Source organism: Emys orbicularis, chromosome 1 (assembly GCF_028017835.1).
Source record: "Emys orbicularis isolate rEmyOrb1 chromosome 1, rEmyOrb1.hap1, whole genome shotgun sequence".
Taxonomy (NCBI): Eukaryota; Metazoa; Chordata; order Testudines; family Emydidae; genus Emys; species Emys orbicularis.
In genome coordinates this window covers 304385910-304457998 of record NC_088683.1, presented here as the reverse complement: position 1 = coordinate 304457998, position 72089 = coordinate 304385910, and the positions used below count along the sequence as shown (strand labels likewise).

At 43.3% G+C, this 72089-nt stretch overlaps 1 protein-coding gene across 2 annotated transcripts; it reads left to right on the top strand.

Annotated features, from left to right (window-relative positions):
* Positions 1-22681: 22681 nt before the first annotated feature.
* On the top strand, positions 22682-55990 carry OLFM4 (olfactomedin 4). 2 transcript variants are annotated; one of them, XM_065423549.1, is made up of 6 exons: positions 22682-22849; positions 25867-25944; positions 29032-29184; positions 42481-42693; positions 43533-43686; positions 55188-55990. In XM_065423549.1, the coding sequence occupies exons 1-6, from the start codon at positions 22763-22765 to the stop codon at positions 55988-55990; spliced, it is 1488 nt and encodes a 495-aa protein (XP_065279621.1). In that variant the 5' UTR covers positions 22682-22762. The 2 variants fall into 2 exon arrangements, with proteins under 2 accessions (XP_065279621.1, XP_065279620.1); XM_065423548.1 differs by lacking the exon at positions 25867-25944 and having other exon boundaries at positions 22763-22849.
* The last annotated feature ends 16099 nt before the right edge of the window (positions 55991-72089 follow it).

Here is a 72089-nt window from a genome sequence, read left to right as displayed (position 1 = left end):
AAGGCCGTGGACCATGTTCCATAGAGACAGAAGCGCTGGAGGAAGCCGGACACGAGTGGCTGATGGCCGATGGAGATTTCATGAGGGAGCATAGAGACCACCTCCCCCCTCTTGCCCCTGTTGCTCCAGGTGGTAGAAACAAATAAAAGGAGGCAGCCCAGCTCAGTCAGAGCTGGCAGAGCAGGAGGAAGGATGTGTGCTGCAGGCTCCTGCAGAGGAACTGTAGACTCTCCAGGCTGTAGGGACAGTGGACCTGGACTACACTGTGGATGACCAGCTGGGATGCCAAGCTGCTGTCAGCTGAGGAGATGCCAGAGATGGGCTTTTTGGTAGGAAGTGACCCAGGGGATATGTTAGGAGTCGATGTCTGAATCTTTAATTGGGAATTTACTGGCTTCATAGGGTCCTGGGTCAGAACTCAGTGGTGTATGATGGGCCTGGGTTCCCCTAATCCCCCACCCCCTCCACACTTGCCACTAGGCATTGCTACCGGGAGCTCCAGCTATAGACTGTAATAAATTCATTTGCTCTGCCCCACTCCAGGGGCTACAGACTGTTTGCTCTGCCCTGTCCTGAGGGTCAGAGCTCTCCCAACTTCCATTGTCTGCCCAGCCAGAAGGCTCAGCGGCCATAGATTGAGTGTTTGCCTTGCTCTGCCCTGCCCCAGGGGCTACAGACTACTTGGTTGCTCTGCCCCTTTGGAGTTCTGGGTCCCCTGATTGTGATTGCTTGACTCAACAGGGAATCTTGACAACCATGCTACAGGGTTTATCAACCCCGCACTGGGCAAACAAGGGCGACTCCGCTCGCAGGGCCAGACTTTTAGCATGCCTTTTCATACTTCCCCTTACTCATATTGTTATCTCCATGTCTTTCTTCTTTGGCCTAGGTGTTTTCCAGTTTTTCCTCTATTTTATCCCTCTTTGTGGCCTTATTCATTTGACCTGTCATCCTCACTCACTTGTTTTTCCATACTGTTATCTATAGATAGCTGGCTACTCACACAGTTTCTGTTTACCCTGTTTCTTACATGGGATTCCAATACTTTGATTCTCTTAACACTTTGTTGGCAACTTCTTACCTGTATTCAGTCTGGTTTTCTAGAGATTGCTCAGTAAATGACCATATGTTTTTAAGTACCTTTCCATGCTATTGTTATATTAGACATATAGATTAGCCTATAGATTATATATTAGCATATAGATTTGTCAGGGTTTTGCTGAGAAGTCACGTGGCTAAGAGGCTAAGACTTCGTTCTGCCATCCTGGTGACAAGAGTTTTATTTATAGTATAGTTCATCTTTAAATAATAAGTCAGAGTACATTTATATCCTAATTCTGGTGATTTTTACTTTTTATCCTATTTAATATTACAGTAATTGTTGCTACATGTAAGAGATTTAAGAAGCTCAAACTCTTTTATTTATAAAAGAGAAGGCTAAGAGGTGACCTGATCATAGTCTATAAGTACTTATACAGGGAGAAGATTTCTGATAGTAGAGGGCTGTTTAATCTAGCAGACAAAGGCATAGCAAGGTCAAACAGCAGGAAGCTAGACAAATTCAAACTGCAAATAAAGTGCATATTTTTATCAGTGAGGTTAAATAACTAATGTAATAACTTCCTGGGGATGGGGTGGATTTGAAGTATTTCAAAAATCAAGATTAGATGTCTTTCTAAAAGATACGCTGTAGTTCAACCAGAAGCTATTAGACTTGACACAAGGAGTACTGGGTGAAATTCTATGGCCTGTGCTCTACAGGAGATCTTAATGTTCCATTCTGGCCTTAAAAGCTATAAATCTAACATCTGAGCATCAGGCAGCGGAAACCGTTTCTAAATCCATAATCCCTGGCACTGAGGACCTAGCTACCAAAAATAACCCCAGCATCAACAGAATGTAGTAAATAATATACTTAACATTGCTAAGATGTTTAACCAAATACAAGCAAAATGTAATAAATTAATTGAAGTATATAATATGAAGGCAAGAGGAAAATTGTGTTGGTAGAGAAATTTGTACTATTTATGGGAGTTGTGTAAAGTACAATAACCAATTCATTAGGGGATATTAAAAAAGGAAAATAGCCTAACTTTATTAGCAATTAATATTTAGCTAAGTGGTATTGTCCTTAGTGTATAACAAAAACAGTGGTAAACTGGAAAAGTGTTAAATTGTGTGGCTAGATCCCCTTTTGGTACCATTCATAATCTGGGGTCAGTGGCACCTCATCCTAATCGAGGCAAATTATTCAAAACAATCTTGCTCAATGTTTGGTTCCATATATACCAATATTTGATCCTGACACAATAATATTTAACAAGTTAGCTAATGTCCATTCAGTAGGTTATCTGGAAGACGTCATCTACAAGGAACAGCTGGATCTACCTCAGCTACTGGTGTATCATGTAGCAATGCAAATCTAAAGAGCGCTGCATGTGGCTTGTTGTGCCAGAAACAATCTAACATTATAACTTCAGTGGCCACAATGATGCGTTCCAGTACAATGAAACAGAGAAGCTAGCTGCTCCTCTCTCCTGCCTGGTGAAGCTTACCACATGGCGACAGACAGCAGTAAGGGTAACATATAATATGAATGGACAGTACTGTGTTGTAACCAATTACAAGTGAGAGCTCCATAAATTTCTTGTAATGTCACTACTCCAATTTTCTGTTTTCCTCCTCATGTACGTAGCACTGTAGGATACACTATAATTAATGCCTACCCCAGTTTTTCTACATGAATCTATTGTCCAAAGGGAGTCCCAATGTCAGGGTGAAGTTGAAGCTTACTTACCAGGTTTTAACGTACGTATTAATTCACTTACTTTAAATTTAAAAACATTACTAGATTGGAAAGACACACGTGTTAGTCAAATTAGCAATGACTCGCAGAAGGCAAAACTAGCCTTAAATGCCACCATGGGGAACTTAAAATACAGATTTCCCACACTTGGATAGAAGTTGCATTTAAAGCTTTGTTTGTGTTACAAGGTGCATTAATTTTAGCTGTGTAATTATGTAGTGCTGCTCATGCAGTTTGGTAAAACACTTTAAATTACATATAAAGGTCCTGTCACTGGGGCCACCGCTGCTCCCCAGCTCCAAACATTCGCTGCCACGCCCAGTCTCAGTCAAGGAGATTTATTCTTTTATGACAAATGTTAAAGAAACAGAATGCAGTCTTTAGTCAATACCTGGCCCCCAGACTTCAGGGCCACTCTTCCCAGGAGTCTCTGGCACACCAGGTCCTGGCAGCTTCCTTGCCTCTGCCAGCTCTGCTCCGCTCTTGGAGCTGCAGTCATAGGGTTGCTTCTTTGAGCCCCTGGCCCCTTTGCTCCTGGGACCCACCACAGGAATTAGCTCCACTCCAGTGTGGCCTTTGCTGCCCAGGGTTCAGCCTATCTTAGTTCTTCCTCTTCAGCTGCCTACTAGTTGTCCTTTATAGGCCTAGGTGTAGCCCAGCCCTCTTTAACTGGTTGGATTAGGTTCACCTCACCTGCTCCAGTCCAGTGGAGCTGGGCTCAGTCTATCCAGAGACCAGCTACCCTGTGACAGGCCCTCACCACTGCTCCATATATTAGTCTGGCAAAGGTGTCTCTTTAGCTATAATAATTATCAAGGTGATAAGGTGGGGGCCTGTTGACTAATATATGTTGGTTATCATATATACACATCATATTAATAATATGTATTATCCACACCATATTTATATTAGCATGCATTAAGCACAAATATTATAGCACAACATATAGCCTACATTGGCCTATGACTTCTATATAACCCAGCTCACTTATGCTAAGTAGCCAATAATCCCTTGCATTCACTGAAAGAAGTTTTGGCCTGAGCAAAAAGGGAAGCTGTCAAGGTCAGGACAGATGAATGCTTTACCATAGAAATAGAAAGGGAGTTACTCTCACAGGCCTGTATAAGAATGTCCCAAAGGAAAAGAGCAAGATATGTAATTGTTCTACCCTAGTACAAACCTAGGAGGTGCCTTCATGCCCTTTGGCACCTAAAATGCATATGTTCAGATCAAGGAGATAACGTGTACCCCGAGGTACCAGAAAAACAAGGTAGAAAGCTAGTTGGTTAAATCTAGTTTCAGATGACGCACTCAGTACCTTTTACTGTAAACAGGTAGGGTATAAAATAATGGCTTTAGGAGTACACCTTCTGTGGAAGGTGAAGGTAACAATGCTGCATAATATGGCTTCCCAGAGATTGGTATCATATAGAACCTTTTTTTCTGTACGATATTATTATTATTGTGTTATAATAAGAAACCGGATGGACGTTGGTTTGTTTTGAAATATACTTAAGAGACCAAATAACCAAAGTGTAACCAAGTAATTGACTATACATTGCCTATAAAGTGACAATTTATCAACAATGTGCATATTAGAAACCTGGCTTCTGTTTCTCAGCTCTGCAAGACTGACCTTGTGTAATACTTCAGATATTTCTTCTTCAGTAAAATTTAAGCTTATAATTTGGCTAAATCTGACTGGATCATCTTGGAGACAGCATAAAATACCTGTCTGACCTCAGGACTCTGCCTCTACCACATTTCAAGTTACTGCTGCAACCTACTGAGCTTGTCTAAAATCTGCCAGAAAAAAATTAACAATGGAAAAACTACCTATTTTCCCCTAATCTTATTCTCAAAAATGGTGGTTCTGTTTTTGCTGAATCTTTAAAAAATTGAAATTAACCTGAGGCAGTGACTGAGCAAGAAAAATTTCATCCCAGATGGTTAAAGTTTGGCAAAATTATAAGCAATTCAAAACAAGGCCTCTGTAATGGGAAGTGCTAGGTAGCCTTATCAGCGCCTCCTATATCATAGGGTTACATTCCTCCTTGGTGTAACTTCAGTGAAATTGAGGTTGAATTGGGTTCATAAGATCTGGAGACTATAGAATTGGGCTTATAATGTCTACAGCTGTAACCATAACATTTCCTTAGGGAGCTAGTGAAAATTCAGGTTGTAATGTGGGTACTATTCTAAGAGAAGTTTCTTTTCTCAAGAGCCTCCTGGGGCTGCTGAGCCACTCTGTTTTCTTTTGACTCTATTGCTTCAGTTGTCACAAGGTTCGAAAACTGACCTGGTAATTCATTCTGAACAGTAACATGATTTGCATAATGACAACTGCGGGGGACACTGAGCCAGCCTGTTCTACTGGAATTCTGCATACCACAGGGTGACGTTCAGCCTATCCCATTCCAAGATTCTCAGGAACCTGACTGGTGCTCCAGTAACAACTCAAATAAATCAGAAAAAAAATTCACAGTCCCACTGACCATGCCCCCATTCCACCTTGATTATATGTCTCCCTGTTGTATGCATAATTCCACTAGCATAGCTAGTTCCGTGTCACCTGCAGGTGCTATTATGCAAAACACATTATTGGTCAGAATGGATCATCATGCTCATTATTTGACTGGAAGCACGTATATTCCATGGTCTACAGGTCAACCAAAATCCTGCACAATCTAACAATAATAATGTACTTTGTAGCTGAATATATATATTCAGGCTGGCTCAACTAGCTCTCTCTCTCTCTCTCTCTAAATAAAGGGTAGGGGATTTCTTCATTTAGCTTAAATAGTGTGTGTGGGGGGAGGTGGTGTTGGAAAGGAGGGGGGCAGGGAGCTCTCTTTTCACCAATCTCTATGACCTCTTCAGCAATGACTGAAACTGAGTATGAACTCAATGAGACTACTCATGTGAGTAGCTGTTCACTTATTCTAGTCTATTCTGGTTCTTAGCCCTCCTCACTGTAGTATCAGAATGCTTTCTGGCAGTGCATTAAGTGATGTGATTAATGTCTGTCACACGTGGTTCATTCTTTTTCCCTCCACTCTCCAGAGGGAAATTGTGGGGTGGGGGGGAGGGGTTTAAAATGTCTTCTTTTAACTAAACGATTTAGTATGTTATATGTACACTGTACTATGTGTTTATATTGGAAAGGCTGAAGGAATGCACTTTGCATTTGGAGTAGAAGGTAGTGAAGTCCGTGATGGTTCCTGTGAGAGTTTGTTTTACATTCTCCGACTGCCTCTAAGAACGCTCTGTTCCCTGCACAGATGAGCTTTAACCTTGCTGTAGAAAAATGGGAGAAAGGGATTCACAATCTGATCCTTTGATCTTTGTGGCATGTAGGGATGTTGTGAAATGTCCTGTTTGGTATATTCATTTCTGAAGTATGGAGTAGTGGGTTTAGTTCTATGCATGTCATATCCCTTGCCCAGCTTAGCTGTTTCAATTTCCTCTTTCTTGTGGTAGCTTGTTGAAGACGATCTGTAAGATGACCTATTTCCCTTCATGCCAAATTCAAGAAGAGGGAATGCATAGCTTGGGAAGAGAATACCACTGGCAAGAGGTCACTAATGCTTCTTGTGCCAATGAACTCATTGTACTTTAGCTTGCCTACCCAATGCACACTGGAGAAGAGCCTTTTTCTAGTCAGAAGGTCAGAACTTGTGCTGCTGCTGTTACAACTGCTTCTCTAGGTTCCACTTCTGGATCATCAAGATAGCCTTGTGGATGGTTCTCAAAGCAAGTGGAAATACTGAGAACCATGGAACTGAGGTTGTATGGCACCATTAGGGTGAAACTTGTACCACTCCACAAGGGACAGCAAGATGATAAAGGTAGCAGTTTGCCTGGACTATATGAAATGATACAAGCAGCCTGGAGCCTTCAGTGTGATCAAGATGGGTATTTATATTCACAAGCCATAGGCACACCTGTAGAGGTGACAGGTCTTTCTCAGGCATTATCATCAACATCACCACCACCATTATTATTATCTTACACTTTAAATTGTTTGTATTTCAACTCCCTGGTGAGATAAGTCATGTCCCCATTTTACGAATGTGGAAAAGGAGGCACAGAGAGGCTAACCATGTTATCCAAAGCCACATAGTGAGTCAGTGGAAGGGACAGAAAATGAAACTAGGAATCCTGACAGCCTGAACTCACCACTATACCACACTGCTAAACAAACTATGACTAATATATGTAGATGATGGCCATTAGCTTATGCTCACTCTTTCCTAATCGTTCCCTGACTATTAGCCTTGTGAGTAGACTTATCTCTATAACGCAATACCCCTAATGCCTTGTTAACTCCATCCTGGTTCCTTTTCCAAGATGGTTTGCACACCATATCCATTATGTAGCTTACCCACTAGTATGCCATCTGTCTTTGCTCTGTCCCAAGTTATTGATGAGCAGTTTTTTCTTCCTTCTTTAAAGGCATTTTCATTTTTGCTTCTCACCTCCTTATCCACTTGCCTAGTCCCACCTGTAGCATATTCCTATTACACATTTATTTGTTTTCTAGCAATGGAGAGTCCTTTTTATTCTCATGTTCTCAGATTTGTCTTCTGCCTTTCTTTGTCATGCTGTACAAAGGTATCTTGCTCCCTGCTTTCACTCCTGCTTCTTTTAAATAGCTAGTTATTTCTTTTTCTTAAGTGTCCTCTCAGTTGGAATTAATTCGCACACTCCTAGCATGTTTCATTATAGCCTGTGACATTATTGTCATTGTTCCATGCATGCACTTACAGTTCCTCTATTAATGCTCTTCATGCATTTTAATGCCTCCTAACAAAGTGTACCAGTTATCTTCCATGCTGTCTTTCCTGATCTTCATATAGCCCTCCTGCCTACTGTCTTCATCTCTCTGTGGGTTATCTGTTTTCCTTTGGCTTTGATACTGTTAACAGATCAAGGCTGGTTCCAATGGATGGACCAAGCGCTCTCCAGTTTGCTTAATTTTAACAGATAGCAGGTTATTTTCCTAAGCACTTGAATCACTTCTCTTTGCTCTGCCTGATGCATGTGTATCAACCCCTCTCTTTCCTCTTATGTTTTCTATGCATCCACCCTTTACAGCTGCCTCTTTCCCGATAATTAGAGCCCTACCAAATTCAGAGCCATGAAAAATGGGCAGCCAGAGAGTGGCGGCTGCTGGCCAATGGCCCAGCTCTGAAGTCAACAGCTCAGAAGGATGGCAATACCATACTGTGACGGGTTGGATCACAGAAATCCCCTTGGGAACTGCCAACTGATGTGCCAAGACTACTTCTGCCCCTGCTTTCCCTGCCAGCTTGGGACTCCAGCACCCTGTCTTGTTGAGCCAGACATGCCAGTCTGCTCCAACACAGACCGAGGGTCTGAATCACGTGCCCCAAAGCTGCAGACTTAACCGAAAGCAACTTGTGTTTTGCCTAGATAAAGCTTATGCAGGGTAAACTCATAAATTGTTCACCCTCTATAACACTGATAGAGAGATATGCACAGCTGTTTGCCCCTCCCCAGGTATTAATACATACTCTGGGTTAATTAATAAGTAAAAAGTGATTTTATTAAATACTGAAAGTAGGATTTAAGTGGTTCCAAGTAGTAATAGACAGAACAAAGTGAATTACCAAGTAAAATAAAATAAAATAAAACGCAAATCTAAGCCTAATACAGTAATAAAACTCAATACAGATAAACTCTCACCCTCAGAGATGTTTCAATAAGTTTCTGTCACAGACTGGATGCCTTCCTATTCTGGGCACAATCCTTTCCCCTGGTACAGCCCTTGTTCCAGCTCAGGTGGTAGCTAGGGGATTTCTCATGATGGCTGCCTCTTTTGTTCTGTTCCACCCACTTATCTATCTTTTGCATAAGACGGGAATCCTTTGTTCCTCTCTGGGTTCCCACCCCTCCTTCTCACTGGAAAAGCACCAGGTTAAAGATTGATTCCAGTTCAGGTGACATGATCACATGTCACTGTAAGACTTCATTACCCACTTGCCAGCACACACATATACAGGAAGACTTACAAGTAAAACAGAGCCATCTACAGCCAATTGTCCTGGTTAATGGGAGCCATCAAGATTCCAAACCACCATTAATGGCCCACACTTTTCATAATTACAATAGGCCCTCAGAGTTAAATTTCATATTTCTAGTTTCTGATACAAGAGTGATACATTTATACAAATAGGATGACCACACTCAGTAGATTATAAGCTTTGTAATGATATCTTACAAGAGATCTTTTGCATAAAGCATATTTTAGTTACATTATGTTCACACTCATCAGCATACTTTCATAAAATCATATAGAGTGCAACGTCACACATACCATACCCTCCTTACTTCTGCGCTGCTACTGGCAGTGGCGCTGCCTTCAGACCTGGGCTCTGGCCCATAGCCGCCGCTCTCCAGCTGCCCAGCAATGCCACCACCAGCAGCAGTATAGAAGTACGGGTGGAAATACCATGACCCCCCTACAATAACCTTGCACCCTCCCCCCCCCCCCCCACAACCCTCTTTTGGGTCAGGACCCCTACAGTTACAACATCATGAAATTTCTGATTTAAATATGCAAAATGAAATTTACAGTTTTTAAAATCCTATGACCGTGAAATTGACCAAAATGGACCCTGATTTTGGTAGGGCCCTACCTATGATGATCATTAGTGTAAACACCCTGGACCAATTTTTCCTTTTGATCATGGCAGTTCAATCCATTACATGGTTGGGGTTACATTGTTAAGGCTAAGAAGAGAGTTGTGCCCTCTTTGCAAATACAATGGTGTCCTCTGTGCGCAGTTTCAGCTCATTCTGCCTGCATTAGGCCCCTCCTATTGTAAAAACTCCCTGCTTCCTACAGTCTCTGGAACCTAAATCCTTCTTTGCTGGACCAGTTATTTTGTTGGGCATCGTAGCATATCGAGCACTTGTCACCGCAGCATCTCCTGCTGGTTGCTTCGGGAATTAGCTCTTTCAGCCCCGGAGTGCCTCCAGGTGGCCGGTGTCTCTCCTGCCTCAGGCCCCATGTCCCTCCTGGACCTTTTACCCTGGGGTCCTGCCCCATGGCAGTCCCCCCGCTCCAGGTCTCCCCTCCCAGGAGAACCCCCAACCCACCTTGCCTCAGTGGCTACTGCCAGTCATCATCTAGCCCCCTTTCTCTGGGGCAGACTGCAGTCTGTAATGGTCACTCATCACTGGCAAGGGGGTTGGACCAGCTGCCTCTGCCTATCCCCGGGCTACACCTCTGCAGCACCAGTACCTCCTTAGGCCTTATACAAGGCCTCAGCCTGGGGAGTTGCCAGTCTGGAGCTCCCCAGCTCCTCTTGCCCTTCCCCAGCACTGCTCTGCTGCTGGTACCCTGTGCTCCCAGGCAGCTAGGTCCTTCCCACTCCAAAGCTGAAGTGAGACTGACCCAGCTCCTCTCTTATATCAGGGCCAGCTGTGGCCTGATTGGGTGTGGCCACAGCTGTGGTTGCCTCCCCAAGCAGCCCACCCCAGCTGCCTTTAACTTTTTCCCCTAGGAGCGGGGTAACTGCCCCTCTACAGCCATTAACATTTCTGCTCTCTCTCATCCTGGGCCTGGCAACATTATGGTGACAAAGGGATTGCGCGAAAGCATTTGCTTAACTTTTTTTTTCCTCTGAAATTTTCTCTTTCAAAAGACTGGCTTCATGGTAATTGACATCGCAGTGTATTTCACAAGCATTTAAATCACTTGGTGTGGGAAAAAGAGAAGTAACTAAGTAGAGACAAGGTGGGTGGGGTAATATGTTTTATTGGACCATCTTCTGTTGGTGAAAGAGAGAACCTTTGAGCTTACACAAAGGAAAAGGTATTTGGCGTCAGTTGGCGTGCATGTGTGTGTGTTTTCTCTCGGTCCCAGCTCTGAGCAGAAAGCTGGTTCAGCAGACCTCAATAGTACTACCCAGAAAGACTACAGACTCGGTGGCGAAGGCACTTATCTAGGTTTATTGCTGACGAAGCATGGTCCTACTACCCTGGCTCTGTGGTTACAGGTACACTAACATGCATGCCTGTGACAGTGGACTCAGCTCAGTCAGCAGCGGGACTTTCTGCTGCCCCCTAAGCTGCATGAAGGTGACCCTCCTATGACTTCTCTTTTATCCATTGATACAAACAAGTTATGTATAACACTCCTGACATGTTTAGTTACTATCCCTACACCTTCTACCTGATGGTTCGAACAAATATCTCCATCCATCATCCTGTCCTCCTATCCTTGTCTTACTCAGGGTCGGTGTGTTACTGTACCATCTCCCAGGATTGTGTTTATGCCAGAACTCTATGTTGGGGTGTAACTGTACTGGCCTTCTGGCCATAGGCGCAACTCTGTGGGTGCTCTGGGGCTGGAGTACCCACTGGGAAAAAATGGTGGGTGCTACACACCCACCGGCAGCCCCCTATCAGCTCTCCCCATCCCCCCCAGCATCTCCTGCCCACCGGTGGGCCCCACCGATCAGCACCTCCCCCTCCCTCCCCACCCCTCCTGCCTGCCACGATAAGCTGTTTCACGGTCTGCAGGAGGCTCTGGGGGAGGAAGGGGGAGGAGCAAGGATGTAGTACACTTGGGGGGAGGGGTCGGAAAGGGGCGGGGTATGTGTGGCCTTGGGGGGAAGGGGTGGAGTGGGGGCGGGGCCTGGAGTAGAGCTGGGGGTCGAATACCCCCGGCACACTGGCAAGTTGGCACCCGTGCTTCTGGCATTTGTTTACATGAATACCTAGTACCTAGTACTTCTCAGAAGTGCTGTGTTTTAGCAATGCCAGCCATGCTTTTGCCAAGTTCATGTACTGGACAGTTAACTTGTAAGCAAGCTTCTGCTTTATGACAGGGCCTGACTTTTGCTCATTGCATGGCTTTTGCTGACTTTGGTTCAGGCCTCAGGCCTTGCACCAGGCCCAGCGCTCTAGGCTCTCTCTCTCTACTAGAGTACTCAGAGAGTAAATAAATAACCAAGTAAGTAGATAACTCAGCAGAACAATGTGCCTTCTGTAATACATGTTATGAAATAGTGTAGAAACTCTGGTGTGAATTCTTGACTAATGTTTTACTGAGGATATCCTGCCTCCTGGAAATTTCTTATTTTGCAATACATGGATCCTTGTTGGGTGCAGATTCTATAATAAAAGAAGCTGACCCAATTAGCTTCAAAAGAAAACATTTTGCAATCATGTTGGATAAGGAAATGTCCTTGCCAAAACCCTTATATGATTTTTAGTCAATATGACTTAGGAATAACGTTTTCTCGCTGTTTTTTTGGCCTTGGGTCAAAAATACATATTTTTGGGGGGCGTATTTCACAAGCTTTAGACAAGCTTTGTTAAATCCACAATATACAGTGTACCGGACAAAACACATTGGACGGTTGAATTTATGTTTCTGGGGCTTATCTCTTCTGTAGGCAAAACAGCAGAGCCTCTTTTACGTTAGGCTTGCAAAATGTTAAGTACAATGCAATGTACTCTCACACTGAACTACTCTGTCAGGTTAGCACAATTAAATATTACATCCTGGTTTGGGGTATTTATTAAAAAAAAGTCACGTCATACACCTGAGCTGCAGCTGGACTGTGAACACTTCACAAACAATTTGGAAATCTCAGATCAAATAGATTACATGTGTCATTTGACATTGTCTAGCAGGTAGAGCCGAGGTTTAGAAATTATGGGACCTACATTCTCAGGGCTTAGAATTCTCACACACACTATTTCCTGGAGCCTCGGGGCTCGGGGCTTCTGCCTCGCAGGGTGCGCCAAGGTTCGGAGGCTTCTGCCTCGTGGGGCTTGCTGGGGCTAGGGGCTTCTGCCTCGTGGGACATGCCGGGGCTTGGGGCTTCTGCCCCATGGGTTTGAAAATATTTATAGGAGCTCTTCTCTGGAGGGCTCTAGCTGAATTTAAGCTCTGTCTGCTCTTCATTCTGCCATTAGCCTGCTATATGTCCTTGGGCTAGAGCTGATGGGAAGTTTTCTGACTAAACTTGGTCCTGGTGTTCCAGGCTGGGCAACCCAATAGCAGACAGTCTGGCAGCCAGGGGAGCCTTGGCTGGAGCCCAGTCTCTAGGAGCTGTTAGGATTGCCACGCCACAGTAGGCAGCTTCCCAGCCCCCAGAGCCCTGGCTGGAGCTGGGACTCTCAGGGCTGGCTAGGGTCCTTGCTCTGCTGCAGCAGGGACCAAGTCAGCACCAGAGCTGGGGCCCTGAAGCTTCTAGGCTCCCAGCTCTATCAGGCTCCCTGCTGCGGAGTAGGAAGCATAGAAACCATGAGAATCCTGGTTACATCAACCATTACAGGGCTTCCTGAAAGCCCTGGGAGCCCCAGATCTAGCTGGGCTTGGTTCTCAGCTCTCAGCTCTGCAGCAGGAAGCCTGGAAGACATGAAAACCCTGAGAGCCATGAGAACCCCAGGCATGTGGGAAAAGCCCGCATAGGGAAATGGAGACCCCACGAGGAGTTTCCCTCCTTGCGAGGCAACCAGCCCTAACTTCCCAGGGCAACAAATAGATACAATCTTTGCAATATCCACGGATGTCATAGAATCATAGGACTGGAAGGGAACTTGAGAGGTCATCTAGTCCAGTCCCCTGCACTCAAGGCAGGACTAAGTATTATCTAGATCATCCCTGACGGGTGTTTGTCCAACCTGCTCTTAAAAATCCCCATGATGGAGATTCCACAACCTCCCCATCTCAAAAAAGATATATTGGAATTGGAAAAGGTTCAGAAAAGGGCAACAAAAATTATTAGGGGTATGGAACGGCTTCTGTATGAGGAGAGATTAATAAGACTGGGCATGAGACTCATCAAGCCCTCGGATCGCTACCCCTTCCTGCTTCTCCATGTGGGCACCAATGATACTGCCAAGAATGACCTTGAGTGGATCACTGCGACTACGTGGCTCTGGGAAGAAGATAAAGGAGTTTGAGGAACAGTCAGCATGGATTCACCAAGGACAAGTCATGCCTGACTAACCTAATTGCCTTCTATGATGAGATAACTGGCTGTGTGGATGAGGGGAAAGCAGTGGACGTGTTATTCCTTGACTTTAACAAAGCTTTTGATATGGTCTCCCACAGTATTCTTGCCAGCAAGTTAAAGAAGTATGGGCTGGATGAATGGACTATAAGGTGGATAGAAAGCTGGCTAGATCGTCAGGCTCAACAGGTAGTGATCAATGGCTTGATGTCTAGTTGGCAGCCGGTATCAAGCGGAGTACCCCAAAGGCCGGTTTTGTTCAATATCTTCATTAATGATCTGGAAGATGGTGTGGACTGCACTCTCAGCAAGTTTGCAGATGACACCAAAGTGGGAGGAGTGGTAGATACTCTGGAGGGTAGGGATAGGATACAGAGAAACCTAGACAAATTAGAGGATTGAGCCAAAAGAAACCTGATGAGGTTCAACAAGGACAAGTGCAGAGTCCTGCACTTAGGACGGAAGAATCCCATGCACTGCTACAGACTAGGGACCGAGTGGCTAGGCAGCAGGTCTGCAGAAAAGGACCTAGGGGTTACAGTGGACGAGAAGCTGGATATGAGTCAAAAGTGTGCCATTGTTGCCAAGAAGGCTAACAGCATTTAGGGCTATATAAGTAGGAGCATTTCCAGCAGATCGAGGGACATGATCATTCCCCTCTATTTGACATTGGTGAGGCCTCATCTGGAGTACTGTGTCCAGTTTTGGGCCCCACATTACAAGAAGGATGTGGAAAAATTGGAAAGAGTTCAGCGGAGGGCAACGAAAATGATTAAGGGGCTGGAGCACATGACTTATGAGGAGAGGCTGAGGGAACTGGGATTATTTAGTCTGTGGAAGAGAAGAATGAGGGGGGATTTGATAGCTGTTTTCAACTACCTGAAAGGGGATTCCAAAGAAGATGGATCTAGACTGTTCTCAGTGGTAGCAGATGACAGAACAAGGAGTAATGGTCTCAAGTTGCAGTGGGGGAGGTTTAGGTTGGATATTAGGAAAAACTTTTTCACTAGGTGGGTGGTGAAGCACTGGAATGGGTTACCTAGGGAAGTGGTGGAATTTCCTTCCTTAGAGGTTTTTAAGATCAGGCTTGACAAAGCCCTGGCTGGGATGATTTAGTTGGGGATTGGTCCTGCTTTGAGCAGGGGGTTGCACTAGATGACCTCCTGAGGTCCCTTCCAACCCTGATATTCTATGATTCTAAGTGCCATGCAAATACCTGTTCTCACTTTCAGGTGACATTGTAAATAAGAAGCGGGTAGCATTATGTCCCGTAAATGTAAACAAACTTGTTTGTCTTAGTGATTGGCTGAACAAGAAGTAGGACTGTGTGGACTTGTAGGTTCTAAAGTTTTACATTGTTTTGTTTTTTGAGTGCAGTTATGTAACAAAAAAAAATCTACGTTTGTACATTGCACTTGAACGATAAAGAGATTGCACTACAGCACTTGTATGAGGTGATTTGAAGAATACTATTTCTTTATCATTTTTACAGTGCAAATATTTGTAATAAAAATAATAATATAAAGTGAGAACTGTACACTTTGTATTCTATGTTGTAATTGAAATCAATATATTTGAAAATGTAGAAAAACATCCAAAAATAGTTAATACATTTCACTTCGTATTCTATTGTTTAACAGTGCAATTAAAAGTGCAATTAATCATAATTAATTTTTTTGAGTTAATTGCGTGAGTTAACTGTGATTAATCGACAGACCTAGTTTAAAGCAAACAGCCTAAGAGTGACACTTTGTGGTCACAAAAAAGTGACAGCATTCATCTTAGAGAAGTTGGAGCTTGAACTGATCTTTAAGCTAGAGACTTTGGTTGGATTTTCAGAAGTACCTAAGTCACTGGGAGTTTTGCTCTCATCAGTATTTTCGAAAATTCCACGTCTTACCACTGTTTAAATCATTGCTTGTATATTATATTTGGGGGTTTAATGAACAGTAATATTGTATGTGAGAGAGTGAAGGTCTTAGCTATGAGTATTACCTTTGGAAGGATGATTTTGGACAGAATTGATATTTTTAGTAATTAGGTAACTGACTAAATTCCTAAGCTTTAACTTTAGCATTACACTGGTTGAACTGTTATGGATGTTCCCATAATATAATTGGCATATAAACTTAATTGGTAAATCGACAAGGGCTGGGAATCTAAGGGAATCCCTAATTCTTGGGTTGGGACAAAAATTGCTAGCCCAGATTTATATAGAATAGGATAGTTTCTTTATGTAACAAGACTGTCAGACTTGGAGTAACTGATTTGGTCTATTGCCTATTGGACAAATTTTAACTTTTCTTGTCAAATTCATTCTTTTTAATTTTGTAAAAAAACCCTACCAAATAACCTTCTTTATTTTGTTTTCTGTAATTCTCTCAAATTATTTTTGCTAATGAAACTTGTACATTTACAACCCTCCTCCAGTCTGTACTTTAGCTAAGGAACAGAGGCACAAGAACCGTGAGAAAGGTGGCATAGGTAACTGCTTAATTAAAACTACTTAACTAATGTGTGTTTTATACCTTTATTATCCTCTCTGATTTGGCACCTGAAAGATCTTCTAAAGACAGATTTTAGAGGTAGAGACACAATACTGGTAAGGTACAGAAAGGTCTCTGGTTTTGCCAGAAAAAACTGAGAAAGAAATTAGCTCTGAGAAAATAATTAGCACGGCCATTGACTTATTCACAGACCATAAATTATAATGAAAGATCTGGGAAATGCTACCCAGAATCTAGAATCCAAAAGCCAAGCCCTATGAAATTAATTGAAATGTCAGAATCCCCAGAGACTGAGTAATATATAAACTCAAAAGAAGTCCAGGAGGTAGACTATAAAGTGGATAGAAAGCTGGCTAGATTGTCGGGATCAACAGGTAGTGATCAATGGCTCCATGTCTAATTGGCAGCTGGTATCAAGCAGAGTGCCCTGGGGTCAGTCTTGGGGCCGGTTTTGTTCAACATCTTTATTAATGATCGGGATGATGGGGTGAATTGCACCCTCAGCAAGTTCGCAGATGACACTAAGCTAGGGGGAGAGGTAGATAAGCTTGAGGGTAGGGATAGGGTCCAGAGTGACCTAGACAAATTAGAGGATTGGGCCAAAAGAAATCTGATGAGGTTCAACAAGGACAAATGCAGAGTCCTGCACTTAGGAAGAAAGAATCCCATGCACCGCTATAGGCTGGGTACCGACTAGCTAAACAGCAGTTCTGCAGAAAAGGACCTGGGGATTACAGTGGACGAGAAGCTGGATATGAGTCAGCAGTGTGCCCTCATTGCCAAAAAGGCCAACGGCATATTGGGCTGTATTAGTAGGAGCATTACCAGCAGATCGAGGGAATTGATTATTCTGCTCTATTCGACACTGGTGAGGCCACACCTGGAGTACTGCATCCAATTTTGGTCCCCCCACTACAGAAGGGATGTGAACAAATTGGAGAGAGTCCAGCGGAGGACAATGAAAATGATTAGGGGACTGGGGCACATGACTTACGAGGGGAGTCTGAAGAAACTGGGGTTAATTAGTCTGCAGAAGAGAAGAGTGAGGAAGGATTTGAAGCAGCCTTCAACTACCTGAAGGGGGGTTCCAAAGAAGATGGAGCTAGGCTGTTTTCAGTGGTGGCAGATGACAGAACAAGAAGCAATGGTCTCAAGTTGCAGCGGGGGAGGTCTAGGTTGGATATTAGGAAACACTATTTCACTAGGAGGGTGGTGAAGCACTGGAATAGGTTACCTAGGGAGGTGGTGGAATCTCTATCCTTAGAGGTTTTTAAGGCCCGGCTTGACAAAGCCTTGGCTGGGATGATTTAGTTAGTGTTGGTTCTGCTTTGAGCAGGGGATTGGACTCTCCTCCACCCTGATATTCTATGATTCTATGACTCTATGGTCTCTAGTTGAAGGGAATTGTCTCTTGATGCCAACAAATTGAAGCAGTATGAATACTCCCAAAAGAGGGCACTGGTCCAGGAACTTATAACACTGACCCTGGGTAAAAATGTCACTCTCAAACAGAGCTGAAGAGATTAATAAACATAATAAGAATTAATCATACACAACACGCATATAAATGATCTTATAGGCCTTAATTTTTAGGTAAACTTTGAGCGGAGTAAGAATACTGAACTATAGAACATGTCTTACCACCATAGAACGCAGTGGTAATGATGACCATACTATTCCGGGGCAGTTAGACCTTGAGGAACTCTCTCTTTAAGGGTTAAAACAGAACATGATAACTCAGAGAGAATTCCCCTGGATAAAGTCATTATCCTGATGCAGAACGCAAGCCACATCCTGCAAAGGGGGTAGAAAGGTCCAAGAGACCTGCTAAATAAAATGGGACTCTGAATCCTGAGACTGACAAAATATGTTTCAACGGCTTTTACCTTAAGCCGGGAAATTCTAAGGATCCGCCATTAACACCTCATTTGCAGAAGTGGCTAGATAGGGAATGGGGTTGGAACTGCGACTTTAATGAATGCCTTCCCGCAGCTCTCGAGAGGGTCTGGCAGAAGGATGTTACATGCAGTGGATGGGTTGGATCTGTCACTGCCTTTGTGACTCACCAATGGAACTGGTCAAAACATTTCAAAATACATATTTTTTTGATGAAAAAAGGGACACCTTTCTATGATTTTTTTCCTCCAATTTTCAGCTAGCTCTACTCATCAGGCACATAACAAGGCCAATAGGGTGGCCAGAACATTGGACTAGGACATCCACAGAAGGCTCATCTGCCCAGAAACCTAGATGCCAACACAGCTGGTTACAGCCTGTGTTAGATCAAATTCTAGATGCCAGATGAAGCTTCAGGGACATTACTTATCCTTACACAGAAAGTTTAAGATCTTATGTATTCATAATAATGAAGTATAATGAATCAAATTGGTACAGGTCACCTTTCCTTCAGTTGATCCTTCTCAATGTGTTTTCCACCCTCTTCCTCCTCCTTTCTCATCTTCCCTTTGTCAGATCTCTCCAGGCCAGCTACAGGAAAGCACTTAAGCTTGTACTAATTTTAAGCATGTGCTTAAGTCCCATTTAAGCTACTCTGCTTTTAATTATTTTGTTTCCTGGAGCTCATACTTTGAGACTTCTTCTGCTGGGCTGTCACTTTTACACTTGGGGCTGCTTGGTAGTTTGTGTACTTGTATTTGCGGCTGTCTGATAGGGGCTTTGGTCTTCTTTTCAGTAACTACAGTGTGTTTTCAGTAACTACAGTGTGTATTACAGCCTTCTGGTCCAAGGAAAGCTGGCAACAAAGCTGCTTATTGTAATTTATTTCATTTAAGTAGGGTTATATATATGAGCTGCTGTGTAAATATTAAACAATTAACCTTAGTGTCAGGCTAACCTGCACGCTGGCTTGTCACTAGATTAAAAATGCTTTTGCACCTGTGCTTAGGAGTCATTTAAAAACATCTTGCACCTTCAAATAAAAATATGCTTTCTTGTCAGGGTTTTCCTCCACCTGCTGGTGGCAGCATGGGTGGCAGAACTGGGGGTGGAGGTGGGAGGGGGCGGGCGGACATCCCTGCAATGGAAATATTGTGGGAGCTCTGTCCCCAGGTAAACTTACACGTCTGTGGGGGGAGAAAGGGACAGAGGGAGGGAGGCGAGAGCAGGATGCAGAGTGGCTGGAGTGGCTGCCGTGGGGCCAGGGAGCAGGGACCCAGAGGAGCTGGAATGAGCCCAGGAGCAGGTTGGAACACCTGAAACCCTCCTTCCCAGCCTGGAGCCGCCTGCCTCTCCCTTCCCCCTGATGAGCACTGCTCTTCACTCCCTCTCCTATCCCTTTGCCCCCTCCCATTGGCAGGGAGCTTCTGCCTCCCCTAGATGCCAGATTCCCTTGGGGACATTCCACAGCCTAAAGAGGGTGCGCGCAAAAGTTCATACTCACTAGGAGCCTGATTCAAGGCCTGCTGAAGACAATGAGAGTGTTTGCATGAGGGTTTGGATCAGGTCATAGGTCAATATTCACTTTGGTGAGGATTCTCCTTAGTGCTGGTGTGGGGGATGGTGCATAGACACTATGATTTTCCCACCCTCCCCCAAGCCCTGCTCCCTTATGCCTACCCCTGACAACAGCATGGATCCATGTACTTGTGGAGGGACTACCACGGAGGCTGGGAGAAGGGAAGCTACAAGGCCACAGAGGAAGCACCTCACTGTTCTGCTCTTCTCAGCAAGAGATCCACCAAGTTTTCATTCGTTCCACCCACAAAGACAGATGGGACAATAGGGCCCATTATTTTCTCAATTAAAACAGAATCCCGCATAGTAAGCAGAACGTTTGGAACACCTTGGGTGGCCTGTTTGTGATTAGAAATGAACCAGCCAAGCAAATATTTCAGTTACCTTGTCCTCTCAATTCCCATGCTGCCAGTTTGTTTGTGTTCCAACTGCTGTCACTTGTCAGATGTTTAGACTGCATAATGTTTTGCGCACTAAGTTAAACCAACGGTGTAGCTCTAAATTTGCAACAGAGTTAATCGATACAAAATAAATCTATGTGCTTATTCAAAGTCAACAATAGAAGGTAAACATAGAAATCTGACAGATTTTGAGAACGGTATGTCCCAAGAATTGATGAGAAACAATTTGTGCTGTCCACAGAATATAGCATGTTTTGTGGCTATCTACACAACACCTCTGCCCTAGTGGAAAGTGCAGTCAAGTGGTAATAGGGCCAGATCCTAAGCTCATTTATATCAGTGGGATCTTTCCATTAACTACAGTGGGCCTAGGATCATACCTATAAAGCAGAGGGGCTGGAACTTTGAAGACTTGGATTCTATTCTTGACTTTTTTCAGAGTAGCAGCCGTGTTAGTCTGTATCCGCAAAAATAACAGGAGTACTTGTGGCACCTTAGAGACTAACAAATTTATTAGAGCATAAGCTTTCGTGGGCTACAACCCACTTCTTCGGATGCATATAGAGTGAAACATATATTGAGGAGATATATATACACACATACAGAGAGCATGAACAGGTGGGAGTTGTCTTACCAAGTCTGAGAGGCCAATTAAGTAAGAGAAAAAAAAAACTTTTGAAGTGATAATCAAGATAGCCCAGTACAGACAGTTTGATAAGAAGCAAGTGTGAGAATGCTTACAAGGGGAGATCACACTGGCTTCCTCTCTGAGGGTCTATGCTACAGCAGACAATGGTTTGTTGATATAGCTATACAGGTCTAGTTATACTAAACCCTTCTAGTGTACATTCAGCATCTACCAGCAAAAATGTGCTTTTGCTGGTATAGCTTATACCAGTTCCCCAAACAAAATAAGGACTTTTATGCTGGTTTAATTGCACCTACACTAGGACTTTTATCAGTATAGAAATGTTGTAAAAAAATCACACCCTTAATCAACATTATTATACCTGCAAAAGGTTCTAGTGTAGATCTGGTCTAAGAGTTAGTTGTCCCCTCTGTAAAATGGAGATGATAATAATATTAATCCACTGCTGAAAAGCTCTTTAAATTCTTCAGAAGGAAGATGTGGTACATGTGAAGTGCTGTTATTACTTAGAGGAATTGGAATAACCTCATATCTGGAAGGACACAGAGTTTCTAACTTGTTTTGTAAGTCAGGAAATAGGTGGGGTAGAATATTATGTTCCGATATGGGGCCCCTTTGCACTGCTCCACCAGCACAAAGCAGGTGAGAAACTTGACAGAACTGGCTGATGGGATTTCTCCTGTATAAGGGGAATCCCCAAAGAGCCTACAGCTGCCATAGTGGCTTCCTTCAGCCTGTGCCACTTCTGCCTCACCTGCATGCTGGGGGAGCTCATATGGAACACAGCTCTGCGGCACTCAGGTGTTGCATACCCTCTGTGTAAGGTCTCAGAATCCTCCCCCTCCCTCATTTTCTTACACTTAAAGAAGCAGTACTCAGAAAACAGAACCCAAGCTGCATTCTCCACAATAAGTATGTATTATTTAAAAATACAGCTGCAGACACTAATTAAAGGTAGGGGAACTGACCTGAACTTCCACCCAAACTCACACCTTGCCTTCATGCCAGTTTAGAAATGTCTGGATAGCCATTTTCATTCTTGCTTGCCTCTATACCTGGCTCCAGTGAGCACTGGAAGTGGAAGTGCCTAAATGCCATGAGACCAGCTCATCAATTGCCTGAATATCTTGAAATCTGCTGGCAAACCATGCAGATCTTTGTGCTCCCATGCAAAGGGCTGTTCCACTGTGTGCTGTTCCCTGATCTCCCCTGCATCAGGAGCCATGGTACCAAAGCTGTAGGATGGGCGTTAACACTGAATTGCAGGTCTGTTTTGGCTGTTCTTCAGCTCGGCCCCCTCTCCCATCCAATGGTTGGTTTTTAGCCCAAATTTGTGGAGCCCCATGTGCATTATGCTCATGTTAAAAGGCATCCAGAGGCTTAGAGGAAGGGAGAGATGCTCCTTTGACATTGTATGTGAAATGACCTACCTTGAGCTGCTTTCACCCCATCTGAGTTTAGAAGCAGGGTTAGGAAGATGATGTGGCCCAGGTTGTCTATGTGCTCCTGAAAGGATTTACAATAAAAATATGGATAAAAGTCCCGTAAAAGGAAGCAGCTATTCTCCCCCCCCCCTGCAAAAAAAACCCCAACCAAGAATGCATTTTAATTATTGCAGTCTTATCAAATTAATTGATCTGTCCATTATGTACTTATTCCTTTGTGGCTCTCAGAGCACAAGATTAGATATTGGGAATGAGGAAAGGCTTTGTTTTCGACAGCAGGCAATAAAAAAGTTATTATGTTTGTATAATAGCTGTTCAGTCACTTTCTGTGCCATGATTCACTCACCTTTATGAGAAGTGTCAATAAATATTGCACATGTTCCTCTTTCAAAGCACCAAACTCCTACTGGGGGAATTCCCAGAGCACACTATAAAAGGGCTCCCACTGTCCTTTCTCCATCATACCTGTTTGCTGAAAAGATGAAGTGTGCAAACTTGGCTGTGCTGCTGGTCTTTCTACAAAATGCCATTGCACAGAATGCAACCAGCATCACACTCCAGAATGTGGTAAGATGCGTATTATGATTTTCACAGGCTCTAATGTATTCTTTTTTCCTCTCACTTATTCATGTTGCTAGGAAAATCTTTTAAAATTATTTGAGGCAAGTTTTCAGATCTCCATTCGTTCTGTGGACTCTCTGTAAGTAACAAGTGTAAAATATCGCCTTTAACGAATGTGCTGGGATTTAATTATAAATCTGAAAACAAATTACACTGTTTTAAAAAGCCAAAATTCTGCCTTCAGTTAGGTGAATGCAACTCCTGTTGCGAATTGGAATAGAGTTTAAATGCAAAATGCAGGTTGTAATTAATTAACTATGGTTTGTACCTGAGATGAGCTCAATCCAAAATCACAGATGCAAACACCCCACAGCCTTTTGGAGTGTTGAAGATCTGGATTTAGATCTCAGTGTCTCAGGTTCATTTGCCCAGCACTTTGAAAACATAATGCCCTATATGAGTTCTAGGTGATACTATTAATGCAGTCTCTTGGTCTGGTAGGCCTTGAAAGTGCTGTGGACTCAGGTAGTGAACTCAGCATCTAAGGGGAGGGAATGTTTTTCACTGTAGCATGATTAAGCAGTGGCAATTCCTGGCAGTAAGAATCAAGGCTGAAGTGTAAATATATAATGATAAGCTGAGGACGGGGGAATTTAGTATGTCAGAAATTTCTCCTCATTATGCTCACTCTTGGGTAAACCATAATTTGAGCAGACATTTGTAAAATTTATGATCCTCCTTGTAACTCTGCTGTTAATCACTATCAGCCTCCCCTGTACAACGCTATCGGGGGGCCAGACAAATGGCTGCGTATGTTATTTTTTTGACCAGCTGGCACAAAAAAACCCTGTTTTTTCTGAATCAATTTAAACAAGTGGCCATTTTCCTGCCATCTTCCAGTTCCTCAGCTGTCCAGATGGCTGTTTTAGGGGCTCCGTAGGAGTGGGACTGTCTGACTGGCTGGGGGAGTGAGGGAGCAGGTGATGGGGATGCAGCAGCATGAGGCACTGAACGGGTTCTTGGATGGAGTAGTAGGAGGCCTGCAGGGGAAGCTGGCTAAAACTGGGGCTCCAGAGCTCTGTCAGAATGGAGTTTTGCTTCCGCGTGGCTTTGAAGATGTGCAGCCGGGGATGTCCCCTGCCACGCGGAGCTCCTGCAGGAATGGCGCATTGCTCTTGTATGGCTGACTAGCAGCTGCCTCCTTGTGCAAGCCCCTTCCTGCCCCACACGCCTCAGGTTTAATCATGTCTGTGACGGGTTGGATCACAGAAACCCCCTTGGGAGCTGCCACCTGACGTACCAAGACTACCCCTGCTTCTGTTTTCCCTGCCAGCTCAGGACTCCAGCACCCTGTCTTGCTGAGCCAGACACTCCCGTCTGCTCCAACACAGACCCAGGGTCTGAATCACTTGCCCCAAAGCTGCAAGTTTACCTGAAAACAGCTCACAGAAGTGTGCTTGTCTCTAGCACTCAGATGCTCAACTCCCAATGGGGTCTAAACCCAAATAAATCCATTTTACCCTGCATAAAGCTTATGCAGGGCAAACTCATAAATTGTTCGCCCTCTATAACACTGATAGAGAGATATGCACAGTTGTTTGCTCCCCCAGGTATTAATACATACTCTGAGTAAATTACTAAATAAAAAGTGATTTTATTAAATACAGACAGTAGGATTTAAGTGGTTCCAAGTGGTAACAGGCAGAACAAAGTAAGTCACCAAGCAAAATAAAATAAAATGCACAAATCTATGTCTAATCAAACTAAATACAGATAATCTCACCCTCAGAGATGCTTCAGTAAGTTTTTTTCAGACGGGACACCTTCCAGGCCTGGGCACAATTCTTTCCCCTGGTACAGCTCTTGTTCCAGCTCAGGTGGTAGCTAGGGGATTCTTCATGATGGCTCCTCTCCCCCTTTGTTCTCTTCTACCCCTTTATATATCTTTTGCATAAGGCGGGAACCCTTTGTCCCTCTGGGTTTCCACCCCCCTCACTGGAAAAGCACCAGGTTAAAGATGGATTCCAGTTCAGGTGACATGATCACATGTCACTGCAAGACTTCATTGCCCACTTGCCAGCACACACATATACAGGAAGACTAACAGGTAAGCACAGCCATCTGCAGACAATGGTCCTGGTTAATGGGAGTCATCAAGATTCCAAACCATCATTAATGGCCCACACTTTACATAATTACAATAGGCCCTCAGAGTTATGTTTTATATTTCTAGTTTTAGATACAAGAGTGGTACATTTCTACAAATAGGATGATCACACTCAGTAGATTATGAGCTTTGTAATGATACCTTACAAGAGACCTTTTGCACGAAGCATATCCCAGTTGCATTATATTCACTTATTATCAAATCTTTATAAAACTATCCCAGTTACATTATATTCACTTATCATGTTTTTATAAAACCATATAGACTGCACAACGTCACAACATCATTTGGTGCACAGTTTATCAAATGGTTTTGCAAGCATTGGAGATTGCCACGGTTCCCATTCGGTGGAGCTCAGCTGCGTACATTGGTGCGCTGCGTCCCTGCGGTATAGTGTTTTGTGCAGTACACAGGGCCTTGATTACTGTAGACTCCCAGGGATGCATATTAAGATTCAAGAGTGACATCCAAACTTGCCAGTGCTCTGGAGGGGTAGGACCTGAAACCTTATTCCATAAGATGGCAGTGAGAGGGTATATATTACTTTAGCATAAATAATGCACACTGTTTTGGACAGACTGAGCATTTGCAGCCTTTCATTGATCACATGAAACTTTTTTCAAAGGAAGGACTCCATGAAACAGAGTTGTACCAGAAGAAACATTAATTGTCTCAGTCAGAAATCCCAATCAGTGTTAGAGCTGCTGGAGATGGCTCCCTTCACAAAATCAAAGTGTTTCAGAATACTGAGGAATCTGGAATGCTGATTGTCTGTCGGGAGAGGGGGTCATGATTTAAATAGGGATGGGACACGTAGTATGTTGCATTGTAACAGGTATTTTTGTTTCCTTTCCAGCCTACACCTCTTCCTACCCTGGTGGAATATCTGACTGAACCTCAGGCCACACTCAACAAACCTCAGTTCATGCCAGAGGTATACCATTGTTTACTGTTCTTGGAAAGCTATAGTAAACATCATCATTAAGATAAGAGAGATGCGTGGTCTAGTATATTAAGTGCAGGACTGGCAATCAGGTGGTTTAGAGGTCTAATCCTGGCTGTCACAGGTCTCTGTGTCCTATGCCAAATTGCTGAGGCTGAAATTTGAGTGCAGGATTTTCAAAATTAATTTCCTAAATTTAGGCTCCTAAATCCATATAAAGTCGCCCAAATAAATGGCTTGGTTTTCAGAAATGCTCAGCACCCCGCAGCTCTCATTTACTTTATTAAGCTACAAATATTTGGATCAGGCTGAATAATATTTCTTTTAGACTCAGATACCTTTATGTAATACATGATTTAATTTTACAAACAGAACTTTTGCAGTCAAGTCCTTGCTGCAGGCTAGGACAGTTTGCTCGCTGTTAAATACTAAATGAAGCCTATTTAGCTTTTAAAAATACACAAACCATCCAACCAAAAAGAGCTGAGCTTCAGCATATTTTTATATAGGACTTGGAAAGATGTTATGACCAAAATTAATAATTCTATTGACATTGCACTGTGATCAAAGGAGTCAGGGACCCAGGAAGATCTTTATAATAATAATAATTAATTAATTAATACTGCTTATGGTTTCATCAATATCATGAACCCAGCATACAATAATGTCAATGGAAGAAATGAAACAATTCTGTCAACATCATATTAAGTCTGAGGAAGATATGAACTTGATGTGATGTTAATGTGCAAAGGTCTTGAAATCTGCAACCATTTTTCATGCTGAATAGTTCTACTGAAACCTGCCCCTCTAAATTCCTGTTAAACATTATCAGCCTTTAATTCTTAGGTCTTACAGGAGTTGAATGACTCAACCCAGGGCTGGCTCCAGCATTTCTGCCGCCCCAAGCAAAAAAAAAAAAAGCAAGCCGCAATTGACGGCGGCAATTGGAAAAAAAAAAAAAAAAAGCCGCCAGCGGCGGCGGCAGTTCAGCGGCAGGTCCTTCACTCCTAGAGGGAGTGAGGGACCTGCTGCCCCCGAATTGCCGCAGGTGCCGCCCCTCTCCCTTGGCCGCCCCAAGCACCTGCTTGTTAAGCTGGTGCCTGGAGCCGGCCCTGACTCAACCTATTGATACCATTTATTTTTTTGGAGGAAGGATATTCTTATGGTTAAGGCACTAGCCTGGGACTCAGGGAATTTGGGATGGTCCAATGATTGGGGCATTGGCCTGGGGCTTTGGAGAGCTGGATTCAGATCGCTGCTCTGCCACAGACTTCTTGTGTGACCTCGAGCAAGTCATTAACTTCTCTGTGCCTCAGTTCCCAATCTGTACAATGGGGATAATAGCACTTCCCTACCTCACAGAGGTGTTGTAAGACAAATACATTAAAGATTCTGAGGTGCTCAGACAGTAGGACAATGGGTGCCATAAAAGATAGAATTGTTGCCCCTGCCACAAATTTCATGTGTGATCTTGGCCAAGTTACTTAAACTTTCTGAGTCAAATGCTGATTCCTGTTGAAGTCAATGGCAAAATTCCCATTTCCTTCAATGGGGTTCCTCATTGGTAAAACAGGGATAACAATATTTCTTCCTCCCACCCTTAGCTATCTTGTCTATTTAGACTTTAACCTCTTTAAGGCAGGGGATGTCTCTTACTAGGTATATGTACATCTTCTAGCATAATGAGGCCGAACCTCAGAAGGGGTAACTAGATACAAATAATATTTTTTTAATAAGTAGTTGAATCCATCCATTGAAGTTTGGTGGGTTTTTGATAGTTTAAATCCACTTTTAAAAGAGTTATTTAATTTATTAGATAAACATAGATAAAGGGCAGTTTGTAATCTGTATCAGGGATAAAATAATGTCCCCTCCTCACAGGCTAGCACAGATGGGATCTTATGAAAGGTAAGTACAATAACCATATTTGTCTGTTCACTGGATGTTTTCCTCTCTGCTCCTTTTTTCACCATTCCTGCTGAGCAGAATGCAAATCCAGTAATGTGAGGAGTCTGAGGGTGACAATTCCAAAAGCACCTAAGGGACTTAGGAGTCCAAGGCCCATTTTTAATAGTGACCTAGGCTCAGATTTTTAAAAACTATTTAAGCGTTGCTGCACTCAGTGTTGCAATGCCTAACCAATTTAGGTGTCTCAATTTCATTTTCAAAAGGGATTTAGGAGCCCAAATTTAGGGATTGTGTTAAGCAATAAAGGAAGCACGGAATGTGGAACAGAAGCCTGTTTATCTCACTTTATTGGAAGTGGACAAATTTAGTCATGGTACAAAACTACTCATAAAAGCGATATTCAGCAGCCAATATTTTATTATTTTTTAACTCTGACTGCCCCAATTAAAAAACTTGTTTATGTTCCTATGCACTGATGGAGCAGTGATAAATATCCATTACTCCACTCAATACCCTGCAGTAGCAGGAATACCAGCTCTCATGTGCATGTGGTTGAGTATGCAACCTGTTTACCAGGGGTAGCTGAAAAATATCAAATGAAACATATTCCCAGTGGGGAAAATAGGGTTTAGTCAAAATCAAAATTTTCCATGAAAATAGATCAATTTCTGTGGATTCTTCCATCAGTAAAATCCAAACAAAACTTTGTAAAGTGCTCTGAAATTAATGGACTAAAAGCACTAACTGGACCTGATGCAAAGACCATTAAAAGCAATGGAAAGACTCCCTATAAGATTTAATATGATTATTTCCTGCTCTGCCATTGACTCACTGTCTGATCTTAGGAAAATCATGTAACTTTCCTGTACCTCAGTTTTGCCAGTGTTAAAATAGTTATAATAGAATTTAACTACCTCTATAGAGGTGTGGTGAAGCTTAATGAATGAATATAGGAAAATACTTTGAGTTTATTGGAAGAAAGTTGTAATAATAATAATTAATAAATGCGTTCAGGGTCAGTATTATTGATTAATTATTATTAATAAATATTATTAATTATTACGTTCAACTTTTCCCTGCTTGGGGACTGTTGTTAGTCCTTTGCTGTTGTTTCCTAGTAGCATATTGACAATTTTTTATTTGCTTTCTGAAACAAACTTGTTCTTACAGCCATTTGCCAACGTAACCGGCTCTTTGAATGAAAATGGAGTGTGCCAATGCTCAGTGTACCTGCCAGACACCGCCTTTCCTGTGCAGAAGGTCGAGATGCTGGAAATCACAGCCCGAGTGCTTTCTGAGAAATTTGAAATAGAACTTACTAAAGTAAGGATTTTTGGTTTTTCTTTTAAAAAAATCTACCAGTCCTATTTTTAGTGAATCTGAAACAGTCCAGCAGTCAGAACTTTGCAGGGCCTGCCTTCCAAGCAACTGCAGCGAGGGGCATGTAAAAATTGCAAGGAAAAGGGTGATTAAACATAAAATGTTCAATATTGTAGCATGCAAGCAGGGCCTTATAACAACATGAGTTTCAAGTATCCTCAGGCCTCATTCCTGGGCCTATAGGTAGTCCCTACGGAGGTTCGGGGCCTGGGGCGGAAGTGATGGATTTGTCTCTTCTGGGACCGACTGCGCCAGCCAATTGCACCGGCCCGCAGGGCCTCCCAAAGCACGGGGCCCGGAGCAGTCACCCCAATTCGCCCTACCCAAGGGACAGCTCTGCCTATAGGCACATGGTGTTCTTGGAGGGATGGAGGAAGAGCTATGCTACTCTTTATGAACCGTGGAACAGTCTTGTTGGCTTGTAATTGCTATATACAGTCACAGAGGAAGCCATGATTCCTGCTCCCTCCTGTGTTATTACCAAGGCCGACGAGAGGGGGGGGAAGTCGGTACAAATGACTGGGGCCTGGCGGTCCGGAAGGGCGCCCGGGGTCCGGCTTCCCTGGCTTCCCCCCCTCTCGTTAGCCCTGTTTAGCCGGTCCACCCTTGCTGGGGAGCCCGAAAAATTTTTTTCACCGGGGCCCGAACCCGCTCTCGGCGGCCCTGGTTATTACTTGTATGTAACCAGCTTATGGGAGGGAATGAGGGAAAAGAGAGCAAATGTCAGCTCAGCCCAGGTTGAAGCAAAAATCCACCCCCTGACCCCCTCCATTCCCATAACAGTTGAAAAAAAAATCAGTTATTTTCTCTGTCAACATCTGATGCTCTAGCAATGACTGTTGAATTATGCATTCTAGTTAAAAACAAACTCCTTACCCTTACACTACTTTGCTTGTTTGTTACAAGGATTCAGATCTCATTTTTCTTGCAAAAATCAGGCAAAACTAGGGGACTACCGTGGTTTCTTGAGAGAAGGAGAACCTACATTTGATTTTTGCTGGTAGATGAATATTCAGGGTTTAAATTAGGTGTCCATGAGAAAGTGTTTGACTTCTCCAGGAGCCAGACATCTTAAGAAATGAAGTGTCCTTGAATTAATCAGTAGAAAAGGCACAGCAGTAAATTATAAATTCTAACCATAAATATTCATAACTCTCTTCTAGTATAATCAAGAATAGATAAGAAGTTATGCATAAAAACACAACAATGTGGGGGCATAATCCTATAGAAGGTCTTTTCAGTTAAAATAATTTGCTTTGAAATAACTAGTGTTAACGATGACATACATTCAGTTGTCAGTGAAGGTATGAAGGGCAATTTGACAAATCTCAGTGCCTCTCGGCACAAGAGCTACCTGATCACTTTAGGAGGAATATGGAACTTGACATTAATGATCCATGAAAACACTAGGTATTTAAGGGCCCCAAAGTGCTCCCACTGTGATCAGTGGCAAAATTTCAATTGCTTGCAGTAGGACAGGATCAGGTCTATAATTCCCATCCTGAAACTTGGACTAATTCTGCAAGGCCCTCCCAAATCAGAGAGGACTGAAATAAGACCCAACTGAAGCCAATCTCCTATTGAAGTGAAACTCTGCATTGGGAGTTTTCCCTGACTAAGGACCAAGTACGGATGGCAGGAATAGGCTGATTTTTTGAAACCCTGTAGCCATTCTCTATTAAAAAAATGGCTGGACTCTAGTGACCAGATCCTCAGCTGATGTCATTTTCTTCAAGTCAGTGGAGCTCTGGCAGTTCAGGAGTTGGCCCTCACTTTTCAACTCCAGTGGTAGATACCAAAAAAAAATCTTGACCTAATCCGAGTTTCACTGCACTTTATCATGTTGAGTTTGATCAGCCAAACAGTGTTACAATGCATCCAGTTAGATATAGTGTGACAGATCCTCCAATGTGATCCCAGGCAAAGAGACATCAGGTCAGAAATGAAAACAAACAAACTGTATTTTTGTTTAACTACAGGGGTGTTACAATTTCATAGTTAGTTATTATGTTGCTTGACCATAGAACGAAAAAGATACCAGGCGTTGACTTGTTCGTCTCTGAGTTCAAGTAAAATTGAAATGTCTGGAGATGGGCAGAAGATGCTTGAATCTATGTGCATATCTGTACTTGTCTCATGTAAACATATTTCTCAGGCTCTCTTTGAAATGAATTTCTTACCTTTCTAGTTGTAAAGATACCCCTCAGTGTGTAACCCAATGTACTGCTGTTTCCTGAAAATACTTATGGACAAAATGAAACAATAAAACCAAAAGATCTCCCAACTCATCCTAGCGATAGAGGGGTCTGAACCAAAATTCTGGGTTCCAAGCACCCCCAAACTATGGGGATGTTCAGATCTACATCAAATTTTGCAGCCCAGACTCGTCTTTACACATTATGGAGTGGGAGCGTCTACTGAACTACTGTGAAATTTGAAACAACTAGGCAAATCATAAACACGTGGATTTTGGTTTTGAATCTGAGAACCACTTTACAAAGAGGGTTGGAATAACAAACAGATCCTCAACTAATTTAAATGGATGTAGCACCATGGAAGTTAGTTTACAACTTACTAATTTACACCAGCTGAGGATGTGACCCAAATGCCATAACTATATTTCAGCATCCCATTGTGGATGGGTTCAATCTTACCTTACTTGCTTAGTCAAAACTCCATTTGAAGCTAATGGGAGATTTTCCTGAGTAAGACTTGCAGGATCCAGCCCCTTAAGAGGTGCTATATCATAGAATCATAGAATCAAAGAATATCAGGGTTGGAAGGGACCTCAGGAGGTCATCTAGTCCAACCCCCTGCTCAAAGCAGGACCAATTCCCAACTAAATCATCCCAGCCAGGGCTTTGTCAAGCCGGGCCTTAAAAACCTCCAAGGAAGGAGACTCCACCACCTCCCTAGGTAACGCATTCCAGTTCTTCACCACCCTCCTAGTGAAATAGTGTTTCCTAATATCCAACCTAGACCTCCCCCACTGCAACTTGAGACCATTGCTCCTTGTTCTGTCATCTGCCACCACTGAGAATAGCCGAGCTCCATCCTCTCTGGAACCCCCCCTCAGGTAGTTGAAAGCAGCTATCAAATCCCCCCTCATTCTTCTCTTCTGGAGACTAAACAATCCCAGTTCCCTCAGCCTCTCCTCATAAGTCATGTGCTCCAGACCCCTAATCATTTTTGTTGCCCTCCGCTGGACTCTTTCCAATTTTTCCACATCCTTCTTGTAGTGTGGGGCCCAAAACTGGACACAGTACTCCAGATGAGGCCTCACCAATGTCGAATAAAGGGGAACGATCACGTTCCTCGATCTGCTGGCAATGCCCCTACTTATACAGCTCAAAATGCCGTTAGCCTTCTTGGCAACAAGAGCACACTGTTGACTCATATCCAGCTTCTCGTCCACTGTGACCCCAGGTCCTTTTCTGCAGAACTGCTACCTAGCCATTTGGTCCCTAGTCTGTAGCAGTGCATGGGATTCTTCCGTCCTAAGTGCAGGACTCTGCACTTGTCCTTGTTGAACCTCATCAGGTTTTTTTTGGCCCAATCCTCTAATTTGTCTAGGTCCCTCTGTATCCAATCCCTACCCTCTAGCGTATCTACCACGCCTCCCAGTTTAGTGTCATCTGCAAACTTGCTGAGAGTGCAGTCCACACCATCCTCCAGATCATTAATAAAGATATTAAACAAAACCGGCCCCAGGACCGACCCTTGGGGCACTCTGCTTGAAACCGGCTGCCAACTAGACATGGAGCCATTGATCACTACCCGTTGAGCCCGACGATCTAGCCAGCTTTCTATCCACCTTACAGTCCATTCATCCAGCCCATACTTCTTTAACTTGCCGGCAAGAATACTGTGGGAGACAGTATCAAAAGCTTTGCTAAAGTCAAGGAATAACACATCCACTGCTTTCCCCTCATCCACAGAGCCAGTTATCTCATCATAGAAGGCAATTAGGTTAGTCAGGCACGACTTCCCCTTGGTGAATCCATGCTGACTGTTCCTGATCACTTTCCTCTCCTCTAAGTGTTTCATAATTGATTCCTTGAGGACCTGCTCCATGATTTTTCCAGGGACTGAGGTGAGGCTGACTGGCCTGTAGTTCCCCGGATCCTCCTTCTTCCCTTTTTTAAAGATGGGCACTACATTAGCCTTTTTCCAGTCATCCGGGACCTCCCCCGATCGCCATGAGTTTTCAAAAATAATGGCTAATGGCTCTGCAATCTCATCCGCCAACTCCTGTAGCACTCTCGGATGCAGCGCATCCGGCCCCATGGACTTGTGCACGTCCAGTTTTTCTAAATAGTCCCGAACCACTTCTTTCTCTACAGAGGGCTGGTCACCTTCTCCCCATACTGTGCTGCCCAGTGCAGCAGTCTGGGAGCTGACCTTGTTCGTGAAGACAGAGGCAAAAAATAATAATAATATATGTATTAGAAGTCCCAGATATACAACTTGATTGAATCTCTAAGCTTTTGTCTGATTGTAGGCTGCTAATTCAACAAGCAAGGGGGGCCCTTTTATAAAATCAGCAGGCAGTGAATTTCACAAAGAGATACTCTGATATTCCAAATCAGTAAAAAACTGTAGCTTGAAAATGTTGGACTAATTTTTTCATCTGTAATTATCATGATGAAAAAATTAACTTGTTAGACTAATGCAGGAATCAGCTTTGTTCGCAACAGTGAAGAGGAGTATGGCTCTCTTTGTGCACCTCATTAAAAGGGAAGAATAGGAACTTTAACCCAATGGGAGAATGTGCCTTTCAGTGCTTTGACCACAATGCTGAGAACATGCTTGAGCAATAAAATCAGGAAGAGCAAACACACCTGCCCAACAGAGATGAAAACTATATTCAAGATAGATTATTCTGTTGGAAATATTCCTCTTGATCTCAGGCTGGGTTATATGACATGCGGGTGGCATGCTCACCATGTGATCATGGAGGTCAGACTTGCCTGTGGCCAATGCACTTGCACGTGAATTGCTTGCTCATTTCATTTCTATCCCCCTTTCTCTCCCTCTCCATCTTTTTTCATTTTATGCCTTCCTTCTGCTTCCTCATTCCTCCACCCCCACCCTCCACCTGCATGCTGGAGGAGTGTCTGCTTGCATGCTGAGAAACCTGTGTTGATAAATACCAGTTTCGGGTAACTGACACAATAAATGAACATTACAGATTTTCTCCCTGCCCTTTTCAGGCCCTTAGTGTGACAATGCTTGCAAAGCAGGAAAAACTAGATAGGAATTATTCTTACGCATGCCTAAAATAGATGAATTTTATATTTCTTTAAGGGTGAAATTCACCTCCTGCAGAGGTCCACCACAAGGCCTATGCACTGCTCAAACCCCACTGCAAAGCTCTGTGATGAATGTGAGATGCATGGTGAATACTGATCTGTACCCCAAAATGTGGTTTATGTACTAGATTTCTGAAATGGTGTGTTGGCCTGTTAGAGGGGAGCAGATGGTTTCAACACAATCCCCCACAGGTAGATACAGTCACAAGCTATTAAGGCAAAATGGGTCTAACTGCCAAGCAATAGAGCAGCCATCATGGGAGGCATTCTCCTAGATGGCCTGGCTGGCCAACTGGGAAAAAACAGTCTGAGGTAGAAGGAAGACTGGGCATTCCGACTAAGTGGGCATTCACCCACGAAAGCTTATGCTCCAATACATCTGTTAGTCTTAAAGGTGCCACAGGACTCTCTGTTGCTGGTCTCAGACCTGAAGCTCTTACTTATGAGAGTAGCCCTTACTTATGCAGGTAGTCCACTGACTTCAATGGATTGCAGATTTGGCATATTTTTGGCAACTAGATTTTCTTTTAAAGCATTTATTTTCTTTAAGTATTTTAATATTATTAGCATCGGGATAGATACTCACATTTCTGAACGTTTGTGCCTGTGGTATAGGTAATTGTACACATCAGTACGCGTTTTCTCCACATGGTTGCCTACTTTGTGCTCACCAGTTTGCAAATGCAAATGTATTTTTGTGCATGCGGTGGGTTCATGTGCAAATTTTACAGGCACAGTTTAGACACTAACTTTTAAACATCTTCCCCACAGAGATTACTGGGGAAATATCCCAGCTCTCACTGGATTTTTGTGAGTAGCAAGGTAGTCAGAATCCATCTAAATCCTCTCTTCAAACAACATGGATCTTGCTCTATGGACTGGTCCATGTTAGGGTGGAGGTAGGGAAATTTAGACATACCTATGGTGAATGTCCAGTCAGTTAACTCCATATATAGAAATACATTTAAACAGACACTATTTATTTTGATTGCCAAGTACAATACATTTTATTATTCCTTAGCTTGAATTTATACAGGCCTAAAACTATGAGAGCCAGATCCTCAGTTGGTGTAAATTGGGGACTCAGTTGGTGTAACCAGGAGATATTCAAAGACCTGAAACTCAAAAAAGAGTCATACAAAAGTGGAAACTAGGTGAAATTACAAAGGATGAATATTAACAAAAACCAACAGAAGCATGAAGGGACAAAATTAAAAAAGGCCAACCCCCCCAAGATTAATCTAGCTAGAGACATAAAGAGTAACAAGAAAACATTTTACAAATATATGAGAAGCAAGAAGACGACCAAGGACAGGCGAGGCCCATTACTCAATGACGAGGGAAAGACAATAACAGAAAACACAGTAATGTCTGAAGTGTTAACTGCCTTTTTTTGTTTATATTTTCACCAAAAAAATTAGCAGTGATTGGATGACTAACATAGTGAACATCTGTGTAAATGGGGTAGGATCTGAGGCTAAAATAAGGAAAGAACATGTTAAGAATTAATTAGACAAGTTAAATGTCTTCAAGCTGGCAGGGCATGATGAAATACATCATAGAATACTTAAGGAACTGGTTGAAGATATTGCTGAGCCATTAGCAATTATCTCTGAGAACTCATGGAGGATGGGAGAGATCCCAGAGGCCTGGAAAAGGGCAAATATAGTACCTATCTATAAAAAGGGGAATAAGGACAACCCAGGGAATTATAGACCAGTCAGCTTAACTTTGGTACCCGGAAAGATAAAGGAGCAAATAATTAAACAATTTGCAAGCACCTAGAAAAAATAAGGTGATAAGTAGCAGTCAATCTGAATTTGTGAAGAAAAAATTACGTCAACCTAATATCCTTCTTTGACAAGGTAATAACCTTGTGGATAGTGTGGACACAGCAGATGTGATATATCTTGATTTTAGTAAGGCTTTTGATACTGTCTCACATGACCTTCTCATAAGAAAACTAGAGATATATAGCCTAGATGAATCTACTATAAGGTGGGTGCACAACTGGTTGGAAAATTGTATACAGAGAGTATTTATCAATAGTTCACATTTGAGCTGGAAGGGCATATTGAATGGAGTCCTGCAGGAATCTGTCCTGGTCTGGTTTTATTCAATATCTTCATAAATGGCTTGGATAATGGCATAGAGAGTACACTTATAAAATATGTTGACAATACCAAGCTGGAAGGGATTGCAAGTGCTTTGGAGGACAGGATTAGAATTCAAAATGATCTTGACAAACTGGAGAAATGGTCTGAAATAAACAGGATGAAATTCAATAAAGACATATGCAAAGTACTACCTTTAGGAAGGAATAATCAGTTGCACAAATACAAAATGGATATGACTGTGTAGGAACACATACTGCAGAAAAGGATCTAGGGGTTATGTGGCATCACAAATGAAACATGAGTGAACCATGTAATATTGTTGCAAAAAACCTGAACATCATGCTGGGAGGTATTAGCAGGAGTGTTGTAAGCAAGACATGAGAAGTAATTCTTCCATTCTACTCAGCACTGATAAAGCCTCAGCCGGAGTATGGTGTCCAGTTCTGGGCACCACACTCTGAAAAGATGTGGACAAATTGGAGGAAGTCCAGAGGAGAATAACAAAAATGATTAAAGGTCTAGAAAACATGACCTATGAGGAAAGATTGAAAAGATTGGGTTTGTTTAATCAGGAGAGGAGTAGACTGAGGGGGGAGGTGAAAACAGTTTTCAGGTACCTAAAAGGTTGTTATAAGAAAGAGGGTGAAAAATTGTTCTCCTTAACCACTGAGGACAGTGCAAGAAGTAATGGGCTTAAATCGCAGCAAGGGAGATTTAGGTTAGACTTTAGGAAAAACTTCCTAACTATAAAGGTAGTTAAGCACTGGAATAAATTGCTTAGGGAGGTTGTGGAATCTCCATCACTGGAGGTTTTTAAGAACAGATTAGACAAACACCTTCCAGGGATGGTCTAGATCAGGGGTCGGCAATGTTTGGCACGCGACTCGCCAGGGTAAGCACCCTGGCGGGTCGGGCCAGTTTATTTACCTGCTGACGGGAAGCGGCGCGGGCGAGGGATGTGCTGGCCATGGCTTCCTGCCGCCCCCATTGGCCCAGGACAGCGAACCGCGGCCAGTGGGGGCCGCGATCGGCCGAACCTGCCACGTCAGCAAGTAAATAAACTGGCCCGGCCCGCCAGGGTGCTTACCCTGGCGAGCCGCGTGCCAAACGTTGCCAACCCCTGGTCTAGATAATACTTAGTCCTGCCTCAGTGCAGGGTTCTGGACTGATGACCTATCTAGGTCCCTTCCAATCCTACATTTCTATGGGTTTATGCTAAATGGCTTCCCTCAGACTCAAAAAGTAGTTCAGTCACAGTTGCATAAAAAATTGTAACTCTGAAAAGAGGGTCCTCTTATCTTTGGTTTGCCTCCTTAAGCTAAATCACTGAGATTCAGTAGTCAGACACATTATTATTTGTTTAATCGATTGTATTTGCCCTGCACAAGTATTGATGTACCATTGACTAAACTCCCAAAGACCTGCCCCAGCATGTACTGAGGTTCAGTGTATATCTTGGAAAGAAATATTAGGGGGAAGTCTCTTCTCTGGTTGTTACAAAGCCCTGGTCAGGAATCTGTAGGCAATATCACCAGGACAGTAGAACAGCAAAGCTCTAGTCTTAATGAAAAACTGTACCCATGTCAAATTTTTAAAAGTCCATTTCGGAGCTGTCCTCTTGATTAAAATAGAGCTGAAAAAAATTGTGACTGCTGCAAAACACTCTTAATTCATCAGAGGGGTAGCCGTATTAGTCTGAATCTGTAAAAAGCAACAAAGAGTCATGTTAAGATAATGCAACTTTTGCATTATCTTAACATGAATTAAGAGTAACAAAGAGTCCTGTGGCACCTTTAAGACTAACAGAAGTATTGGAGCATAAGCTTTCGTGGGTGAATACCCACTGGGTATTCACCCACGAAAGCTTATGCTCAGGACTCTTTGTTACTCTTAATTCATGTTAAGATAATGCAAAAGTTGCCAAATTGACTTTTAATCCAACAAATTCATTTTAAGTCTGAGAATATGCATGAGCAATTTCAGTCTAGAAGGTAATATTTAGGGAAGTGATAAGCACCTAAAAATTGGGGCTTATAATGGAAATGCCTTCTAGTCCATAACTTCAGAGTTGCTAATTTGACACAATAATATAATTCTATTTATTCCTGCTGAGAGATACTTCTTACCTTTTGGAATGCCATTAAGGAAAAATGGGTACAGTTTTAAGTCATGTGGGAGGAAGATTATATCTTTCCCAAAATGTTCCATTTGTATGGAACTCAAATTTTTCAGAGAATGCTCCAAATCCACATAATGTTCTTGACATTCTTCTTCACAATGTTTGCACCATGACCTTTACATTAGTAGATACATGTGCAAAAGTATATTTATCCAGCCATCTGTTTAGTGGTTCCACATCTGAAGAGGCTGCTGTGCAACAGTTATTCTACCTAAAGGCTCAAATAACTATTTCACCTCAACTGGCCTTCATTTAAATCAGTTTCAGGATGGATGGATCGGATTTGTAATAGTGCACTGTGCTAAAATATCCCCTTCTTCAGGGGACTCAATTAGTTTTAATGCAGAAAAGATTAGATACTATTTGCAGAGTATCAGAGGGGTAGCTGTGTTAGTCTGGATCTGTAAAAAGCAACAAAGAGTCATGCGTCTGACGAAGTGGGTATTTACCCACGAAAGCTTATGCTCCAATACATCTGTTAGTCTATAAGGTACCACAGGACTCTTTGTTGCTAGTTGCAGAGTGGTGGCCTGACCAGTGCCCACTGAAGTCAACAGAAAGTCATCTTGGAGAAATTGGTGGATCTTTCGTTATCTTTTTCAGCCCCAGAGAGTACATCTATACAGCAAGTGGCAGGCCGCAGCAGTGAGTCTCTGAGCCCAGGTCAACAGACTTGGGCTTGCACGCTGTGCTAAAAATGGCTGTGTAGGTGTTGCAGCTCAGGCTGGAGTGTAGGCTCTGAGGTCTAGGGAGGGGGTTATTTTTAGCACTGCTATTTTTAGCACGATAGTGAGAGCCCACGTTTGTCGACAGGCTCAGAGACTCGCAGACGCGGGCTGTGTAGACATACCCCAAAATTCTTCATGTACATCACTTATCTGAAATAATCACTGCAGATTCCCTGGTAGAATCTGGCCCCTGAAATTCTATATAATCCTGGATAAAGTTAACTCCAAGAGGGAACATTAGTGAGTGTAAGCGGGTGGCTTGCCCTGTGCAGGCTGGAGGGCCTGGGGCTCAGGGCCGGATTAATCTTGTGTGGGCCTGGTGCCAAACATATTTGTGGGACCCCCTGGGGGATAGTGGAGCATGGCATGGGGAAGTTGGTCCCCAGAGCGAGGGGCTGGCTAGGGGCAATGGGGCATGGCATGATGGGGGTGGTCCCACTCCGCCCAGCCCAGTGCAAGGGCACTGTTTACAAACCGGCAGTTGCCAGATACACCATGGCCCACCCGGCCCTGTGCTGCCAGCATGCCTCTTCCCCTTGGGGGACGGGCCTGGACCGTGCCCCACGGTTCCCTGCACAAACACCGCCCTGCTCCCAATGCCCAGCATCCCCTGGACCTGCTATGCCCATTTGTGGTGCCCCTCCACATATCCCCCACCACAAATCCACAGTGACCTGCACACCACTACCCTGCCCAGTGCACCCCCACCCACAGCCCCACCTAGGGTTACCAGATAGCAACTGTGAAAAAACGGGACAGGGGGTGGGGGATAATAGGCACTTATATAAGAAAAAGTCTCAAAACACGTGACTGTCCCTTTAAAAACGGGACATCTGGTCACCCTAGCCCCACCACAACTGCCCAGCACCCCCCCCACAGCCCGACCACAACTGTCCAGCACCCACACAGAACCCCCACTCTCTAGCACCCCAACACACATAAACCTCCCCCACTGCCCAGCACCCCCGCCCCCTCACAGCCCAGCACCCCCCACTGGCTCCCCAGACACACACTCCCCTCACACCCCGCCCCCGGCCGAACTCACTGCTGCTGGGAGGTGACTGTGTCAGCCGGGGCTGGTCCCGTTCCTGGGATGGGGAATTGCTCTAGCTCCTTGGGAGCAGTGTGATCATCCAGGCGAGGGCCTGCCCCTGCCCTGGACAGCCTCTCAGGACCCTCTTGCCTAGAGGGGCCCAGCCAAGGCCCCCACACTGCCCCTTCCCCCTTACACTGGCCGAGAGTGGCCAGAGCCAGAGCTGCACTGGGGTCTGGTCAGGGGGCAGAGAGAAGGTGGGTGGGGCCAGGCAGCAGAGAGGAGCCAGCGAGCTGGCAGGGCCTCAGGGCTCAGTGCAAATGGAGCAGGCCGGGCCAGGGCCCCTTCTGAGTGTGGGCCCAGCCAGGGCCGGCTTCAGGCCGATTCAACCTAAAAGGGCCCCGCAGCTGTCCACCCCTCCCCCAGCTCACTTCCCCCTTCTCCCCTCCCCTGAACGCTCCGTCCCCCTGCTCCTCCCCCTCCCCTGCTTCCTGCGAATCAGATGTTCGCGGGAAGTCTGAAAACAAGCAGGGGCAGGTGGGCAGCAGCAGGTAAGCTGAGGCGGAGGGGGACGCGAGGAGGAGGGCTCCAGGGAGGCGCGGCGCGGCCCAGTCCGGCCCCGGCCGAGCAGCTCCCTCCGGCCCCGGTGGCTCCGGCCTGGTCCAGGCCCTGGGGCACCGGCCCCGGTTCCGGCTGAGCGCGCCGGCCGAGCACCCCCAGCCCCGGCGGCTGCGGCCCCGGCCCCAGCGGCTCCGGCCCGGCTCGGGATCAGGTGATTCCCCTATAAAAAGTAGCTGGAAGCTGAAGTGAGGGGAAAACTCAGGGAGAGCAAAGACTGCGGGAGTGAGGAGGCTCCAGCAGAGTCCTGGGATTTGTGACTATGGTTTATCTATACCAGTGGTGCCCAACCTTATTACACAGGAGTGCCACATAAACCTTATGTGGGCCAAACAGATTCTACATATTTTAATAAGATTTAAAGTTACATGTATTGATTTGTATTTGAAGTTTAGCTTGTGTTGTATGTATTTAGATAGGTTGTTTCTATGTACAGTATTGTCTGTTTACACACTTGTGTAAACTAAAATGATGTAAACGTGATGACAAAAGGCTAATGAATTGGCCGAGTTTGGACCACGGGATGTGAATAGCAATGCGCACCAGGATGATGAACTGTAACTCACTCGTGTAGATGCTGCAGGTGCAACCCATAAGGTTCCTAGTTTGCCTTCATGTAATCCTCTTCAAACAGGACTACATTAATGGGAAGAAGGAACCTTTTAGTTCACACCCCCGGCATCCACACAGGGGAGTTACAGAGCAGTTCTTTGGTGCTCCCTGCAGTCCGAACCACAGGTCAGTATAGATGTAGCCTAAGTTTCCAGCTAGGAAGTGCTGGCAATAGCCTGCTAAGGCAGGGAAGACCCTGAGAGAGCAGGGGAAAGACAGCCAAAGTTCTCCAAGCAGGGAGGCTTGGGAGCAGGAAGAGAAACGTTTGCTTGTTGGACTTTAATTTGGGACTCTGAGTTTTATTTTGAGTTTGTTTTGTGAATAAACCTAGGTCCCAACGAGGGGTATTTTGACACCAGAAAAAGAGTGTGGAGTCTTCATAAGGGGCCCTTGAGGGGGAAACACGCAGGTGCTGCAGGATGACCTCTGGCCATAAGTGGTTGCTCACAGTGTGGTTGCTCTTGTTACAGTGAGGAATAAAAAAGTGAAGATTATGAATGAAATTCTGCCCTCAGTAATGCACAGGGGTAAATGAAGGCAGAATTTGACAAATTTATATATAAATGCGTGTAATAAAGATGTCAAACATGCCTGTTATATTTGTTGAACTGAACTTGAAAATGTGCTTGTTTTTTTTTAGGTTAGCCAATATACCAAAGCAATTCAAATATATGAACAGAAAATCCGAAACCTAACCATCAAGGTGGAACATATGGAGTCAACCAGTGTTTCTTACACTGAGTTGGACTTTCAGTTACTGAAACTGGAAATCAATGAAATGCAGAGACTGGTCACTCAGCTGAAATCCACACTTGTTGGAAGCAATGTGATTGTTGAACAACTATACGTGGAGGTAGAGTATGAGGGTTATTCTGCCATTCAGAAACATTCAGTTCTCTGTTACACCAGTGAAATTTGGAATGTCTCTACTATTGTCAGTGGAGTTACTCTGGATTTAAATCAGTGTAAATTAAAGCAAATCTTGGCCTTAAGCATGTTTTTTCATATATAGCAAAAAATGGCAATTTTTATCGTTTGTGTGACAAAGTTAAAGTTCTTGGATGCTGCTATATTAAATAAATATGCTGTCTAAATTATTATAATAAATATTAATTTATGGGCACCTATGCCTGAAAGCTTCTGTGCTCTAATAAACATAATTAAAAATTTAACATATTAGGGTAGTGACCCGATTAATATAAAATCAAGAACTGGAAAAGACTCATACCTTCCCAATATTCAATAAATCAAATTTTCAAAATTATCACTCATTCACCTGGAGTGAATAATTGTTTTTGATGGTAAGTAAAATATCATTAGTTTCTTCACTGTCCTCTTCAACATTAAATGAGTGTGTGAGTAGATTATTTATCTGGGCAGGTAAATTTTCAAGACATATCTGCAAGGCTGAAATCATTTATAGGTAACAGTTAATAACCAAGTAAGCCTTATTGGACATTTTGGGGTGATCTTTAGCATTACGGTATATGATTGAGAGCTAAAATCACAAACATTTTCTTGTGGTTACACACATCCGCACGAGACCTGATGTTTATGCTAAAACATATTCTTGGGAACATTTCCTAAAACTTGTTCTGCAGCACCTGTTGTGAAATGCTAAATTCAGCCTAAAATATTTGTGAAATAAAGTTGACTGTAATTTAAAGTCATGCTAAATTTTTATTTCTCCAGATTAGGAATCTGACTGTCATGGTAAATGATCTGGAATCATTGGACAAAAACAATATCCTTGCAATCCGTCGAGAAATTGTGACACTGCAGAATCGATTGAAGGAATGTGAAAAGGATAGAAATCAAACCACTCCACCCTCCTATTTCCCACCAGGTAAGCATTCCGTGTATAAATCACATGAGAAAGGATGGTAGAAGTAGGAAGAAGACTGAGTTAAATGAAATGACAATAAAGCACAGGTCGAAAAGTAACGTTTTGCCCTTCTTCCAAACTCTCTTTTTGTGGTATAATGTAAGAACATAAGAATGGCCATATTGGGTCAGACCAAAGGTCCATATACCCCAGTATCCTGTCTTCCAACAGTGGCCAATGTCAGGTGCTCCAAAGGGAATGAACAGAACAGGTAATCATCAAGTGATTTCTCCATCCCTGCCCATCCTGGCTAATAGCCATTGATGGACCTATCCTCCATGAATTTATCTAGTTCCTTTTTGAACCCTGTTATAGTCGTGGCCTTCACAACATCCTCTGGCAAGGAGTTCCACAGGTTTACTGTGCGTTGTGTGAAAAAATACTTCCTTTTGTTTGTTTTAAACCTGCTGCCTATTAATTTCATTTGGTGACCCTTAGTTCTTGTGTTATGAAAAGGAGCAAAAACCACTTCCTTATTTACTTTCTCCACACCAGTCAAGCTTTTATAGACCTCTATCATATCCCCACTTAGTCGTCTTTTTTCAAAACTGAAAAGTCCCAGTCTCTTATTAATCTCTCCTCATATGGCAGACGCTCCACACCCCTAATAATTTTTGTTGCCCTTTTCTGAACCTTTTCCAATTCCAATCTATCTTTTTTGAGATGGGGTGACCACATCTGTATGCAGTATGAAAGATGTGGACGTACCATGGATTTATATAGAGGCAATAGGATATTTTCTGTCTTATTATCTATCCCTTTCTTAATGATTCCCAACATTCTGTTTGCTTTTTTGACTGCCACTGCACATTGAGTGGATATTTTCAGAGAAATATCCACAATGACTTTAAGTTCTCTTTCTTGAGTGGTAACAGCTAATTTAGATCCCATCATTTTATACGTATAGTTGGATTTATGTTTTCCAATGTGCATTACTTTGTATTTATCAACATTGAGGGGGCCACTTAGGGATCTGGGGCAAAATCAGTACTTGGTCCTGCTAGTGAAGGCAGGGGGCTGGACTCGATGACCTTTCAAGGTCCCTTCCAGTTCTAGGAGACAGGGTATCTCCATTTATTTATTTATTTATTTATTGAATTTCATCTGCCATTTTGTTGCCCTGTCACCCAGTTTTGAGAGAGATGTTTTTTCTGACTAAGTCTGATCATGATTAACTTCTGTTAAAGTGATTTGTGTCTTGTCAACGTCACTCTGCTGCTGCTTGGGAAATTTGAGAAGCAGCTGATGCATGGAGCTGTTTGTATGCACACTCAAGACGACAAAATTGCGTAGTTTACATTTTTCATTAATATGCAGAAATTTATTCTGAGCCATAAAGGCTAGAATCTTAGGGTGAAATCCTAGTCCCATTGAACTCAGTGGGAGTTTTGCCATTGTCTTCAATGGAGCCAGGATTTCACTCTTTTTTTTTTTTTTTTTTAAAGAAAGTTTAAATTCTGTAGCAATTGATAGCTCTCTTTAAGGGAAAGCTTCCCAGTCACTAATGAGTAGGCAAGAGGATTTTTCAAGCAGTGTTACACCCTTTGTATGCATTTTTATGACTTCTTTTTGCCAAATTATTCTAAAGCAGAAGGTATTACAATGTTCATAATACAATGGGGGAAGAAGACTGCTTTTTCACCTATACCTAACAATTTGGCTAGCAAATCAGAGGTGAACCAGACTAATAACAAAGAGTTTGGAGAAACCTTTGAACAAAGCAGAGCACTTTCCACTGTACAGATAGTTCACGTATTACCTACCGGTACTTGCTTCCTACCACCTTCAGGTCAGTTATTTCAAGCTTCCCATTAGCAGGAGAGAGGAACTGGTAGAAGTAAAAGTTTTCCCTCTGTGGCCTCTTCAGGGCTTGCCAGCACTGCGGGCAGCCAGTGCAGTTTGTCTCTGATAGGAAAAATGAACAGCACTTTCTCTGTTGGGTCAGAGATGCGGGGGTGGGGGGAGGGAAATACACTCTAAAGTCCTTTGCTAATCCTTAGGAAAGGCTTACCAATTGTTCAGTGGAAAGTGTAGGATTTAAAAAGCATTTGAAGGGCATTTCATTGATTTATTGAGGGTGATGGTGTGTAGAGAGAGGCTGCCTCTTTCTTCTCAAGCCTGACAAGTCTTTCTTACAGTTAAAAAGTGCTAAAACCTTTAACCATAGTGCTGTGTTCAGCAGGTGTATGTAAGAGGAGGAGGGGCTCATTTCAGGGTTTGTGGACCTCTTTCTGGTTGACTTGAATGTGGCATGCCTGCAGGGCACACAGGGCCGGCTCCAGGCACCAGCTTGGCAAGCAGGTGCTTGGGGCGGCCACTCCGGAGAGGGGCGGCAGGTCCAGCAATTCGGTGGACGGTCCCTCACTCCCGCTCAGAGCGAAGGACCTTCCGCCGAATTGCCGCCGCAGATCGCTTGGGGCAGCCAAAACCCTGGAGCCGGCCCTGAGGGCACAGCAGCTTTCTTAGCACCGGGAATGACATGGAAGGCCAGTTCCTCAGCTGGCATAAGTTGCCATAGCTCCATTGACTTTGGTTGGACTATGACAGTTTATACCAGTTGAGGACCTAGCCGATTACTTTTTGGATGGTTTCTGGGTTCAATTGCCCCATTGGCACAGAGGCTTCAGAAGGCCCCTACTGCAATGAAACCTCAGTGGTTCTCTTGTTTGAGGGGGGTGTGAAGCTGTGGAGAGGCCATAGGGAGGGACTCTGTATGTCTTGTGAACGGTAGAGGTAACTTGCCACCAATTTCAAACAGGTCAAAACAAGGTTTGGTGGGAGTTTGGGAGCAGGGTGGGATTGTGATTTCTGGGTGTGCCATTAGGGGGAGATCCAATGACAATAAACCATGCTGAAGGGGAGTATATCAGTGCCATGGTTCCTACTCCAGCCCAAGACTGGAATAGCAACTGTGGAAAGCCTGGGAATTTTCCTGTCTGTTAGGGAGTGGAGCTGCTCAGCTACTACTGTGTAAATACCTAGATAGAGACAGATTCAGATCCCTAACCTGCTGTATAATTGACCACACAAAGCCTGCTTAGCCTGACTTTGTGTGCATGGTGGGGAGGGAAGGAAGGAAGGGGAACAGATGAATTGCACTCTCTTTGCAATGGGTGCAATCTTTCATTTCATGTCATATTGTTCAAAACTTTCTACACTGATTGCACACAGTATAGTCCATTTCCTTAACAGAGAGAAAGTGGGAGGGAGAAGTTGCTGTTTGGGAACAGGGGGTGAATAAGTGAGCTTGTTGGATTTCCTGGATGGGTCCCTTTGGAGGATGCGAATAGTTGCACACACTAGACTATCAAAACTCCCTAGCACGCCTTTAAGCAGTTACACACAGATTTCCATACATTTCCTCCACAACTTTGATTCCTGTCAAACCACTTCCTCTGCTTTTGGCTCATACTATATTTATAATATTTGTATTACACTGATCCTTTGTCCTGCTTTCAGATCTGTTCCCCCCCCCCCCTACTTCGTATTTTGGTTGGGTAAAGTGGACTTGGGAGAGCCTGAAAAATCCCTAACTTGTCTAAGGAGGGTTTAATTAAAGTTACTTGCTCTTGCTCTTTGGAATACAGCCCCTCAAACACTGCATCCCAAGGTGCTGCTCACTGACACGCTGTGTAGCGAGAGCAGGCCTATTCTCAAGCAACCTATCAGAAAGTAAGTACTGCTCTCCATCTGGCCTGCTCTCTGACTGCAGTTTTCTAGTGCATGGCCCAGTCTGAGATGGGATTCAGTAAATGTGTTGATAATAAAAACTCATTACTTTTACCATGCCTGCAGCAGTTTCCAGCACCTCTGTCACTATTTACTGCCCCAAATCAGCAGAAACTTATCCAACCTCTTCCCATCCCTTTGACAAACTGAATGACTGTCTCTCTTTTGTGTTGATTTCAACTGATTGCATCAGGGCAGGAGTACAGAGACGAGTTCAGTGAGGGCTCAGCAGCAGGCTTTTTGTCACACTGGACTAAAATTATCTGGTAGTCAGTGGAGAGTCATGAGCCAAATGAGACACTAACAGGCAAATGGAAAGGCAAAGCTGTTTTTTCCCCCCATTGTGCCTTCATGGACTAATATACCAGACTTCAAGTTATTGGCAAACAGCTCTCACCAGGGTGGGAACATGGAATTAGCCTCCATGGAAGCTCAGGCATCTTGGTATGAGGGTCACACTGATTTCATGCCCCCCCCATCTAAGTAAAGCTGGGATGTAGGAAAATAAATGCCTATAGTCTGGTTGTCTTTTGGGGTAAGGTACCAGTTATCACTTGAAATGTTAATGCCTTAGTTACGGATATGTTTATTTAGAGCTGGACATTTCCATGGTGTTTGTACAAACACAGGCCCACTCCAGCAATCTGATCTGGGTGGGTGGATCCCTGTGCCCCTGATATCAATGGGAATCAATGTGGGTATAAGGATCTGCCTGCATGGGCCAGATCACAGGAGTAGGACCAAAATGTAATATGTTCCTTTCCCCAGGGAGCTTACTATTTCTGGGTTGGATGGTGTCCCAGCCCTTTGGAAGAGGTGGCACATTGCCGGGCTGCCCCAGGAGCAACACAGGAAAAATTGTGGTGCAAGGAGCCACATTTTCCCTTTCTGCCTTGTTCTTCAGGGGGCACAGGCAATGTTCCCTCTACTTTCTTCCATCCATGTGCGGAATGAATTTTGTTATGTGCACCAAATGATCGAGGTAATGTGTGGATGTGTGCTACCAGTAGAAACAAAATACTTAGATATAATATATATTTTTAAAAAGTTACCATAGGGATAATTACTCCATCCAGGACAGGTTAGGCATTTTAGAACTCACTACTCAAAGCATTAAATTTAAGCGTAAGAGAAATAAAAATTATGAAATGCACAGATGAGTCAAAAAACTCAAATAACAGCATGTTGAAAGAATAAAATTACAGAGACTATATGTGCATTGCAGGAAGTATTAAGAAGTAACAGCAACAACAACAACACAAGTATGTGTTGGGAGGTGAGTGTGTGAGTGTGTGTGTGTGTGTGTGTGTGTGTGAGAGACACAGTGTGTGTGTGTGTGTGTGTGTGTGAGAGACACAGTGTGTGTGTGTGTGTGACAGACAGACACACACACACACACGCTGCCCCTTAAAGTATGCTGCCCCTTTAAGTAGATCGGCACTCACCAGTCTGAAGCCTGCTTGTTCAGACACAGCAGCAGCCACCAGCAAGCTCCGTCCCGGTTCTGAACTCTGTCGTGTCCCTCCCCCTGCTCTTCAGATATGGGATACAGGGATGGTGGGGCAGGGGAGGGAGACACCCTGACATCACACCCCCTCCTCTTCTCCTGATCTGCACAGCAAGCAGGAGGCTCCCGGGAGCAGCTGGCCAGGGACTCCAAGGCATAGGGCAGGAGCAGTGCAGCAGTGGGGGGAAGAGGGCACCTAAAGTGCGCGGCACTTGATAGACTGCTGGGCAGCCGCCTGGCCGCGCAGCTTAGAGGGAACTATGGGCACAAGGATATCAATTCACTGCAGTCACAACCCCCAGCCTGCCAGCTTAGCTGTGGTGACTGGCACACTGGGGCTATGGAGCCATGGCTTCCCGCCTCTCCATGCTCGCTCCTCTGCCCCTCAGAAGTGGGTTAGCAAGCAGACATGCAGCGCCACTTTCCCCTGTGCATCCTGACCCAAAGTCTGGGTAGCCTGTGTGGGGGAATAAAGCGTATGTGTTTTCTTAGCTCCCTCTACCTTATTCCCCCACGTGAACATGCAGCCCGCCTCTGAAAAAGAGACAAGACACGGCTTTAGCCCTGGGACTTCAATGATCAGAGGTCTAACACAGTAAAAAAGGAGTTAAAATGCTAAAGTCTGAATAATTCATATGCATTTATTTCAAGTGCCGCCCAATATTTACAAAATGACATGACACTTTGTTTCTTTTGTGTATCTTTTTCCACAAGATCCAGACAGGAAGGCAAGTTAAGATTAAATAAACAACAATGAGTTCCTCTGAACCTGTGCAGAAGACAGATAACCCACCCTGACTACCACAGAGGTTTTTTTTTAAACTCTTTCTGGGAAAGTTTTCAAAAATCAAAATCAAACATCCACTGTATGGAACTTCACACAATTTCTCATGTCATTAAACTAAACATGCTCCTAACTTTATTTTAATAATTCATACATGGTTTCATAAATAAGAAACAAACAAGTGTTCAGCAGAGAGATCTCTTTAAGGGAAGAAATAATAATTTATTATTTCTTTTGTAAGAAACGGTCTCTCTGCTGAACACACGTTTGTTTTTTATTTATGAAACAGTGCATGAATTATTAAAATAAAGCTGGATTGGGTTCAGTTTAATGACATGAAAAATTATTTGAGGTTGCATATATATGAGTTTAGTAGTACCTCAGTACCAGCAATATTATTTGGAACAAATCACAGATTTATAGAAGCACTTAATAACCATTTCATTTTGAAATAAGATTGCTGTGAGTTAAGTTCAGTAATAGATTCAATATGTCAACAGTTAAGAACAAACCATAATGCCGGAGGTAGCGATACACAATAGAGATATAAGGCAAATGGCTCAAATTGATTTATGGAGTTGGCAGGCTGCAAGCCACTGTGCATCATCATCTGCATTATCTTTCTTGCACTGCATTAGCTGAGGTATGAGCACCTCCAAACATCAGTATGTGTGCCAAGTACTGAGGCCATGTTTTTAGCCATGCTAATTGCCATTTGCAGAGCTACAGCCTGCCTGGCCATACAGTGCCTGCATTGTGTGCTATATCTGGAAATGAGGTCTCAGGTCTCAGCGGTCCATTCCCAGTCAGTAAAGCACTTAAGCACGTGTTTAAATGCTTTGCTGAATCTGAGCCTAGAATGCTGATTTGCTGTAATTGGAGCATTATTTGGTAGTTTTTTCAACAAGGAAGCAAAACCCAGGGCTACACCATCTTCTAGCACTGTGTCCTCAGAGCAGAAAATTGATCAGGGGGGAAGTTACAGTGGCACAGAATGGCTGTAACCTCTGCTCTGGCCAACCAAGCCCCACAGATGGCTGGTGCTGACCAAGAAGGGGCATGACCCAGGTGGCCAGGGGAGGCAGCAATTCAGCACAGCCTCTCTGCAGCTTCCATCAGCAGGGCTCCATAGAAGCCCCACGAAGAAATGAAATCTGCCTCCCACCCCCCCACAGTGAGGGCAGTGAGTGAATTCCTGATCCCCACCTGCTTTGGCACCAGGGGTCAGGCTGGGCTAGGGAGATGTGGGAAAAGCTATACAACAGAAGAAAGGAGACAGTGGAGCTTAGGAAAGGTGGAAAGACAAAAGGAAGGGAGACATGGTGAGTTTCACTGCAAAACCGTATTTCATAGACTGCCACAAATGTTACAATTACAGTTAAATGCACATTAATATTGGATTCTGCAGATGTTACCAATAGTTAGACTGAAAGGCCAGAAAGACACTGTCCTGCCTCTAGGGCAATGCATCCCTCTATCTAGATGCCGATAAATCATCCCTGCCAGGGATGACTTTGATCCCTCTATTTCTGAAGAAGAAATGTTTTGCATTTGTAAGCGCCAGTTTTCTCCAAGTGGCAGGTGTGTTCCAATCATTTCCCAGAGAGAGCATCTTCAGACCGGCCATAAGGGGTTTTCCCCCCTATGCATATTGCTTTGTATTTTGTGGACTATTCAGAAGATGTTTCTGGCCAAAGGAACCTGCTCGTCTGGGTCTGTCAGTGGCAGTATGCGTTTCCCTATTCTGCTCCATGGGTGCTGTTCAACCCTCCTTAAGGGGGACCAGCTTTAGGAATGAGAGTATAGTTCTGTCTTTGTGTTATCTCAGTTCTCAGTGCTAATAAGGGGGTGATGGTGTTATTTGTGCTGTGGCTACTTCTCTGTTAGGAATAGATTAAGGCCAGCAACTCTTTTCATATAGGCTTGCAAACAGCCATCAAATGATATTCACTGAAAAGATAAAATATCATGAGTGATGTGGAGAAAGTAGACAAGGAAAAGTTATTTACTTATTCCCATAATACAAGAACTAGGGGTCACCACATGAAATTAATAGGCAGCAGGTTTAAAACAAATAAAAGGAAGTTCTTCTTCACACAACGCACAGTCAACTTGTGGAACTCCTTCCCTGAGGAGGTTGTGAAGGCTAGGACTATAACAGCGTTTAAAAGAGAACTGGATAAATTCATGGAGGTTAAGTCCATTAATGGCTATTAGCCAGGATGGGTAAGGAATGGTGTCCCTAGACTCTGTTTGTCAGAGGGTGGAGATGGATGGCAGGAGAGAGATCACTTGATCATTACCTGTTAGGTTCACTCCCTCTGGGGCACCTGGCATTGGCCACTGTCGGTGGACAGGATACTGGGCTAGATGGATCTTTGGTTTGACCCAGTACGGCCGTTCTTATGTTCTTAAGTGACTTGCGTCAAAGATACACCCCTCCCCCACTAGAGCATGTGCAACCTCTGCACTGCTCTAGGTGTTTATTATGTAATCAGCTGTTGCCATGAATTGATCAATTAATAGAAACATGAAACTCAGGTCTTGGCAGGTAAAATTTCCTTCATCTCTAAGAAGGAGGGAGCATTGTCTAGTGGTGAAAGCACCTTAGTTAAGAAATGTTTGTTCTAGTCTTGGCATTGCCACTCACTTGCTGTGTGACCTTGTGCAGGTCACTTAGCATCTGTGTCTCAGATTACCATATTTTTAAAGGAAAAAGAAACCTGGCACATGAACATGGTGACATCTTTTAGGGCTGGAAAGAGTCAGACAAAAGGACACTTTTATTTTAAAGTGTGCTGGTGTCACCACGGCCAGCTTCTGACTCAGAGAGGGACATGTGTATTTTGGAGTGGAGGATTTTTTCAATTTTTAAATCAGCTTCTGTACCGAATGACTGGAGGATAGCTAATGTGATGCCAATTTTTAAAAAGGGCTCCAGAGGTGACACCGGCAATTACAGGCTGGTAAACCTGACTTCAGTACCGGGCAAACTGGTTGAAACTATAGTAAAGACCAAAATTGTCAGACACATAGATTAACATAATTTGTTGGCGAAGAGTCAACATGTTTTTTGTAATGGGAAATCATGCCTCACCAATCTACTAGAATTCTTTGAGGGGGGTCAACAAGCATGTGGACAAGGGGGATCCAGTGGATATAGTATATTTAGATTTTCAGGAAGCCTTCGACAAGGTCCCTCATCGAAGCCTCTGAAGCAAAGTAAGCAGTCATGGGATAAGAGGGAAGGTCCTCTCATGGATTGGTAACTGGTTAAAAGATAGAAAACAAAGGGTAGGAATAAATAGTCAGTTTTCAGAATGGAGAGAGGTAAATAGTAGTGTCCCCCAGGGGTCGGTACTGGGACTAGTCCTATTCAACGTATTCATAAATGATCTGGAAAAAGGGGTTAACAGTGAGATGGAAAAATTTGCAGATGATACAAAACTACTCATGATAGTTAAGTCCCAGGCAGACTGCAAAGAGCTACAGAAGATCTCTCAAAACTGGGTGACTGGGCAACAAAATGGCAGATGAAATTCAATGTTGATAAATGCAAAGTAATGCACAATAGAAAACATAATTCCAACTACACATATAAAATGATGGGGTCTAAATTAGCTGTTACCACTCAAGAAAGAGATCTTGGAGTCATTGTGGATAGTTCTCTGAAAACATCCACTCAATGTGCAGCGGCAGTCAAAAAGGCAAACAGAATGTTGGGAATCATTAAGAAAGGGATAGATAATAAGACAGAAAATATCCTATTGCCTCTATATAAATCCATGGTACGTCCACATCTTGAATACTGCGTACAGATGTGGTCGCCCCATCTCAAAAAAAAAATAGATTGGAATTGGAAAAGGTTCAGAAAAGGGCAACAAAAATTATTAGGGGTGTGGAGCGTCTGCCATATGAGGAGAGATTAATAAGAGACTGGGACTTTTCAGCTTGAAAAAAAGACAACTAAGGGGGGATATGATAAGAGGTCTATAAAATCATGACTGGTGTGGAGAAAGTAAAGAAGGAAGTATTATTTACTCATAATGCAAGAACTAGGGGTCACCAAATGACATGAATAGGCAGGTTTAAAACAAACAAAAGGAAGTATTTTTTCACACAACGCACAGTCAACCTGTGGAACTCCTTGCCAGAGGATGTTGTGAAGGCCAAGACTATAACAGGGTTCAAAAAAGAACGAGATACATTCATGAAGGATAGGTCCATCAATGGCTATTAGCAGGGCAGGGATGGTGTCCTTAGCCTCTGTTTGCCAGAAGCTGGGAATGGGCAATAGGGAATGGATCACTTGATGATTGCCTGTTCTGTCCATTCCCTTTAGGGCACCTGGCATTGGCCACTGTCAGAACACAGGATACTGGGCTAGATGGACCTTTGTTCTGACCCAATATGGCCGTTCTTATGTTCCAATGATGTAGTGTTCTGCGTTCATTGTGAAACATTGAACAAGTGTCACCAGCAGTCGCTTTGAGCATAGGAATAGCTTTGATAGCGTTCATTCACGTTCTCTTCTTTCCAGACATTGTTCATTCCACTGTGCTGTTTGTTCTTGGTAAACAGTGTAAATTCTACTCAGCATAGCAATATATCTTGAACAAGCATTGTGTAACTATAAAAAAACCAAACATTTTGGCTGATGGAAAAAAAAAAAAAAAAAAACAGAATATTTTAGTCATCCTGAAGCTCCTGGGACATTATAAGAAACACCAGGACTGTCCTGTTTAAACTATGTAAGGTCACTTTATAGTTACCTCACATGTAAACTGGGGATATTTAACTCCAGCTCACAGAGCTGTTGTAAGGCTATGCTCATTAATGTCTGAATTGCTTTGAGAGCTTCAGATGGAAGGTACTGTGAAGTATTGTTTTAAAGTGGTGATTTTGACAGCAGCATGCTAATCTGAAATGAGCCTCTAGAACTAGTGCTGCTAATTCTCCCTCCAACTTCTAAAACTCACTGTTGTACAATGAGACAAGATGTTCCCTGTTTCCTATATTCTCAGAACTAAGCTCCACTGCTGGAGCAAATGCCCTAAAATGCTTCTGAAATTGTATTTTCTATGTGATTTCCCAACCCATCTGATCATAAACTGATCATTTATCTGAAACAGAAGCTGATCACATATTTACTGCAAGTGAGTACTGTCTGAAAACAGAGGTCCCTATAATTTGGTGCTGGATTGTTGGCTGTTTTTTCAGTATGACCCCCGTTCTAGTGGTATGGGCCTTTGACCGCTGTATCTCAGTCAGACTGGAACAGCTACAGTAATGAAATCCGTGTGCTGTTTACATGGTGCAAAGCAAGTCGTTGACAAAGATATGTATGCATTTCTGTCCTTGCAACTAATCTGATTCTTATAAAGCACACACTCTCCCCTAATCATGCCATTTGAAAAGCCTGCATTTTCTTTTTGCTTACAGGTAGTTGTGGTCATGGTGGAATTGTGAATATCAGCCAGCCCTATGTTGTACAGCTGAACTGGAGAGGATTTCCCTTCAAATATGGTGCCTGGGGTAGGGATTACTCTCTTCGGACGCCACAGAAGGACCTATACTGGGTTGCACCTTTGAACACAGATGGAAGAATCTTGGAATATTACAGACTTCATAATTCCTATGATGATTTGCTGCTATTCAAAAACGCTAAAGACAATAGAATTGTATACGGGGAAGGCAGTGGCACTGCAGTTTACAATAATTTCATGTATTATAATATATATAATACAAGAGATATGGGCAAGCTCGATTTAAACACAAACACATTGGCTTTGAGGAAAACTCTGCCCAACGCTGCTTATGGTAACCGTTTCTCTTATGCTGGTGTTGGGTGGCAAGATATGGACTTTGCTGTGGATGAAAGTGGATTATGGGTAATTTATTCAACTGAGGAAAGCACGGGTAACATTGTGATTAGCAAACTCAATGAGACCACACTTGATGTGCTCCATACTTGGAAAACAAGGCAGTACAAGCCATCTGTTTCCAACGCTTTCATCGTATGTGGTGTTCTATATGCCACAAGACCTGTCAACACTAGGAAAGAGGAAATATTTTACATGTATGACACCAACACTGAACAGGAAGGTAGAATTAGTATAATTATGGACAAAATGTTAGAAACAGTTCAGAGTATCAACTATAACCCCTCAGACCAAATCCTGTATGTTTACAATGATGGCTACCTTGTTAGATACAATCTGATTTTTCAACCTGCGTTACACTGATATGAATTTACATAACCGCTAGAGATCATAGAAAGTCCAATTTTGTATCCCTGTGGACAATGTTAATGTCCTAATCCTACCAAGAGTAGCTACTGGGCATAGGGTTTATTACCATGAGCTGTCCCATTGAAGGGATTACTTACACTAATAACCTCTATGCCTGGTAATAACTAGTTGCAAGATTGGATTCTTAGCTTTTTAACTGGTGTTTAGATACAATGGTGACAGGTGTACTAGAAATGCCTCTGCTGTAAAGATAAATAGATGACTTATTGATGGACAGAACATGCATAGCAATAGGCTCACACACTGATGTGCATTTGGAGGAATGTATGTATTTGGATAAAACATGGAAACTGAACTGCTGTTTTGTCATCATTGCTCAAAATATGGAAGGCCATAAATATATTAATCACTGGCCTCAAATAATTACTAAAAGATTAAAATTAGAGGAGAATTAAGACTTGATCTTTAAAGAGCAGACCATCGGTTAAGATGAAGCTATGGAAACGGTTGCCATGGCGCCTTCCTTTCAACCCATCAATGTATTTTAGATGGCAGGGCTCCAATAGACTACTTTCCTAAAGTTGCACTCCTGGGAAAAAAACCTTACCCATTTTTGGACGGTTGCATTTTCTTAGCACTGTGTCCTGGGAGCATGAGCCATAGCCCACTGAAAACAATGGAAAGAGTTCCATTGACTTTAATAGTCTCTGGCAGTCCCTTGGTGTATGCCATATGCTGCAGTAGAGCAGAAACTATGCCACCCTACATGCTTCCATTTAGCCATTTGGCATTCTGCAATTTACTGTGACCTCCATTAGCATCTTTCAAAAACACTCCGAAAACAAGGAGCCAAAATTCATTTCCAGTATAACTCCATTGGCTTCAATTATTTTACATTGTGGGGTGAATCTGGCACATGATCTGTCAGTTACAGAATACTGAAGTTAGGACAAAATCAGTCATATGCTCTTTATTTTTAAAATGCCACATAATATTTTTTATCAATATCTGTACTGTAATCATGTCAGAAATACTGACATGTAGAATTATGAAAATGCAGTGAATGGTTGCTGGTTTTATTTTATTAACCCTATCTTTGTTTTCTTATAATCTGGATCAGTAGATGTGAATGATTAATTTTTGTTTAATAAAAAGTGTTCTAAAAATCCAAACCCTACAGTTATTTAAGTCATTATGCGACAGCTGGGAAACTTTTGGGATGCAGCAAAAAGCCAGCTTGACCAAACAATATTGGAAACAGATTTCAGAGTAGCAGCCGTGTTAGTCCGTATCCACAAAAATAACAGGAGTACTTGTGGCACCTTAGAGACTAACAAATTTATTAGAGCATAAGCTTTCGTGGGCTACAACCCACTTCTTCGGATGCATATAGAGTGAAACATATATTGAGGAGATATATATATATACACACACATACAGAGAGCTGTATGTGTGTATATATATCTCCTCAATATATGTTTCACTCTATATGCATCCGAAGAAGTGGGTTGTAGCCCACGAAAGCTTATGCTCTAATAAATTTATTGGAAACAGAGATCATCATACTCCATAGCTCCTAGAACAACACAAAGGTGTGAATCAATCTGTCAGTAACTAGATGAGGGACTTTATTTCCACCCATTGAAATATGTTCATCAGTTAGATTAACATTCTCCACCAAGTTGAGATGTTACTTGAGAGGTCTGAGGCTGATGACCCATCTTTAAGTCAGGTGCTGCCGTTTACCAGGTATCTGCATCTGTTTCCTGAAAATCTGTGAAATAAATTTGAAAGCCAGCCAGCACTGGCACAGTAATCTGCTCCATGAGCATGGGCCTATAAGGAATTCACAATAGCCCTACCGAAGGATGTTTAAAAATAAAAAAGCTAATAGACAGCAGAATATTTCTTGCTTCACATTTTTTGGCGAACCAATAATTCCCAAGGGTTGCCCTAATCACAGGCATCTCTATATGGCATCACATTTTAAGGAGAAATTTGGGGCTAGATCCACAAAGAGGACTTAAAGTTAGGTGTTGCAACACTGAACCTAGGTCCCCTGCCACTTACTGGAATCTTCTGCTCTGACTCAGGTACACAGGCTCCCCATAAATCAGTGGTTCCCAAACTTTAGCAACCCACGAATCCCTTTCACTAAAATGTCAAGTCTCGTGAACCACCTCCTAAAAATGAATATTTCCAGGGATTTTCTCCCTTACCTCAGCATAAATTATAAAAGCAGTGATCTTGGAAATTTAAAATTTGTTTTTATGACATGCTTATTACACACTATTAATTATTATTTATCATTACAATATTTTTATTACATTATGAAAACAGGAACACCCTTCCAAGATCTCACTTTTGTAGCTTGTATCACTTTTGATTAAGCCTGTTATAAGACAAGGCTCCTATCAGAGGTACCAGTAGAAAAAATGGGTGCGGGGGCAAAGCCCCCCCCCCCCCACATCCTGGGGCCTGGGGGCGGCACTGCCAGAAAAGTGGGGTGCCCTACAGGGTCTGCCAGAAAAAAAGGGGAGGGACCGGTGGGAGGGGGGCGCAACACGAGGACGACCCGTACTGGCACCTCTGGCTCCTATGTTTCATCAAGGAGTATCAGATGTGAAACAGCATGAAAATATTTAAGAAGCCAGCTCAAAGAGTTCCTCCTACACAAGCATTGAGGTCTTGAGCAGTCCAGGCAAACAAACAAAGCTTAAACTTGTTCTTCATAATAATTTAAAAACAACACTAGCAGCCTATTTAATTATAAAAACAGCAAAAAAAACCCCACCTCCCTTTCTATTTCGTATAAGGAGTCTTGAAATTTAAATCTCCTCAGTGTGATAGACATGCTTGCTTTGATCTGCTTAGCTCTTGGAAGTCCCCAAGGCGCCGGGCTGCTGACCCGTGCTGCCCAGGGTCCCTATGGACAGCTCTGTCTGCCATTAGGGAATTTTTTTCTCCTGAGAACCCCCTGTAACATTTTGTGAACTCCCAGGGGTTCACGAACCCCCATTTGGGAACCACTGCCATAAATGTATGCGGAGATTTAGGCACCTAAGAATGGGATTCCCAGAAGCTGAGTGGGACGCTGCTTAAGCTAGCCAGTAGCAAATGCTGAGTAGAGGGTTGGGCTCAAGTCCATTTAATGCCACTTGGGATTCACAGCTGTGAACCCTTTCCTGGAATTAGGTGTTTAAACCAGGTCAGCCTTGTCTGAATGGGGAAAAGAAAAGACAACTTGGAGGTTGTGATGCCTTTTTATACACAGTATTTAGAGCATTCAGCTTGGATGTGGGAGATCAGGGTTTAAATCCCCACTCTTCTTGTGTCAGAGCAAGCACTTGAACCCAGATCTTTCACTGCCCAAGTGAGTATGCTAAGCACTGGACTACACGGAGGGTGGGAGAAGGGGCTTTCTCAATCTCACCTGTTGAAGCTGCTTCACTTTGTATGGAATACTTAAATAGTCAGTGGGCCAAAAAGTAGTCAGAATGACTCTGTAGTAGAGGGATTACAGTATCTAGTTACAGACCAAAGTTCTAGTCCTGCACCAATGACTGTTTAAACCTGGACCACTACTTAGTTCTAAGCTGTTACAGCATCTTATTATTGTCACTGTGAGAAATCTTGTGATTGGCAACAAACTTGCTAGTAGCAGGCATGGCCAAACCACTCGACTTTCTTTTGTAGGAGGTTCCTATTTACCAAATAGGCTGTGCAATGTCAGCTCATTCTGTATCTAATATCAGAAAGACTAAAGCAAAGGGCAAGTCGAGCTGATTTTGTGCATTTCCCACTTGCAATTTTTGAGTGTCACATCAGCTGGACAGTTCCATACCTTTCTGTACTGTCCAAAGAGAGAGTGCCTCTTCACAGTCATAGAGGTGCCTAGTTTGGGGTAGGGCCCAAATGGCCTCATACTGTAAATGAGTTTCTGATATGGTACTCTCCAATTTACAAAGAGGAGCACGGTGTCCCCAGTCCCAGCACAGGCTTGCCAGATTAAATGGCAATGCAACAGGAAAGCATGCGCCTTCCATTGAAGCAAATGACAAAACTTCCTTTTTCTTCAGTGGGAGTGAGACTACAATGAACCAAAACCTGGACACAAATTCAGTTGTTTGGCGATCCATTCCTGACCTGATTCCTCTCCACAGTCTTGCATCTTGGCCTGTCTCTGTGTCATCTCCTTGTGGATATTTTGCTATCAATTTAATTGTAACTTGGTTAAAATTGAGCTCCTTTCATTCCTCTCAAGATCTCCATTGCATTCTCAGTCACCATTGATAGTACTACCATCCTTCCTGTCACTCAGACTCATCATGAGAGTCATCTTTGACTCTTCACCCTCTGTAGAGCCATACATCCAAGCTGTATCCAAGCCTTGCCACTCTTCCTCCCTAGCATTTCCAGTATTGGGCCTTTTCCCTCAGTCCACACAACTAAAACTCTCTCTGGTGCTTATCTGCCTCCTCTCTGACCTTCCTGGCACCCACCTCACTCTCCTGTCTAGTCAAAACGATGTTGCAAAGTCACCTTTTTGACCTGTCACAGTGACAATGTCAGTCCCCTTCTTGAGTCCCATAGAATATGTCATATGCAAGCTTTTTGTTCCTCCTTTATGGCCTTTCACAAACTGACCCTTCCCCACTTGTCTACTCTTGTATCCAACCCTGCCTCTTCTGCTCTGCCAATGCTGTCAGCCCCCATCATCCATTAGTTCACCTGTCACACATACACTTTCCCATTTTCTTCCATTCTGACTCTTATGCATGGGCACTCCCTCTAAACTAATCCATAAATCCACTACACTGTGCTCCTCCAAATAGCTCCTTAAGACTGACTTCTTCCAGATGCCTATGGTAAGTTGTCAACTGATTACAGCTAAGCAGATCTCTTCAGTAGGAACCTCTAATATTTATCATATTTAATTATATTAAAGACATGAACCAACTCAAAACCATCTATCCGTGCACATAGCTGGCCTCTGCAAACTCATGATCTTGTTTCTTTTACCCTCACTGTTTATCCCTCATTCTTTTCAATTGTTACAATTACTTGTTGCGTCTTATCTTAAATGTTGTTGTATGTTCTTCTAGGGAGGAACTGCCTTTTTGCTCTGCGTTAGAACAGCATCGAGCACCAATTGTGGCCTCTAGGTACTTCTGGGATACAAACAATAAATAATAGCATGCCTGGGATTTTTTTGTGCATCTGTGTTTTTGTCTGAAATTTCATGCGTGCGGCTATGTGGATTGAATATAAATTGGCTTTGAAAAGTAGGCAAACAATATGTTTCCAGACAACTGTGTAAACATTCTGTTGCACATAGTGTGCACATAATGACATTTAAATTTCATGAATTCATCCCTAAATTTATAAGGTGTAAGAGATGGGGAATCTCTTTCTCCTGTAGATATTACGTTTTTTTTTGTGATTGAATATTAGTGCTCCTGAAAGTTAAAGACTAACAACACTAGTCAGAGGCAATCACAGAGCACAAAACCAACAGGAAGTCTTTTGCACACTGCACTATTGGTGGGACTCAGTCATAAAAATAACATTTAGCAGGTCTCTTGAGAATAGATTGAAAAATCATGAATTGTAGTCTCTGCTGAAAATTCTTGAGGAATTCTGTTCCTATTTGTTCTTAGTCTGTTTTCAAACTCTAACAAATAGTTCTAGTGTTAATTACTTAACACTCTTTAGTTAGTTATTTGCCAGTGTAGAGCCCTTGGAGTTCAGGGAGCATGGCCCCTTTAAAACTTTGTTCTGAGGCAGAAGTAGTGCATGTTGTTTCAGGGGTCTGGGGAGCGGAAGAGTGACAGGGCAGGTATGTCCATAGATCCAGACAAAAGGGCTACACCGAGCAGGCCCTCATGTAATGAAGCAGCGGAGAACGAGCCCAGAGCTTGGGAGGGACAAAGCAGCTGACTGGGGCCACCCCGGGACTGGAGCCAGGAGGAGCACTGTGCCAGGGAGGAATCACCCAAGAAGGACAAACAAGAGCCTGACCCAGAGCTCTATGGGGCTAGGAGTACTGGGGCTTGTAACCTTGCAGTTAGAATAAAGAGGGAGGCTGTAGCAAGTTAAGTGGGGAGGTTGTTGCTCTGTGTGGCTTTGTAGAGAGTGGCAGAAGAGGGCACTGGAAGTGTTTGCTGGGGAAAGTTTACTGGTGCTGAAGATGACCAGGAGCACCAAAGACTCACTGCCAGACTGGAACTTTGCCCAGGACTCCTGAACTCTGAGTGTAGATGCATTGCTCAGTGTCTACCCCTTTCAGACTGTGGTACCACTGGGGCCTTGTGTTGTATGTAAGCCTGTTTTACTGCTCCTCCTATCTTCCCCCCTGTTATTTTTCTCCATTCATCCCCCTGTGATGAAGTATTTCCCTTTCCTATATTCCTTGTACTATTCTGGTGTGTGTGTGTGTGTATTTACTCCAGGGGATATGGAACAGATACTCCTGGGTTGGAAGGGAGTTTCCCTGCTGCATTACTGCACTCGCCTTTTCTTGGCTGGAGCTGCCTGAAAAGCAAACTCCTTCTTGGCCACAAGCTCACTAAAGTTACACTAGCAAGTTAAAATAGTTTCCTCAATTATACACTCTTTTGGCTTTATCTCCACCTTCAATTTTCAGTTCCGATTGAGTTAGCCTTGTCATTGTACTAGTAATGACTTACATTCTTACACGGCCACTGATATTGAGCTTTATCTCCAGAAAGATCCTAAAGAACCATACAAGCCACATTTGTGTATGTACATGTAACTCATGGTGAATGTGTGTTACAGGTCCCCCGCTGTAGCTGATCTGCTCTATCTTTCCAAGAAGTAAGGATTTGTTCACACAAGGAAGCTCTATCACTTTAACTACATGGGTAAGTGGTACAACTGCTAGTAAGGGATCAGTTATACTAGTATCATCATCATCATCTTCCTATTACGCCTCTGGCGTTTAGGGCAGTGACGAAGCTCCTCCACTCCTGTCTGTTTCTGGCAAGTCGTTCAATGGTTCTCCAGCTGTGCCCCAGGTTTTTCAGCTCAGCTTCCACAGCTGTTCGCCATGTTGTTTTCAGGCGGCCTCGTTTTCGCTTGCCTTCAGGTGTCCATCTTATTGCTACTCTGGTGATGGAATCAGTTTCCATCCAAAGCACATGACCGATCCATCTCCAATGCCTCCTGGCAATGATGGTTCTCAGATCCTTGTCGCTGCACTGTGTCAATAGATCTTGGTTTGAAATTGTTCTGGGCCAAAAGATACAGAGGATTTTTCTGAGGCAGATTGTATGGAATGAAGACAGTTTGGACATGTCATACTTTCTCATTCCCCAGCATTCCGCACTATAAAGTACTGTTGAAAGTACACAGCTCTGATAAATCTTGAATTTGGTTATGGTGTTGTATTTTGAAGATTTCCAGACTGTATTTAAACGCCAGAAGGTGTTCCTGGCTTTATTGATTTTGTTCCAGATGTCCTGGCTTGTTCCACCATCTTGGCTGATGGTGCTGCCCAAGTATGTGAATGTTTCTACATAGAGGATTATGTTCTCACCAATCTGTACTGGAGATGGTGAGGCAATATTAAGGGTCATATCTGTCTTATTGCGATTGATTTTCAGTCCAATTTGCTGGCTGAATGTGTTGAATCAAGTTGTTTTTTCTTGTATATGGTGTTGGGTATGTGAAAGGAGAGTGACATCATCTGCGAAGTCCAGGTCTTCAAGGGATGAGAAGAGTGTCCATTTAATGCCTCTTGGCATGTCTTCTATTGTATGCCGCATTACCCAGTCAATGGCAACGTTGAAGAGGATTGCAGACATGACACACCCCGATGTACTCCTGTTTTGACTTCAAAACTGAGCTCACTGTGATCAACACTGCATGTAAAGTTGAAATAGAAGCTTTTGATGATGCTGATTATATGGAAAGGAATTCCATATGCCCACAGAATGCACCATAGGCTGGTCCTGTGAATGCTATCAAAAGCCTTTTCAAAGTCTATGAAATTTATGTAGCGTTGCCCTTGCCATTCTAAGCACTGTTCTATTAGGTTTCGTAGAGTGAAGATCTGGTCTGTGCATCCATGCCCTTTCCAAAAAACAGCTTGCTCTTTTCTGAGAACGCTATCATCTGCCTCTGATATATGTTGGACTATGAACTTACACAATACTTTGCTTGGCACAGATAAAAGTGTGATACTATGCCAGTTATTACAGTCACTGAGAGTTCCTTTCTTTGGTATCTTCACTATAACCCCATTGGTCCACTCATCTGGCACTTTTTCACTTTCCCAGACTGATGTAAATAGCGGGGCCAGGATAGATGCTGCTAATTTGGGATTTACCGTGAACAATTCTGCATTCAAGTTATCCTTGCCAGGAGCTTTCCCGTTTCGTAAGGATTTGATGGCTTGAATGATCTCTTCCTTAGTTGGGGTGTCTGTGTTGATATCAAGATCTTCTTCTGCCTCCTGGATGTTTGCTTCCTCTTTAGGTAGTTCCCTGTTCAGCAATTCTTTGAAATGCTCTGTCCATTACATTTCTTGTTCTTTTTCGGTTGTTAGTAGGTGCCCTTGTTTGTTCCTGATGAGAGTTTGTTGGTGTCTGCCATTTACCACTGATAAGCCGTGTCATTTTATAGACGGTTCCTTGTTCACCACGAGCAGCTGCATCCTCTGCTTGTATTGCCAGATCATCAATATAATGCCGTTTGTCCGCTCTCACAAGGCGTTTGAACTCCTGGTGTGCCTTGCTGTACTGCTCGTGGTATTTGTTCTTTTGCTTCTGGGATTTTGTGTCTAAAACTTTTTTCTTCAGGGCTCATCTGGTTTCTATGGAGTTCCATGTGCTGGGTGTAATCTACTCCTTCCTTCTCTTCTGCCTGTAGCCTAGACAGGCTTCACTGCTCTGTTTATAAAACTGGGAATTAATATTTAATCTCACTGAGGAGCTGGGAACCTCCTCTCACCAAGAGGCTATAACACTTGTTACTTTGTCCCACTTTTTGTTGATCTCCTCATCTGCATTCCCCTCCTCTTCATCAAGGTCTGCAAGTGCTTAGCACCTTTAACTGCAGAACGAAGACTTTCTGTATTTCAAGGGACTTTGGCTTGTCAATATTATAAAGTCTATGTCCCTTGTTTGGTGGACCCACATTTCTCAGTTTTAGCTTGATGGAGGCTGTCACAAGGTGGTGGTCGCTGCCAACATCTGCACCCCTTCTCACTTTCACATCTGTCAGTGAGCATCGCCATTTGCCATTGATCAAGATATGGTCAATCTGGTTCTTATCTCTGCCATTTGGAGAACACCATGTGAGCTTGTGAATTTCACGATGTTCAAATAGGGTTCTGCCGATGACTAGGTCATTCATATTACAGAAATCAACAAGCCTTTCTCTGTTTTTCATTCATGGTGCCACACCCATGTCTTTCCATTGCTCTGTTGTTGTTTGTGTTGTCCTTACCGACCTTGGCATTCAGGTCTCCCATGTTGATAGTTAGGTCATGGCGTGGTACTCTCTCTAACTCCGCCTGTAGTGTAAGGTAGAATTTGTCCTTTACTTCTTCATCACTGTCATTTTGTTGGAGCATAGCACTGAATTGGAGTGATATTATTATGTTTCCTTTTCAGTCTGGCTCTCATAAGTCTGCTGCTGATGGATTTCCATTCCAGGGAATGCTCCACTCCCTTTTTCAAAAGTATGGCAACACCCTCATGGTGTTGTCCATCATCCCGTCTAGAAAACAGCAAAGTTTCTCCTGAGGCTGTTGTTAATCTTCCTGATCCCATCCATCTGCTCTCGTATAAGGGTCCTTTAGACTGTTACAGCTATTCTCGTAAAGGAAGAACAACAAGTATACTGGTATCAGCATGCAGCATAGGTGTAGCCATGTAGGTCCCAGGATATTAAAGAGACAAGGTGGGTGGGGCAATATATTTTATTGGACCAACTTCTGATGGTGAAAGAGTACCTTTCCCAGACTTGAAGAAGAGCTCCCTGTAGCTCAAAAGCATCTCTCTTTCACCCACAGAAGTTGGTTCAGTAAAAGGGATTACTTCACCCACCTTGTCTTTTTGATATCATGGTATAAGTCATCTTTATACCACTGCAACTGCATCCACATTAGGGCTTCTAATGGTATAACTATTGTAGTAAAAAAAAAAAAAGTCACACCTATTTGAAATAGTTATCCTGGTTAAAAAAAATATAAACAGGCCTAAGTCTAATGATGTTCAAAACTGCTGAACAACTTCAAAGAGCTATTTAAAAAAATAAAATAAAAATCAATGAGAAAAATAAAGTTCTCTCTTCCTCCACACTCTCTAAAATGTGGAATTCCCCCTCCAAATGACATTGAGGCAAGGTTCAGGATGGGAAATATGCAGTCTTGCACCAATGAGAGGAGTAATATCCAATAGCTTGTAAACCATCAGGGCTGGGAATTAATATTTAATCTCATTGAGGAGCTGGGAATCTCCTCTTTCCAAGAGACTATCACCCTTGTTCCTAGCCTATCCAGGTTTTGACATATCAGACTTTTTTTTTTTTTAAATCACATTATGATTTGTAGAAAAGAGAGTGTGTGTGTGTAGAAAGAAGTCCCTCTCCTCCCTTCTGGAGTGCAGACAGTAAGCAAGCTGTTTTTCATGCACAACAAACAGAAAGCGTACAAGGAGTGGAAGATGGGAGGGATCAGCAAAGAAACCTACCTTATTGAGGTCAGAGCATGTAGAGATGGAGTGAGAAAGGCCAAAAGCCGTGTAGAGTTGGACCTTGCGAGGGGAATTAAAACCAATAGTAAGAGGTTTTATAGCCATATAAATAGGAAGAAAACAAAGAGAGAAGAAGTGGGACCGCTTAAGACTGTAGATGGAGTGGAGATTAAGGATAATCTAGGCATGGCACAATATCTAAACGAATATTTTGCATCGGTCTTTAATGAGGCTAATGAAGGACTCAGGAATAGTGGCAGCATGACGGATGGGAATAAAGGAGGGGGGGTTGACATTACCGTATCCGAGGTAGAAGCCAAACTCGAACAGCTTAACGGGACTAAATCGGGCGGACCGGATGATCTTCATCCGAGAATATTAAAGGACCTGGCGCGAGAAATTGCAAGCCCGTTAGCGATAATTTTTAATGAATCTGTAAATTCGGGGGTGGTACCGTTGGATTGGAGAATAGCTAATGTGGTTCCTATTTTCAAGAAGGGGAAAAAAAGTGACCCGGGTAACTACAGGCCTGTTAGTTTAACATCTGTAATATGCAAGGTCTTGGAAAAAATTTTGAAGAAGAAAGTAGTTAAGGACCTTGAGGTCAATGGGAATTGGGACAAATTACAACACGGTTTTACAAAAGGTAGATCATGCCAAACCAACCTGATTTCCTTCTTTGAGAAAGTAACAGATTTTTTAGATAAAGGAAATGCGGTGGATCTAATATACCTCGATTTCAGTAAAGCGTTTGATACGGTACCGCATAAGGAATTATTGGTTAAATTGGAAAAGATGGGGATCGATATGAAAATCCAGAGGTGGATAAAGAACTGGTTAAAGGGGAGACTTCAGCGGGTCGTACTGAAAGGTGAACTGTCAGGTTGGAGGGAGGTTACCAGTGGAGTTCCTCAAGGTTCGGTTTTGGGTCCGATTTTATTTAATCTATTTATTACTGACCTCGGAACCGAATGTAGAAGTGGGCTGATAAAGTTTGCGGATGACACAAAGTTGGGAGGTATTGCCAATTCGGAGAAGGATCGGGATATCCTGCAGGGAGACTTGGATGACCTTGTAAACTGGAGTAATAGTAATAGGATGAAATTTAATAGTGAGAAGTGTAAGGTGATGCATTTAGGGATGACTAACAAGAATTTTAGTTATAAGCTGGGGACGCATCGGTTGGAAGTAACGGAAGAGGAGAAGGACCTTGGAGTCCTGGTTGATCGCAGGATGACTATGAGTCGGCAATGTGACGTGGCCGTGAAAAAAGCTAATGCGGTCCTGGGATGCATTAGGCGAGGTATTTCTAGTAGGGATAAGGAGGTGCTGGTTCCGTTATACAAGGCACTGGTGAGACCTCATTTGGAGTACTGTGTGCAGTTCTGGTCTCCCATGTTTAAAAAGGATGAATACAAACTGGAACGGGTACAGAGAAGGGCCACTAGGATGATCCGAGGAATGGAAAACCTGTCGTATGAAAGGAGACTCGAGGAGCTCGGTTTGTTTACCTTAACCAAAAGAAGGCTGAGGGGGGATATGATTGCTCTCTTTAAATATATCAGAGGGATAAATACCAGGGAGGGAGAGGAATTATTTCAGCTCAGTACTAATGTGGACACGAGAACAAATGGATATAAAGTGGCCGTCGGGAAGTTTAGGCTTGAAATTAGACGAAGGTTTCTAACCATCAGAGGGGTGAAGTTCTGGAACAGCCTTCCGAGGGAAACAGTGGGGGCGAAAGACCTCTCTGGCTTTAAGATTAAGCTTGATAAGTTTATGGAGGGGATGGTTTGATGGGATAACGTGATTTTAGTCAATAGGTCAATAACGTGCCATCGCTGGTAATTAGTAACAATGGTCAATGATGGGATATTAAAAGTTACTACAGAGAACTTTTTTCCGGAGGGTCTGGCTGGAGAATCTTGCTCGCATGCTCGGGGTTCAGCTGATCGCCATATTTGGGGTCGGGAAGGAATTTTCCTCCAGGGTAGATTGGCAGAGGCCCTGGAGGTTTTTCGCCTTCCTCCGCAGCATGGGGCGGGGGTCGCTTGCTGGAGGATTCTCTGCGACTTGAAGTCTTTAAATCATGATTTGGGGACTTCAACCGCTGAGTCAAGGGAGAGAATTATTCCAGGAGTGGGTGGGTCAGCTTTTGTGGCCTGCATCATGTGGGAGGTCAGACTAGATGATCATAATGGTCCCTTCTGACCTTAAAGTCTATGAGTCTATAAATGGAATGAGCAAAGCTGAATGGGCAACCATTCTTAGGAACTCTACTGGGAACAGCTACAGCCATTGGCCTGGTTTCTCTGAACTAGCTGAGTTATGCTTGGCTCAGGTTCGGCATGTGGAGGAGTCAAAGGTGACTTGCAGCCATCACCCCAGTAATGCGGCTGGAGGGTACTGGCCTTGGCGAAAGTCAGGGCAGCTTTAAGTCTCTTATCTTATGCTGGCTGCTAATGGCCCCCAGGAGTCATTCCAGAAGCTGGGAATCAGCTGGATGAGGCAATATCCTGACGTCATGCCTTTCCTCCTGCCCCATCTCCTGTGCTAGGATTTGAGTTGGGTTACAGCTTCTTTGTGCAGCTAGAGTGGTGCAAAGCAGTCAGAAATCACTAGAAAACTGGGCCCACCATTTGGTTCTTAGGGAATCAATCCTGCTCCCACAGAACTGATTGGCAAAACTTCCATTGACTTTAGGCCTCAAATCTTATTCATGATTTTCATGAAGCAAACAGTGAAGGAGTTTGAGAGGGAAATGTGATAGAGGTCCAGATTTAAAGGAGAAAATGAACTATTCATGTGCTCTTTGCAAGCACAAGTCTCAGAACTGAGTTGTTTTACTGTACTGAATTTCAAAATAGGTGGGAAAAGGGAAGTGGAAGCTTACTGTTAGCCCATATAATTATCTATCTAATCCAGGGGTCGGCAACCTCTGGCATGCGGCTCGCCAGGGTAAGCACCCTGGCGGGCCGGGCCAGTTTGTTTACCTGCCGCGTCGGCAGGTTTGGCTGATCGTGGCTCCCACTGGCCGCGGTGCGCCGCCCCAGGCCAATCGGGGCTGCGGGAAGTGGCGCAGGCCGAGGGATGTGCTGGCTGTGGCTTCCCGACGCCCCCATTGGCCTGGAGCGGCAAACCGTGGCCAGTGGGAGCCGTGATCGGCTGAATCTGCGGACGCAGCAGGTAAACAAACTGGCCCAGCCTGCCAGAGTGCTTACCCTGGCGAGCTGCGTGCCAGAGGTTGCCGACCCCTGATCTAATCTATTAATTTTTTTTAAAAGCACCAAACTGAGTGGTACCAAAAAAATTTTCATGCAGAAAAAAATATTAAAAAGATGAGGGATTCAAATAACTTTTTATAACCTAATAAAAGTAAGAGGACACTAGATTTGTGTGGAATGTAAGTGACTCTGGGAATAAAATGTATGCAGTCCCTTGCAATAAGGGGCATTTTGGAATCTTAAGTCATAGTTTTGGTACTTTGGTTCTCAGCTCATTTTAAGTCCATAGGTATGTCTTCAGGAGAATTCCAATTTCCAGTTAATCAGAGTAGTGCCTTGCTTCTGATTTGGAATCAGGGCTGATTAATCAAAATAAGAACCATGGAAAATTAGGGCCAATCATTGTGCAAGAGCATATCAGTCTACAGCAGTGTTAAAGACTGAGATTTAAGACTCAAGTCTCCCTATGAATGTCAAAAATGCATATTCAAACCGCACAGATTGTTACCATCCACATTCTGAACAGAACCCAGAGCCTTAAACTGTTCTATTTGTTGTATACATATGGAAATATTGTTTACAGCAGAAAAGTAGAGGTGTAAATCCTTTTTATGCATTAAATGTGGGACATTTAATACATTCAATAGTAAAGCAATTTTATACATTTTGAATGGAAGCATTGTTTGCTTATTCTTCTCACTGTGACAACCCCCCTGGAAGGGGGTTAAAGGCTCAGACTTCTTGGAACTCAATAAAAAGGCTTGAGTGATACAATTGCACTCTGATTTAACAGTTTCTGATTCTCCCCTATGGCAATATTCTACAGAGCAGGTAGAATATTCAACTGTCGCAGGGTCCCAGAGCTCAAGCTCCAGCCCAAGCCCAAAATCTCTATACAACAATTTTTCAGCACCACAAGTTCGAATCAGTTGACTCAGGCCAGCCTGAGTTTTTATCCCCATGTAGATATACCCAGAGGAGATGGAAAACAGTGAATCCACTACTGTCTTTCTCTTCCATGCTCCATATGAGTTCTCTTCCTTCTCCCTTTTTAATAGGAGGGGATGAAGTGACACAGAGGGATTTGGAGACATGCCCAAGGGCAGACAGGAGACAGCCAGTCACTGGAAGACCCAGGAATCAATCCCAGGAATTACTTCAAACATTTCTTTTAGTTCTAATCTCTTTGAACGAATGTTCATTCAGATTCAATGATAATCGCCACAGTGTACATACCTAGGAATACAGAGTGCCACTTTGTGTTGATTTTTAATTTTATTCAGTGTTAAATCATTACATTTCCATATGGAGATATCAGTAGCATAATTTGGTTTTTAAGTATGTACAGTCCCCAATCAGCATTGGAACTATGTTATGATTCAGAAGCAGTTCATGAATATTTTCTTTGCATCTCTGAGACATTCATCTGGAGGATAAGAGATGAGTTTTCCATGTTTCTCACAGTCAGCATGTGGGCAGGTGAAGTGGAAGGGAGTTTGTATCAGTGGATCATATGTGATTGAAGGGAGGCAAGTGAAGATTGGTATTGTTATGAGCTGGGTGAAATGCTGTTATGAGGTGAGTCAAGAGATTGATGGGTGTGAACTCACCTTCAATTAACATAAATGTAAGCATAAGCACCACTTAAGACAAAGGAGGTATGTGAACCTACCCAGGAGCTTTTGGCTGAGTATTGTTTTTTGGTAGGTGTGCATGGGAAAAGAGATCTCACAGAAACTGAGGGCAGACAGGAACATTTAGATAGAGAAAGGCAACCTGAAGGAGTAGCTATATGTATGTGTCTGAACCTGGAAGAAACCAGGGAAGAGCTTTTGGGTTGGAGTGCAGGCTGAAAAGAGTGCTCTTGGCATTGTGATCCAAAGAAGTCATTTCCTATTATCTGATTCCTTCTGCATTCACTGGACACTGGACTTTGTACATTCTTTGTAAATCAAATTGTATCAAGAAATACTTAACTACCACCAATTTCTGCTCCCCACAGGGTACCAAAATGACTAGCCGCTCAGGTTGAAAAGGGGCAACAATATTTACAGTATGGAGGAGAAGGTTTGTGGCCCCCATTACTGTTGAAGAGGTACAATGGCACAGAAGTATGGTGGTTAGATTTCAAGGGATCATTGGTGGGTA

Excerpts from the sequence above, each read along its gene's own strand:
- OLFM4 (XM_065423549.1), top strand. The coding sequence starts at position 22,763 with ATGAAGTGTGCAAACTTGGCTGTGCTGCTGGTCTTTCTACAAAATGCC. Across the intron at positions 22,850-25,866 it reads GCATCACACTCCAGAATGTG|CCTACACCTCTTCCTACCCT; the intron begins GTAAGATGCGTA and ends TTTCCTTTCCAG. Across the intron at positions 29,185-42,480 it reads TTGAAATAGAACTTACTAAA|GTTAGCCAATATACCAAAGC; the intron begins GTAAGGATTTTT and ends GTTTTTTTTTAG.